This window comes from Pyrus communis, chromosome 15 (assembly GCF_041283825.1).
Source record: "Pyrus communis isolate YQ-2024b chromosome 15, ASM4128382v1, whole genome shotgun sequence".
Classification (NCBI taxonomy): domain Eukaryota; kingdom Viridiplantae; phylum Streptophyta; class Magnoliopsida; order Rosales; family Rosaceae; genus Pyrus; species Pyrus communis.
This window is the reverse complement of record NC_142579.1, coordinates 25,890,495-25,948,315: the sequence shown is the minus strand read 5'-3', so window position 1 is coordinate 25,948,315 and position 57,821 is coordinate 25,890,495. Positions and strand designations below refer to the sequence as shown.

General features: G+C 37.6%; 10 protein-coding genes across 15 annotated transcripts; 6 read left to right on the top strand and 4 right to left on the bottom strand.

Annotated features, from left to right (window-relative positions):
* Positions 1 to 8,042: 8,042 nt before the first annotated feature.
* On the bottom strand, positions 8,043 to 10,097 carry LOC137740572 (gamma carbonic anhydrase 1, mitochondrial). Its single transcript, XM_068480415.2, has 5 exons — positions 9,711 to 10,097; positions 9,405 to 9,548; positions 9,077 to 9,202; positions 8,819 to 8,970; positions 8,043 to 8,589 (listed from the first exon to the last, which is right to left on the bottom strand). The coding sequence occupies exons 1-5, from the start codon at positions 9,823 to 9,825 to the stop codon at positions 8,320 to 8,322; spliced, it is 807 nt and encodes a 268-aa protein (XP_068336516.2). The 5' UTR covers positions 9,826 to 10,097; the 3' UTR covers positions 8,043 to 8,319.
* Positions 9,964 to 12,926, bottom strand: LOC137713575 (soluble inorganic pyrophosphatase 1-like). The gene is made up of 6 exons (XM_088686443.1): positions 12,669 to 12,926; positions 12,240 to 12,268; positions 11,893 to 11,958; positions 11,571 to 11,678; positions 10,968 to 11,344; positions 9,964 to 10,102 (listed from the first exon to the last, which is right to left on the bottom strand). Exons 1-5 carry the CDS (start codon positions 12,796 to 12,798, stop codon positions 11,165 to 11,167), a joined length of 513 nt encoding a protein of 170 aa, XP_088542569.1. The 5' UTR covers positions 12,799 to 12,926; the 3' UTR covers positions 9,964 to 10,102; positions 10,968 to 11,164.
* A 1,870-nt stretch (positions 12,927 to 14,796) lies between these two features.
* Positions 14,797 to 17,044, top strand: LOC137734846 (protein RER1B). The gene is made up of 4 exons (XM_068474150.2): positions 14,797 to 14,955; positions 15,226 to 15,587; positions 16,481 to 16,661; positions 16,782 to 17,044. Exons 2-4 carry the CDS (start codon positions 15,238 to 15,240, stop codon positions 16,800 to 16,802), a joined length of 552 nt encoding a protein of 183 aa, XP_068330251.1. The 5' UTR covers positions 14,797 to 14,955; positions 15,226 to 15,237; the 3' UTR covers positions 16,803 to 17,044.
* Positions 17,045 to 22,165: 5,121 nt separating this feature from the next.
* LOC137734856 (protein RER1B) lies at positions 22,166 to 24,810 on the top strand. Of its 2 annotated transcripts, XR_011068585.2 has the most exons (5): positions 22,166 to 22,313; positions 22,566 to 22,927; positions 24,012 to 24,192; positions 24,317 to 24,444; positions 24,618 to 24,810. XR_011068585.2 is itself a non-coding variant. In XM_068474167.2 (4 exons), exons 2-4 carry the CDS (start codon positions 22,578 to 22,580, stop codon positions 24,335 to 24,337), a joined length of 552 nt encoding a protein of 183 aa, XP_068330268.1. In that variant the 5' UTR covers positions 22,166 to 22,313; positions 22,566 to 22,577; the 3' UTR covers positions 24,338 to 24,587. The 2 variants fall into 2 exon arrangements, 1 of the variants encoding a protein (XP_068330268.1); XM_068474167.2 differs by lacking the exon at positions 24,618 to 24,810 and having other exon boundaries at positions 24,317 to 24,587.
* Positions 24,811 to 24,979: 169 nt separating this feature from the next.
* Positions 24,980 to 28,728, bottom strand: LOC137713671 (uncharacterized). The gene is made up of 10 exons (XM_088685012.1): positions 27,415 to 28,728; positions 27,010 to 27,120; positions 26,872 to 26,904; positions 26,447 to 26,624; positions 26,172 to 26,353; positions 25,891 to 26,027; positions 25,715 to 25,810; positions 25,439 to 25,508; positions 25,155 to 25,350; positions 24,980 to 25,041 (listed from the first exon to the last, which is right to left on the bottom strand). Exons 1-10 carry the CDS (start codon positions 28,711 to 28,713, stop codon positions 24,980 to 24,982), a joined length of 2,364 nt encoding a protein of 787 aa, XP_088541138.1. The 5' UTR covers positions 28,714 to 28,728.
* Positions 28,729 to 29,873: 1,145 nt separating this feature from the next.
* LOC137731816 (alpha/beta-Hydrolases superfamily protein) lies at positions 29,874 to 32,426 on the bottom strand. Its single transcript, XM_068471049.2, has 7 exons — positions 32,288 to 32,426; positions 31,980 to 32,081; positions 31,727 to 31,865; positions 31,160 to 31,330; positions 30,638 to 30,881; positions 30,406 to 30,497; positions 29,874 to 30,269 (listed from the first exon to the last, which is right to left on the bottom strand). The coding sequence occupies exons 1-7, from the start codon at positions 32,382 to 32,384 to the stop codon at positions 29,996 to 29,998; spliced, it is 1,119 nt and encodes a 372-aa protein (XP_068327150.1). The 5' UTR covers positions 32,385 to 32,426; the 3' UTR covers positions 29,874 to 29,995.
* A 56-nt stretch (positions 32,427 to 32,482) lies between these two features.
* On the top strand, positions 32,483 to 34,774 carry LOC137731808 (uncharacterized). 2 transcript variants are annotated; one of them, XM_088685720.1, is made up of 4 exons: positions 32,483 to 33,203; positions 33,348 to 33,450; positions 33,892 to 34,100; positions 34,230 to 34,583. In XM_088685720.1, exons 1-4 carry the CDS (start codon positions 32,629 to 32,631, stop codon positions 34,492 to 34,494), a joined length of 1,152 nt encoding a protein of 383 aa, XP_088541846.1. In that variant the 5' UTR covers positions 32,483 to 32,628; the 3' UTR covers positions 34,495 to 34,583. The 2 variants fall into 2 exon arrangements, with proteins under 2 accessions (XP_088541846.1, XP_068327138.2); XM_068471037.2 differs by having other exon boundaries at positions 32,500 to 33,245; positions 34,230 to 34,774.
* Positions 34,775 to 35,337: 563 nt separating this feature from the next.
* Positions 35,338 to 37,628, top strand: LOC137731824 (phosphopantetheine adenylyltransferase). 3 transcript variants are annotated; one of them, XM_068471060.2, is made up of 6 exons: positions 35,338 to 35,613; positions 35,695 to 35,766; positions 35,940 to 35,999; positions 36,581 to 36,675; positions 36,916 to 36,985; positions 37,105 to 37,628. In XM_068471060.2, the coding sequence occupies exons 1-6, from the start codon at positions 35,494 to 35,496 to the stop codon at positions 37,210 to 37,212; spliced, it is 525 nt and encodes a 174-aa protein (XP_068327161.2). In that variant the 5' UTR covers positions 35,338 to 35,493; the 3' UTR covers positions 37,213 to 37,628. The 3 variants fall into 3 exon arrangements, with proteins under 3 accessions (XP_068327161.2, XP_068327169.2, XP_088541847.1); XM_068471068.2 differs by having other exon boundaries at positions 35,354 to 35,613; positions 36,593 to 36,675; XM_088685721.1 differs by having other exon boundaries at positions 35,354 to 35,613; positions 35,898 to 35,999.
* Positions 37,618 to 40,987, top strand: LOC137731840 (phosphopantetheine adenylyltransferase). Of its 2 annotated transcripts, XM_088685722.1 has the most exons (8): positions 37,618 to 37,749; positions 38,066 to 38,375; positions 39,052 to 39,195; positions 39,290 to 39,361; positions 39,486 to 39,545; positions 40,174 to 40,268; positions 40,494 to 40,563; positions 40,681 to 40,987. In XM_088685722.1, exons 3-8 carry the CDS (start codon positions 39,079 to 39,081, stop codon positions 40,783 to 40,785), a joined length of 519 nt encoding a protein of 172 aa, XP_088541848.1. In that variant the 5' UTR covers positions 37,618 to 37,749; positions 38,066 to 38,375; positions 39,052 to 39,078; the 3' UTR covers positions 40,786 to 40,987. The 2 variants fall into 2 exon arrangements, with proteins under 2 accessions (XP_088541848.1, XP_068327181.2); XM_068471080.2 differs by lacking the exon at positions 37,618 to 37,749 and having other exon boundaries at positions 38,193 to 38,375; positions 39,037 to 39,195.
* A 2,185-nt stretch (positions 40,988 to 43,172) lies between these two features.
* Positions 43,173 to 45,678, top strand: LOC137731799 (laccase-11-like). Its single transcript, XM_088685723.1, has 5 exons — positions 43,173 to 43,314; positions 43,430 to 43,581; positions 43,725 to 44,098; positions 44,436 to 45,359; positions 45,460 to 45,678. The coding sequence occupies exons 1-5, from the start codon at positions 43,198 to 43,200 to the stop codon at positions 45,588 to 45,590; spliced, it is 1,698 nt and encodes a 565-aa protein (XP_088541849.1). The 5' UTR covers positions 43,173 to 43,197; the 3' UTR covers positions 45,591 to 45,678.
* Positions 45,679 to 57,821: the final 12,143 nt, after the last annotated feature.

Here is a 57,821-nt window from a genome sequence, read left to right as displayed (position 1 = left end):
TGTTAAACAAATTTTTTAGATAGGAACTGGGTGCGTAAACAAAAATTCAGCCTATTCACAAAGGCATTTCCCCGAATGTTTAGTGATTTGTTTTCGTCAGCCAAACCATGTTGCACACATATTAATAAGTAATGGCATATGCCGAAAGAATCTGATAAGTGGTATAGAAAAAACTTATCCAATCCTGTCGAGACAACAACATGTTAAGATATGTCTATCATATATTTCATCAAACATTTAGTATACACAAAAAAGATTCGTACCAAACATTTAATCCTCGAAAGACCTCGTTCACATGTATATTTTTTAAACTTCGTAGTCCTGGGACCACCTTAGTCCTTACTTCAATCCGTCCTGGACGATGGTGTCTTTGAGAGGGATAAAGATTGTTTGCCCTTCCACTTCCATGTCTTCCTGTTTTGTGTGGTCACGGTTAAGCCATGTCAACATTTTATATTATTTTTTTATAGAGATAATAAGACAAAAATAAATAATAATATAAAATATTAACATGACTTAATCGTGACCATATAAATAAAAAAACATAAAAAATGAGAGGGCAAACAATCCTTGTCTTTTTAAGAGAAGTCTGGGATTGCCTCTCGACGAATGGCAGAGGTTACTCTGAAGTGGTGAATTTAGTTTTTAGGTATTATATGACATCATTTGATTTGATTTGATGGAAAGTAACTTGTCATATCCTGCTTGTAGGAGAATATCGACGTTTCTCGTCTACGTGCATCCATTAATTTTTTGGATTCTAACCCCATCTAGGATACTATTTTGTAACACTTTCGATTGTGACAACTTCATAGACAAGAAAATAGCGTAAATTTTGCTAACGTCAATATCCCACATGCATTCAATTAAACATGATACGAACTTTCATGTAATTAGACTAGACCCTTTTTTTTTTTTTTTTTTTTTTTTTTTTTTTTTTTTTTTTGTGAAACTAGACTAGACCTTGGTTCATGACAAATGTTATATTGGGCTATAGATTTTAGGTGAATAATAATTGTTAATTCGTCAGCGTTCTTCTTTTTATTTGTATGTGAGAAATCTTATATTCGATAATTACATTATTACTAACTCATTGTGAGGTTAAACCCACCCTCTCTTCTTAACGTAGATAATATCACTTGTTAAAAAAAATATATATATATATCGCCCGCATTCTTGTTTCAAATAAACATCGACTTTTCATTTTGTTTTCTCATAATGTTAAAATCAACATCGATGAGTATTGGTTGCAAGAGAATCCCTAATCGAGTAATCATCAACCATGAGAAATTGGAATGAATTTGCTAAAGAAACGTAAAGATGATGCATGCATTTTTAACATTAATTTACAATTGATTTTTCGAGGCAAAAGGTGAAAGCAGAAATTTGAATGAAGAATATGGAAGCCTTTTGGACTGAAAATTCATCATTAAATATTCGATTTATGATTTTAGAATCCGTTGATGATCTTTCATGTAAATTTTTTATTTTTTTTTAACAAACGATATTATCTACATTGAGGGAGGAAGGGTGGGCTTAGCCTCACAATAGACTAGCAATAATGTAGTTCAAACATGCATTTGGCTATAATCGAATCTAAAACTTCTCACTTATAAGTGAAGAGAAATATCATTAGATCGTAGTACTAAGTGGCTCATGTAAATTTATTTTTTAAAAGGAAAAAAAAATCATCATCAACTTTGGAACATTGCTCATGTATAAGAATAATAATTGGCAACTCAAATAACGAGTAGGAGTTCTTATTTGAAACTGTTTGTTTCATATTCATAAAACTTCGTTTTTATGATTATAACTGTTCATATTATTAATCGATCTATAAAGATTGCCTCTGAAAAAAAAATCAATTAAAACTAATATCGTTTAGTCATTAACTGCATAAAACCAGATGACTAGATTGGTAAAAGCATAACCATCTATGTATTTTCTAGAATAGATTGACTAAATAACCTTAGCTTTAGGAATTGTTATTGGTACTCCAAAATTCTCATTTTACAGTCCAATTTATTTTTATTTAGAAAGAAAAATACACTCGTGAATAATGCAAAATGAGAATTTTAAAGTGCTAGTAACAATTCTTTTTCAATTCATTTTTGTAGAGACGATCTTTACAAAGTGATTCATAGTATGAAAGTTCTGATCATAGGCACAAAACTTTGTGATTCAAACATAAAGAATTTTAAGTAGAAGTTCATACTTATTTTTGAGTAGCCAAACATTATTCTATGCACAATTCCAATGCTAATTGCAACAAGAAAAAGCACTCAAATGCATTTTTCATTTCTTTTTCGTATATTATTAAGGCTACGTAATCCATTAATTTATATTAAATTCAATCATCAAAAGGAATAAAATTTTCTCACAGCCTGCAATCTGCAAGCAGAAATTAGGTGTCAACATTAAAAATGAAAAACTCCTCAAAGGGTGGTAGTTGGAGCATTTAAATTTTTAATGTGGATAAATAATATATATGCATGTGCATATAATGTAATGTATGATTTGATGCTTCCCATTTTTGCAGGGTTTCATAGAGACATTAAGATGGAGCTATCACATACTTTTTATTAATTTTTATCATTTAATTTTTTTTTTAATTTATTCAATTCGACAGTTAAAAAATTAAAAAAATATATGGAAAGTAAAAAAATGTATGCATATGGCACCACCCGAGACATTATAGTATAACCCTAACTGTTACCAGGGTGAAGTTATTAGCCATGGGCGCTCTCTCTCTCTCTCTCTCCATGTCAATGGGGACCAAAAAAACAATCATTCAATTTGGTTGCATCACTCAATTATTATTCTGCCCTGTCACAAACTCATAAGCTAGGATGAGTAGTACTGTCACACTCGTTATATTAATTTCTTGAATGATATGAGAGACATGTTAAAGAGACTCTTTTAAAATATGATTTTCCATGAATTTTTTGTCACCTTACATTTTAATATCAATATTCGTGCAAAAAACATGAGATGTGGGCAGAGAGTCCACGGAGAATCCCATTTTGAGAGAGTCTCCTTAAAAATTCTCATGATATAACCATAATGTTGTGTATTCAAATTCAAATTACTTTAAATATGCGTATAATGGATAAAATGTCGATAATGTGTATATGAAACATATTTGATGTGTCTAGCTTTATTCAACTAAATTATCACTAGCAATTAAGCAAGTGACAGTAAGAGGAACCGATTTAGGAAAGTAAAGCACAAGCAACACATATAAAGGGAAATTCCAACGACAAACACCCATGTAGGAGAAATAATTGCACAACGTTTCTCTCCCAAGTTTATGATTATGTGACCGTCACATAAGATGTAGAATGTGAAAGATGCGTTATAACTTACAAGTTTCATACGTCAACGATCAACAGGCGTTCACTCAAAATAACAACTGTCGAAGCAAACCGTGTCTATAAAGCTTGTTGGACATAATTTGTTTAGTAATTTTGCTTCTTGTTTTGAGGACATTGCATATTCCAAAGAAGGAAAAGAAACAACAGACACTGTGTGTCTCTCTCTTTGTCTGAAAGCAGGACAAAAACTGAGAAAAAAGGATTAAAACAAGGTTCTGGGAATCGGAATGTAATTAAGTAATCCAGCTATTAAATTAAACTAAACACATGGATTATGGATAGTATCTTCTTCTTTATATTACTTTGGCACCTGTTCCCAAATTGCCTGTCAAACAGTCCAATCCAATGCATAAAGCACTTGGCTTCTCCTTTTTCTATAGATAAAGTTAATTTATTTTCTTTTTGCATTCAACGATTCAAACATCTATACATAAACAGAATCGTCTATAATTTATATGCGATTTGTTGCCTATTGAGTGTATTTTAAATTTTAAAATTTAAATATTTATTTGAAAAAGTAGATGTTTTATTATAAAACTAATTAACTATAGTAATACAAAATATGGAAAGTTTCTTATTTTCCACATGAGTCACAAGTAGTGGTGGATCCAGGATTCAAATCTTGGGATTCCAGTGATAAAAGTTTAAATTTTTTATGAGTGCTGATATTCCCACTCCGGTATTTTATTTTCCCACCCACCATTTAATGAAAATGTTAATAACATATTTATCCTTTTAAAAGAAGACTCTTAAACCCCTATTTACTTAAGTACTAAAATTTTGAAAAAATAAAAATAATTTAAAATAATAAATAAATAATGGTGAGTGGGGTGTGATATCTTTGGTGGAAAGAGGTTGGAAAAGATTTGTGTTAGAATCGACGCAAAATTTGGAGGAAGGAATAAGCGTCGGCTAGATGAAGGCGAGAAACTTCAATGGAGGAAAAAGAGACTTGGGTTTGAGATCTACGGTTTTGACAAAAAAGGAGGAAGAAGAGTAGTTTAGGGATTCGGGGTCTCTGCAGGGCAGTGATAGGTGTGAAGGAGATGATGAATGTCCAGGTCTTAGGTCTTGCATTTTCTTTTATTTCTTTCTATTTTTATTTATTTATTTATAATATTATTTAAAGATATAATTGAGTTATTTAAAAAAATATATTAGGGTTATTTTGGAAATAATGGTGGGTGGAAAAATAACATTTTACTATTTTAATTTTTTTTATGGTGGGTGGGATTATCATGTGTGTGGGAAAATAAGACATTGGGGTGAGTCTAGTAGCACTCTTTTTTATATTGAAATAGAACGCAAAGCGTGTAAAAAAAATTCGTTTATTTACTAAGACATTTCGTTGAACGCTTGGTTAACTTTTTGTCAGTCAAATCAAGTTGCGCTCATGTCAACAAATATTAACATATGCCAAAACAATTTGATGAGTACTATTGAGAAAATTTGAGGAGCTTTTTTGACGCAACATGCGAGAAACATTTCGTCAAACATTTTTTAAGCACAAAAATGACTCATATCAAATATTCGGAAGGTTCTCAAAAGACCTTCCCATGTATATTTTTAGGACTTGGATGGTCCTGGGATCACTGAGTCCCAATATGCATCCTCCATTAACCATATGGACATACATATTGGATGACGTGAGAGAACGTAGGCATTGATAACGAGGCATCACCTAGACCTTGGACTCAATACATAGGTAACATGTCTTGATAATATGAAGAAAGTTAAGGTTTCACTTTAAAATGAATTGGTCATAGATAAGTGACCCAATTTGAGATTCATATGCTCAATATTTTTGTTTAATTAGTGCGTACATAAAAATTCAAACTTGAGACTTCATTCAATATCAAGAACCAGTAGATTACGAGCTGGTCCAATATCCTAGTGGAATGGTGTTGGATTTCTATCCGTCCATTCTGGGTTCGAAACTCTCCCCTCTTCTCTACTAATATTATATTTTCGAACTCTCTTCTCTCCCTTCTGCTTAATAATATAAGAACTTAAAAATAAAAAAAAACAATAGATTACGAGCAAGTTGAATTTGTAATGAATTTTGTATGTTTAAAATTCAAAAAAATTTGAAAAGAAAGAAATTTGGGAATGTGTTTGAATAGTTTAAGGCAAGTGCTTCTGACAACGTATTTCTCTTTCCTTGTTGAAATGTTGAAATGTTTGAAATGTGAGGTTGGGTATCCCATAAGCCTCTCATGCACGCCAATGCCAATTGCCGAATGCCAATTGCCAGAAAAGAAGAGAGGGGGTTTTTCTGGGCCCTTGTGTTTGCCACTTTCGTATGAAAAAGGCACCAAAAGTCTTCATTTTTGTGCTTGAAAAATGGAATTCATTTGCTTTGTTTAACGATGCAGAATATTATACCTACTGTCAAATATTGTATAATATTTGTATACAAAGCAGGAATTATGGAATTATTCCATGAGGGGAGAGCGCAAGTACAGGATTGGGATAGGATAAATCTCTCTCTCTCTCTCTCTCTCTACATCTGAATTAGATAAGACGTGTTAGTCATACTGCTTGCCATTCCTAACTTAGTGGGTGGCACATAAATAGTAGAAAGTGCATGCCACCATCTTACACGAACAAACTAGTGAAAGAATGAATTTAGATCCTCTCTCCGGATTCTGCAGTGCGGAGAGGGAGAGAAAGATTCAGACCTTTAGTTTGTATAAGGTGGACTAATGAAATAAGTTAATAAAATCAGTGTAGGATTTAAAATGAGTAGTTCGTATCTCCGAATCCGTTTGCTCTGAACACAAAACACTGAAGAGGATCTCAAATCATGAAGAATGACTTGTGAAAACATTAAAAAGCACAAGTTTGATATACATTGGTTGGTCTCGAAGTCTTTTTTGATAGTGTCCTTAAGTTGGATTCTAGTAGGTCTAAGTTTCGGTCCCCACTTTTTGTCTGCTTGCAAATTGTAAAGTGAGATGATACTGCCGTGATACATCTTAAGATTTTGAGACTAGTGATGGTCCTGCAAAAGCGTGAAACGGATAAAATGCTTTTGAAGTATTAACGTTCCCGAATCCCTAGCATGATGTGCTTAACTTTTATTTAAAATTGTAAATTATGATCTTTACGTTTGTTCTACGTTGTAATTTATTTCGACATGAACTGTGGCTGAAGACACTTTTAACCAAATGAGTAAATTTCAAACTTATGATGAGGGTAATTAAGTTGGATTTACTTGTCAACTAATTATCTTTTTGGATTGGAGAAGTAAAGTTTTGAGTTGATGACGCATAGACAGGTTTAACTTTCAAGTTTTGAGAATAGAAAGAAAAATAATAGCTCTTTATCCAGTCCAATAGACTTGGTATTTTGGACCCGACTTGTTAACCTGACCCGACCCGTTAATATTAATATTTGGGTGGATGCTTAACGGGTTGGGTTGTTAACGGGTGAACCCGTTAAATAACGGGTCATTTTGGGTCAACCCGCTAGACCCGTTAACACCCATTAGTTGATGATGTTTAAGTAATTTCAGTAAAGCCTTAACAACAAAAAATAAACTCTTAGCTGCTGGTTGCACCATGGTCACCAAACCTGTTGAGCAAACACCTCTATCTGCATTATATACTCTGCTCATCTGGCTAAGTTGGTAAGCTCAGTCATTCTCTGCGGAGCTCCAGCATCATGTGGAGGTCACCGAACATTTTGTCGACGATAGTTGACATCGCTTGGCGAGATTATAAATTAGAATTTGAGGAGCGGAGTCGATTGTAATTTGGTAAATTAATAAACAAATTCAAACCCCAGAAACTGTGGATTTTGGATTTTGGGGAGGAGGAGGAGGAGCGCGAGTTTTAACAGCAAGTTTTGCTCTTTGTTTTACTGGACTTTTTCACTATGATCTGAGGTTACAAGATTGAATGGCTTTCTGCATTAAATATGGCTGCTGATCTTGCTCTCTTGGGAATCCTTTTCAGTTAGGTGAAGTTCATAATTTCCGTAGTTAACATGTGTAAGTGTATTGGGGTGCCAAAAAAAAAAACAAAATGTTAACGGAGGTTAACGAGTGAAATAGGTGACTTATTAGATTAAAGGGTTGGGTTCGAATAACCCATTAACTTAACGGATTGGATTAAATCCGATTCAAACCTAATAAACCCAATCCGTTTACAGGTTTATAGTCCAGCCCACAGAAGTTGAGAAATACTGCAAAATCCATACAATCTGATCCAAGGTTGTTAGTTTGTTGGGCTATCCTGCCGACAATCTCGGTCAAACCTTCTCATTCTATTTTCTCTGCTCTTTTCCTCGGTCTAGAATGTTTCGATAATTAAAACCGTCTACTTTCTAGTTTACTTTTGAAAATCTAACTTTGCCAAAAATCCGTGAAATCAAAATCCGTGGCCCCCGTGACTCACATTTTCCATCTCGCCCAAACGAAATGGATTGAATGATCTTTTGATTGATTTAAAGCGTGATGAAACCTTCTCACAAAAAAAAAAAATAATAGAAAACAAAAAAACAGAAAGCGTGATGAAACAAAATGTACGATTGCACACCTTAAAGGCTTAAATATGAGAACTATTTTCTAATTATTATAAATTGATGTTTCAAAACTGTTAATTTTTTTTAAATAATCCCGTTCATAATTCTTAGTAAGTCCACAACTAAATCGATCAAAGGATGTGAAAAAAGTGTCAGGAGGTTTCGATGCCTGATTTCGCTTGCTTTATATCATAAGAGAAGAGAAGAGAAGTTGCACATCAATCAGAGAGAACGAGCAGAGCCATATGCTATACTTCGTGTTTTGAGTCTTGACCTTCACACTCCAGACGGCCCCAAAAATTATTCGAAATGTAAAGCAGCCATTCGCTATAAATCCGCACATAAACAAAAACACTCACTTACACTAAATCTCAAAGAGGTGGTACCATTACCAACAATCGTTAATAGTCGTACTTTCTTAAGCAGCCTTAGGTGGCGATGCGTTATCAGGAAGAGTAGTCTCTGCCGGTGTCTCACGAGTGACACCCAACATCGAGTCATATTCCTCATCACGGCGTGCAAACTTCTTTCGCTGAACCTTCTGAAACTCTATCTCGTCGAGGGGCTTTGCATTTTCAGCTGCATGAACCTGAGCCAAGTTGGAATAATTTAAGGCTGACTGGGAGATGAAGGCCATCTCATCTTCTGTGAGCTTTCTCAGGAACTTTGCTGGATTCCCTCCCCATACCTGTTATATAAAATATTCAGTAAACAACCAGTTCGAAAAATTTAAGTTGGTCGTTAAAAATTAATAAACAAAAAGAGCTACATTCAGCCAAAAGGTGTCAGCTCGCACTGAGTCACTTGGATGAACTTATTGTGAGCTTTTTGTAATAACAGTTTGAACAATCAAGAAACTAGTTTAACTGGGTACGGAATTGTCACATTCCACGCAAATAAAGGGTGTTTTGACATACCTCTCCACAGGGGATCCTTGTGTTCTGCCTGACAAGGGCTCCGGCAGCAACCATGGCGTGTTTCTCAACATAAACCCCATCAAGCAAGGTTGCAGCCACACCAACAAATGCCTCATCCTCTACAGTACATCCATGCAAGACAGCACTGTGGCCTGCACAGTTCAAATCGAAAACCACGACACCAGAATTAGATCCTTACACTAAACCCACATCAAGACCATGCTAAAATCACCGGAAACACAATCACACATTACTCACCTACAGTAACATTGTCTCCGATAATGGTAGGCAAAACCTTGCCAGTCAAGTTAGATTTTGCCACATGAACAAGGGAATTGTCTTGAATGTTGGTCCCAGACCCAATGCTGACGCTGTTAGCATCACCTTCACACCCGAAAACAACAATCAGGTAAATACAACATCTTTGGGATTACGCTTCTACTCCCAACAACAAATTGGCTTACTTTTTCACAGAACTGGATTCTCAAACCAAAATTACCCTACTTTAGGAGCTAATATGATCCAAATCAAACTTTGGTAACAACAAGATTAAAATATAGTGATCAAAATTCACTGAAATGCTTACCTCTCAAAACGCAACCGTACCAAATGGAGGAGCCTCGGCCCACCTGAACTTGGCCTATGATCGACGCACTGGGCGCCACAAACGCCTCCTTATCGACCACAGGAGCTTTGTCAAACACGTTCATCAGCGTCCGATGCCGCGATACTAATCACAACAATCGAAACAAAATCACGCAAAATTCAACCACCGCACATCTCGAAATTCAATTCGACATTCAATAAACAAAGCCAGACTCAGGATTGTGCAATTTGTGTGAGTTAGGGTTTGAAGGAATTGAGAGATGAAGGAGAAGAATTGGGGGCGTACGCTGTTCTTGGAAGTAGTAGTTGCCTTGGAGGCGGGAACCGAGGCGGTCAATGGCTTGGCCGGTCTCGCGGATCCAGAATCCGACGGTGTAGATTGCTCTGCCAAGGGTCCCCATCGTCGTCGGAGATTGGAGGGTTTGTCGACAAGCGTGAGTTTGCAGGGGATGGTGTATGGGACGGCGCGTACTGGGTTCAGTCGCGGTCTCAGCTGTGGGTGGTGGAGCAAAGCATTTGAGAATTTGAGAGGTTTGAGGAGGAGAGCGGCGCTGCTGACAAGTGGGTTGGAAATGTTGGCCAGCGAAGGAGGTTACTGGACTCGCTCACTCGGAACCAATGCGCGCCGTTTAGTCACCTGCCTGGATCTTGTTTTGGTGGTTATTGACTACAGCTTCCCTACATTATTGTAATGTGATCTTTCAGTTATATGTATACCACGTAGAAAGAGGGAAAACGAGCTCTTTAATTGTTTTTATCATGATAAAATCAGTAATGTAATACAAGTTCATGAGAGAAATTGGCAGGATGCTCATGCCGGGGTTGACAATGGTAAGGTCGAGTATTTGAGCTTGGAACCAGATTTGAGGATCAAGGCTTGTGATCTTTTTTTGTGACAAATAATGAAAATAATCTACACTAAACTCATCCAATTATGAAGAGGGAGATTCAAACATGAAACATCGGTTCAAGGGCGAATGCTTTTTGACCAACTGAGCGACAAATAAGTTGCCCCATATGCTTGTCCAATTTAGCAATACATGTTTAGCTCTCTTAGTTTTGTACCCTAATGCCAAAACATTTTACTTCCTTTTCATGCACTAAAAATACTGTAAAAGTAAATACAACTCAAATTTTTAGATTCAATCACTTGAAAAGGTAAATCTTTGCATCCAAAGTTGCATGAAATCATCCGATGACAAAATCTACCATCCACAAAACATTATTCAATACACGGAAGAGATATACAAGCATAAGTACCACATAAGACCAATCATTTAAAATCCAGAGATAAAGCGCGATAATTTCGTATTCAACAAGTAGTTTATGGGTCTCACTACATTAATAAATTGTTCCAGCCATTTTGCTAATTATGAAGCCTACAAGTTAGCCTACTGCCTCAAGCTCCTCCACGATGTAAGATGCATACAAGTTCTTGCACACAAGATTTTATTTTAAGAAAACAATAACAATGAAAATTTTACATTCTATTTGCAATAATCATAGGCGACCGTGAAAAGAAAGGAACTAAAGTTTATCTCACATGGAGTATCTGATGGCCTCGATGGCAGCCTCAGCAGGTAGAAAGTCTTCAACAGCAACTTCCTTGTTCTCATTCTTTTTGTCTATCAGGGCGTAAGAGCTAAGGGCATACAGCAAAAACCAGTTCATATTGCAAAGAGACAAACAAAGTTTTTTAATAGATTAAGTATCTACTTGAGGTAATTCATAACTGTGGAGTCACTCGACTCCCAACCGCTTCAATTTAACGGAATGCACGCAATGTAGTAATAGGATGCAATCCTCAAAGAACCGACGAATTTCTGCAAGGCGATGTGGAGGAATCCCCTTGATGTCAGTGTAATGGCGGTACTCAGGGTCATCAGCACATACTGCAATAATCTTGTCATCCTTTTCACCCTGCAATAGAACTCATGTTATCGATAGCTACACCCACTTCTGGATGTATGAAATCAGATCGCTATGAGGGGAAACGATACAAAGAATAAACGATTCAATCTGTTGTTACATTAAGTTCTTTAAACGCATTGATCTAGATTTAAAACCCTGAATTCCCCTCAAGATTGATGTCAAGATCATATCTATTTCCAAAAGTTAAGTGGATTATGTGTCCACATGACATTACCTGCATCAGTACCAGGACATCCAGAGGATCGCTATCCTCACAGATTGTTCGTGGGATGAAACCATAGTTGTGTGGATAAATAACCGATGAATAAAGCACTCGGTCCACCTGCGTTAAAGAGCCTCATGCATTAGTGTCCTCCATGAAAGGCATCAATTTCACACTAGATGCCAATACCCTAGCAAACACTATGATAACAATGTCTACCAAACAACGGTAAATATACAGGGCCCATGTTTAAATTTCTCTAACTTTAATGAATAAGCATGGTTAACTAAAGAGGCAACATCTTATCATTTGGAAAGAAGAAGAAGAGTCTTACTACTATAAGGCCACTTTTCTTGTCGAGCTCATACTTAACCTTGCTGCCTTTGCCAATTTCAACAACCTGCCACAGAAATTATCACTTGGATGTAACTAGTGTAACAGAATCTTCAGCTAAATATATTTTTTTTTTTGACATTTATTTTTCAAAAAGTGGGGAAGATTATTTAAGTCATCGTCCACTGATAGAAGCATTCCACGATCTTATTCTAAAAGGTTTTAACTCATCCACGGCGACCATATGCAACACATCCATAACTTACATGTTGGATTTGTTAAAGGGTCATTTTGCTAAAAGATCAGAACAATAAAAAGACTAAAAGAAAGTTAGAAACAATGACTCACACAGTTGAAAACTGCTGGTGCACCAGGTCCTGCATAGACGAAAACATCAGGCATTATTAACCAAACATGTAAAGTTTAGGTCAAATTATACATGGAACTCTTGAATACGAGTCTCTCACACACACACACACAACGGAATCTGAGCTTCTCTCATCTCACACACGCACGCGCACACACAACACAATGAAGTGCAATACTCACACACACAACGAACTCTAAGCTTCTCTCAGCTCACACACACACACACACACACAAGTAACACCTATAACACATGGTACCTCACTTTCTCACATGTTGTTACAAGCGAGTCCAAGTATCCTCTGTACATAAAGAATTAGGGTCTCTAACTTTGCTGACATAAGGAAACGCTCAGGAACAAAAAATAAGATAGAAATTAAGATTACAAGTCAAAAAGCCAACAAATTTTACCAATCTCTAAGTCATGCCAGGGATGAGCAGCAACCGATCTCCTTGACAATGAAGAAAGGATTCTTTCATTGAGCTTAGGGTGAGGTAACCCCGAATCCTTTCCACTCCCTTCTCCATCATTGTCAGCCATGTTCACCCTTTACACTAACCTTCAAAACAGAAAGAAGGAAGAAAAAAACAACATAACCAAATAATCTTCTTGAACAAATCATATTTCACCCACTGATCAATTACACAGAAACAGTTAATTTCACAAAGTCAAAAACATGGCAGAGGACTAATAAGGCAGAAATATGATCTGTTAATAACACAATTGGAATTTCTTTCAACATCAAGGGGGCAACTATACATAATTACATATAAAAACAAGAACAAATAAAGAAAAGACTACTTGATTATACTCGAAAACAAGCCGAAATTGGAGATTTCCTCATTTTTGGCATGACCATTAAAATTCATAAGGAGTTGGTTTCCATGGGCGAATTAAGGCACATGTTATAAAGACATTATTGCATGAAATGTCACAATTCCATGAGACAATAGCACTTTTTGATGCCACAAAAGAATAGTGCAAGTGCCTAACTTGATCCACTATATTTCCATTTCCATATTTGTGACTAAGAGTCATTGTTGTACTTAAGGAGGAAGTAAGGCCAGCTACATTGGCCGATCTACGTAAGAGCGTGTGAATGATACTACTTTTATGTCTTTTGCTAACAATGATGAGTTTTACAGATGTTTATGCTTCAATGTAGCTCTTATGTAGAGGCAAAAAATCGAAAGAAGATTAGGGCAGAGTACATAAGACAAGTGGTGGAAATTGGGCAACATCATTATTCCAACATAAACATTACATTTCCCAGATCAACCATTAGTAGGCTCAGAACCATCCTAACAAAAGTTATCCCACACTAAGGCCATCTCCAATTGATCATGTCATAAGACCATAGGCTCTTTTATAGCCTAAAATGAGGAAAAAACCATCTCCAATGGAGGTCCATGCCAAAGAAAAAAGGGACCCACTGGGCCAAACTCCAACCTATGTCCATCGGGCTGGGCAATTGAAGCTAGCTAGCCAGCTCGAAAAGCTGGGCCCAACTATTAGCAACCCACATGCTAGCTGATGTCAGCTAGTTATTAGATTATATTTTTTTTTAGATGAAATTTAAAATCTATGTTTTTCCTATAAATATCTAAGCCATTTCTACACAATTTCTCACATCTTTTTCACCCTTCCATATTATCTTACCTCATTTTATTTCAATTCTTCGCATTCTTTAAACTCCTATCCGAAAAATTAAAATTTTTTTTCGGAAGCAAAACAAACATATCATTCCGAAAAATTATAAAGATTACATAAAGATAAGAAATATGGAGATTTACTCATTTATAAATATGATAGTTTAATTCAATTAATCAATAAAGTTAAAGAACAAACTTCAAAATAACAAATTAATGAGGGGCTAAAAAATAGTCTCATTCGGTTAGAGATGATATATAAATATGGCATGATAGTGTTCCTTAAAAAATAATTGTTTTGCAGGGCTATAATCTGGACAGAGACTAAACATAGCCTCTTTAGTTGGAGATGACCTAATAAAACATAGCCTATCAACATGATGAGACACAAGTCAATCAGTCACCCAAAATATAATGTATAAGATAATAATGCACTTCTCTACGTTAATCTATGAGTCCGCCCTTGATTATACTTAATTTAGTGCATATAAGAGCGATTAGTTTAGGTTCGATTCTTGTCAAATACGAGTTTGAACCACATTATTGCTAGTCCATTGTGAGGCTAAGCCAACCTCATTTCTTTAGTGTAGATAATATTGTTTGTTAAAAAAAAAAGCGATTAGTTTTCGTGATAGAGCAATATTTAGGACCAAAGTTCAATTCCTATCTTTAATTGTCGTGAAATAAAGAGAATGACAGTTAAGTACTATGATGTTAAATGTTGAGTACTTATGAATTCAATAGTTTTGTAAAGATCTTGTAGCTCAAGTTTTTAAGAGCTTAGACTTACTTACTGGAAATCTCTTGTTCAAATTCGATATTTTTAAAGCCCTATACGTGAGCCTGGGCCTCATTGACCCGGCCTGTTAATGTTATAAGCCTACTCACGGTGCTGGACACGGGTCAAATCCAACGCCATCGCAGTTCCCCAGAGCTCTACGAATTACGAATCAACAGACGACGAGAGCCAATCGTGGAGAGGCAACAGTCGTAAATTCATCGTCTTCCAAGTTTCGTTCACTTCTCGAAACCCTAACTCAATCACCAGGTAATTTTATCTCTCGCTGATCCTACATTCATTTTTTCTTGATTTAGCTTAAACCTCAGCACTTAATTTAATTCGTTCACTGATTTATGCACAAGAACAAATCTGTATCCCCTGTTTGTTTCCCGAGAAAATGAGAGAGAAAATTTCGATTTGTACATTTTTTAGATCATTTATGCTAACTTGAGCAAACAAATCAAGTAGATTTATTATTAGGTCAGCTTCCAAAAACGAAAAGACAGTAATTTTTGCTGCTATTTATCTTTCGGGTAGAATCCAAACTTGATGGAGGGACTTGGAAGTGAGGGTGGAGCAGCGGCGGCGCCACTGGCCCAATGGCGGAGCGATTTTGCGAGAGCATTCCAGTACTATTTGGATCGGTCAACGCCTCACACTGTGAATAGGTGGCTAGGAACCCTAGTTGTGGCAATGATTTACATTCTGCGTGTGTACTATGTTCAGGGTTTCTATGTTGTCTCCTATGGTCTGGGGATCTACATCTTGAATCTCTTGATCGGTTTCTTCTCCCCGAAAGTTGACCCGGAGCTTGAGTCCTTGGATGGCCCTTCATTGCCAACAAGTGGTTCTGATGAGTTTAAGCCTTTTGTCCGCCGCCTTCCTGAGTTTAAGTTCTGGTAAATTACTTTCATCCTTTTGCAGCTTTGCTTCATATGTGCAGTGATGGTATTAAAACTAGCATTGCGTGGTTCGGTGTGATTTCTTATGTTCCGGGTTCATTTTGATGGAAAATCCCCTTTCCATATGTTATGAATGTTAAAGGATGTGTGAATGTAGGTTGTAGTGGTAAATGCTTCAAGTGTCTGTTCTAGAGACTATGATTTCTTATTTTCAGGTAGGGGGAAACTTCTTTCCCTATTTTGATGAAAAACCCCTTTCCATATGTTCTGTATGTTAAAGGATGTGTAAATGCTTCAAGTGTCTTCCAATAATGCCAGGGATGGGGGGAACTTCTTGATTAACGAACAATCAGTCTGCTATTTTCCCTGTGTATTTAGTTCAACTTGCTTAGAAATGTATGTAAACATTCCCTCTTTAGAGAAGGGTTTTAATGCTTTTCACTCTAATCGTAGAAATCCATTTTGACTTCAAATAATGATGGAAGTAGTTCTTAACTACTGAAGGATGGTTCTACTGTTGAAGTGGTGTCCTAGTCGATATTGCTTATTGGTTTGCAGCCATCAGGTTGTAGGAGTTATAATCAAGAAATGAATTTTAAATTTCATGTTGCCACCTGATTCATGTGCCCGGTAATTAGGGTCCGATACCTTGACTTATGTGAGAAGTTCTTGCATATGGGTGTCTACCGTCTGGTATGCTAGAATTTCTCGACTTCATGACTAAAATGGTTCGCCTCACAAAATGAAAAGCATTTAGGAATTACGAAGCTGAATTGTCTCTTATTACATACAATTGTTTAAAAAAATCTTGGACAGTTTAATGCACTGATGTTGTATTGATTTTGATCCTTTATTTTCCCTAATAAACAAAATTGTTTGATGTTTTTCAGGTATTCCATCACAAAGGCATTTGTTATTGCATTCATCATGACCTTTATTTCTCTGCTGGATGTACCTGTTTTCTGGCCAATACTGCTATGCTACTGGATTGTTCTGTTTGTCCTCACAATGAAACGACAAATCCTACACATGATCAAATACAAATATGTCCCGTTTGATATCGGAAAGAGGGTGAGTCAACATTTTCTCATGCTTTCTCCTCATCTTTGTGGTTGGCCCTCATTGTAGGTCATTCATTCCTTACCATGAATGTAAACTAATTATTATACCGTCTCCATTTGTTTTTGACAGCGGTACTCTGGAAAGAAGTAGAGTCTGAATGGGAGCGGTTTATCAACAAATCCAAAAACTAAAATGGTGCTGATTTGTAGAACCTTGTGCTAAAGCAAAATGATAAATTTGGGTTCTTAAGTATGTTTTGAAGGTAATGTTGATTCAGTATATTTGTACATGTGCTAGACTCTCATGTTACAAGACACTCATATTACTAAACTGAGAATGAGTACGCTGTTTCTTTTAGCGTAAACAAGAGAACACGTGATTTTATATCTAAAGCTTCAGGGTCATTTGTCTTTGGTTCGTTCTGATTTTCCCAGTAGTAGACTGCAGTAACACAATCTTGATAAACACCCATGCATAGGCGGAAAGTAACGATCAACTCTCAACAGGGGCATATAAACTACACGTACTGGCGGTTGTTGGAACTCTTCTGGTGTATGCTCATGAACTTGGCCACAGATTCTGCATAATATAACCAGTAAACTACTACAAGAGTGGATGAAGGATTTTGATGGCTTGCATATGTTACCTTCTAGTTTCAGTAGCGCACTCGTTCCTTCCGGGAGCTTTTTCTCCTGCACGGACAACATTTGATTCAGTTCGTCTTCTCCAAGAGCAGAAAGAAGGTACGAGGTAGAGAGCTTACTAAACAAGCATGCCAGTAATAGAGTTCCCACTTAGAACTAGCATCTACTCCCTTGAGGAACTGTTCCATGAGCTTCTGCATTTCGGAAAATGCAAACTCTGTCAGACAAATATACTTTGGCGATTAAGTAGATATGAACACAAATTTTCAAACTTTTGAAACTTTCCCCGGATGAAAAATAACCTGACAAAAGACTAATACGGAAAATCTATTCAAATATTGTGGGATGCCGTTAGATGAACGGTGTAACAGAGTTATATGTGGAATCCGTCGTGGATTTCACATTTGTCAATACTATGAGATTCATATCAACCAACGCATGTCAATGAAATTATAACATCTTAGGTGATGGATCAGCTAGGATTTCTGAAGCAAGTTCAAACAGCACCTCTTCCAATCCAAGTGGAATCGGGTGTTCTTCTCCAAAAGCATAGCTGCTTGTATTGGTCAAGCTCCATGTATTTTTGTGTTTGAAGTAAAGGACTAACAGTTAAGAAGTCTGGAGTATCGATACTGAAACACCATAAAAAATCTTCGTTTTTGCAGCATGTTCACTTGTGTGCCTTGCATGCTTCAAGGGTCAAGACCCATGATTGCTTTTCTCAGATCATGCTTCCATTTTTGGCATGACCATACAAAGTTCACATGGAGTTGGTTTCCATGGGCGAATTAAAACACATGTTGTAGAGAGTTATATACGTGAAATGCCTACAATTTCTTGAGAAAATAGCACGTTTTGATGCCACAAAAAGAATAGTGCAAGTGCCGACTGCATATTTGTGACCAATAGTGATTGTCTTAATTTTTTTTTAAATTGTTTCGAACAAAATGATATTATCTATACTAAAGTGCTTAGTCTCACAATAAGGTAGTAATAATATGGTTCAAATTTGCCTTTCACGAAAATCGAACATAAGACCTCTCACTTACAAATGAAGAGGAATACCATTAGACTGTAGTACTAAGTGGAAAGCGATTGTCTTTATTTAAAAAGATTAGACTATATTAAGTATGCTTAATGTCAAATGTTATGGACATTGTTTTAGTCATTAATAAGTTATCATTTTTGTTATACTCAAGGAAGTAGGGCTGCACTTGATTATTAATAGGCTCAGAAGCTAACCCACCACAAGGATTTGGATCCCATCCGAATTTAAATTGTGGGTATCTTAGAGATCCTCACATCTTAATCATTCATCGTGCATTGTGCGGTCAGAAATCATTTGATTTTTTTAATTTAAAATTAAACACAAATAGTACCTGACGAAAACTAATCGCACAATGTACGATGAACGGCTAGGATGTAGGAGTTTTCGTCAAGTACTATTTGTGTTTAATTTTAAATAAAAAATATCAAATGATTTCTGACTGCATGATGAATGACTAAGATGTGAGGATCTCTAGGATCCCCACAATTTGAATCTGGATGAGACCCAAATCCCTAATAAAAAATAGCCATTCAGCCTGATGATTTCCTTGGAATCGGATCCTCTCCAGACCTAAAGGAACTGAGCCCACTCATCAAATGATTCGAACCACTAAAATTTGATCCACGGCTACAAACATGGAGCTCTTCTAAAAGTTATAATAATTATAGCCGTTTGATCAAATTTCAATGATCCAGATCATTTGATTCTTGGGCTCAGTTCCTTTGGATCCGAAGGAGATTCGGTTCCAAGTTCCTTAAGCCACAAGTCTGTCTCCACCGACATAATAATAAATAATGCACATCTCTATGAAAATTTCTGAGTCCGCACTTGATTATTCTTAGTCTGCATAAGAGCTATTAGTTCAAGTGGTAGACCATTTTTTTATGACACTAGCTTGATTCTTGTCCTTAATTATTTTGAAAGAAAAAGAACGACATTTCAGTACTATGACGTTAAATGTTGAGTATTGATAAATTCCATATTTTTGTATAGACCTTGTAGCTCAAAATTTTAAGAGCATTTGCTCTTTTAGGGGAGAAATTTTGGGAAGATCTTTGAGACTTGGTGCAAGGAATTGCTCAGACGGAGAAGGTATTTATAGGAGGAGATTTAAATGGACACTTGGGCAAGGAGACAGGCAACTATGGAGGTTTTCATGGTGGCCATGGTTTTGGGGAGAAAAACAAGAATGGGGAAGCCATCTTGGATTTTGCAATGGCATATGATCTTTTCTTAGCCAACATCTTCTTTAAGAAGAGAGAAGAACATGTGATCACCTACAAGAGCGGGTCGTCAAAAACACAAATAGATTTTCTTCTAATGAGGAATATGGATCGTATAACTTGTAAGGATTGCAAAGTTATACCAGGAGAGAGCTTGGCTAATCAACATTGCTTGTTGGTGATGGATGTACATATCAAAAGAGAGAGAAAAAAGAACAAGACTTGAAGTGCCCAAGGACTAGATGGTGAAATCTAAAAGGAGAAAAACAAGCCATTTTCAAAGAGAAAGTAATCACCCAATGCGTGTGGGATAGAGAGGGGGAAGCTAGCCAAATGTGGGATTCCATGGCTAGTTGTATTCGAAAAATAGCAAAAAAGGTATTAGGAGAGTCCAAGGGCTTTGCTCCACACCAAAAGGAATCTCGGTGGAGGAATAAGGAGGTACAAACAAAGGTAAAGGCTAAGAAGGAATGTTGTAAAGCCTTATACAAGGATATGACCGATGAAAATGATGAAAGGTATAGAATAACGAAGCAGAAGACGAAGAAAGCTGTGAGAGAAGCTAAGCTAGCGGCTTATGACGATATGTATAAGCGACTAGATACTAAATAAGGAGAGTTGAATATCTATAAACTAGCTACAGCAAGGGAAAAGAAGACAAGGGGCCTAAACCAAGTGAGGTGCATCAAGGATGAGGATGGAAATGTTCTTGCTACAGAGAACGCGGTCAAAGATAGATGGAGAGGTTATTTTCATAATCTTTTCAATGAAGGACATGGAATGAGTACTTCTTTGGGGGAGTTGAGTAACTTAGAAGAGTGTAGAAATTACTCATTTTACCGCCGAATCAGGAAGGAAGAAATGGTTGTAGCTTTGAAAAAGATGAAGCATAGAAAAGCAGTGGGCCTAGATGATATACCGATCGAAGTGTGGAAAGTCTTGGGAGAGACGGGTATAGCATGTCTCACATACCTTTTCAATAGGATTTTGAAAACGAAGAAGATGCCAAATGAGTGGCGAAAGAGCACTCTGGTGCCTATCTACAAGAATAAGGGTAACGTACAAAATTGCATGAATTATAGGGGTATTAAGCTAATGAGTCATACAATGAAGCTCTGGGAGAGAGTCATTGAGCATAGATTGAGACAAGAGACATGGGTTTCGGACAACCAATTCGGATTCATGCCAGGGCGCTCAACCATGGAGGCAATTTATCTCTTACGAAGATTGATGGAAAGATATAGAGATAGGAAAAAAGATTTAGACATGGTTTTTATAGATTTGGAAAAAGCATATGATAGGGTCCCAAGAGACATCCTTTGGAGGATTTTAGAGAAGAAAATAGTACGAGTAACATATATCCAAGCTATAAAGGATATGTATGATGGAGCAAAGACTGCTGTAAGAACTCATGAAGGACAAACTGAAAGCTTCCCCATAATTGTAGGGTTACATCAAGGCTCATCCTTAAGTTTTTACCTTTTTGCATTGGTAATGGATGAGTTAACGGGACATATTCAAGATGATATTCCTTGGTGTATGCTTTTCGCAGACGATATAGATGAAACTTATGAAGGGGTAAATATGAAGCTTAACCTTTGGAAAGAAGTGTTGGAATCTAAAGGTCTTCGCCTAAGCCGATCAAAGACAGAATATATGGAGTTCAAGTTCAGTGCAAATGGAGGCCAAAATGAGTTAGGGGTGAAGATCAGAGATCGGGAAGTCCCAAAGAGCGACCGCTTTTGCTACCTAGGATCTATCTTGAAAAAGAACAGAGAATTAGATGGAGACTTCAACCATAGAATATAAGTTGGATAGATGAAGTGCAAAAGTGCATCCGGCGTGTTGTGTGACCGCCGTATGCCACTGAAGCTCAAGGGAAATTTTATAGGACGACAATAAGGCCGGCAATGTTGTATGGCACGGAATGCTGGGTGGTGAAGCATCAACACGTACATAAAATGGGTGTAGCGGAGATGAGGATGCTTCGTTGGATGTGTGGGCACATGAGAAAGGATAAGATTAGGAATGAGGATATCCGAGGTAAAGTAGGAGTAGCCGAAATTGAAGGAAAGATGAGAGAAAATCGGTTACAGTGGTTTGGACATGTACAAAGAAGGCCTACTGACGCTCCAGTTAGAAGATGCAACTACAGAACAGAGGTCCAGGGCTGAAGGGGTAGAGGAAGACCTAGGAAAATTTTGGAAGAGACTTTAAGAAAAGACTTAGAGTACTTGGATCTAACGAAGGACATGACATAGAACCAAGCGCAATGGCGTTCTAGGATTCATATAGCCGACCCCACTTAGTGGGAAAAAGACTTTGTTGTTGTTTGCTCTTTTAGAGAAATTTTTCAGTGTGATCGGTATATAGAGTGGTACAGTATATGTCACTATACAAATAGTGGGATATATGTGTTAAAAATTTAATAACTTAAAAAAAAGAAATTTCTTACTACTTTTATAAAAACACGTGCTGTACCACCTGCTCAATACAGTTGGAAAGAAAGGGAAAAAAATGAATTCGATATTTTGAAAGCCAATTACGTGAGCCTGGGTCTCATTGGGATAAATTGCCTGTTTGACCCGGCCCGTTATTAGGCCTGCTCTCGAAGCTAGAGCGTGTAAGAACTTTCACCATCCCCGTCTCCCAGAGCTTTATGAACAAAAGAGATCACGAGAGCCAATCGTGGAGAGGCAAGAGTCGTAAATCCATCCGCTTCACGAAACCCTAACTCCCTCGCCAGGTAATTTTCTCTCTCGCTGATCCTACATTCTTTTTTGCTTGATTTAGCTTAGTCCGCAGTTAATTTATTCAATTCGTTCACTCATTTATGCACAAGAACAATCTGTAGCTTCCTGTTTGTTTACCGAGAAAATGGCGATAGCAAATTTCGATTCATACATTTTTTTCTCAATTCTGATGTTCTATGTTGAGCAAACAAAAGTCAGTTTCTAAAAATGAAAAAGCAATCATTTTTGTTGCAATTTTTTGGTAGAATCCGGATTTGATGGAGGGAATTGGAAGTGAGGGTGGAGCAGCGGCGGCGCCACTGGCCCAATGGCGGAGCGATTTTGCGAGAGCATTCCAGTACTATTTGGATCGGTCAACGCCTCACACTGTGAATAGATGGCTTGGAACCCTAGTTTTGGCTATGATTTACATTCTGCGTGTGTACTATGTTCAGGGGTTCTATGTTGTCTCCTATGGCCTGGGGATCTACGTCTTGAATCTCTTGATTGGTTTCTTCTCGCCGAAGGTTGACCCGGAGCTTGAGTCCGTGGATGGGCCTTCATTGCCAACAAGTGGTTCTGATGAGTTTAAGCCTTTTGTTCGCCGCCTTCCCGAGTTTAAGTTCTGGTAAATTTCTTTCATACTTTTGCTTCATATGTGCAGTGATGGTGTTAAAACAATAGTATTGCGTGGTTCGGTGTGATTTCTTATGTTCGGGGTTATTCTCGTTTTGATGGAAAACCCCCTTTCCATATGCTGTGTATGTTAAAGGATGTGTGAATGTATCTTGTAGTTGTAATAAATGCTTCAAGTGTCATCTAGTTATGTCCGCATGCTATTTTTCCTTTTTGTAGTTGGTTCAACTTATGTATAAATGTATGAAAGCCATATATTTCCCGCTTTGCAGAAGGGTTTTCATGGGTTTTAGACCTGGTTTGGTACTAAGGTGATTCTGAAAAAAGCTAGTATAAAAAAAAGCTGGGAGCAGTTTTTGTGTTTGGTAAACATTCAGCTTCAGCTTTTTTTCACAGTTTTGGGTGAAAAAAAGCCAAAAACAAGAAGCTGCAAAACCTAGCTTTGAAAAATCGGTTTTTTTTCACATCTGTTTTACATAAAAGTTTACCAAACACTATAATACTGTTTTTTTTTTTTTTTTTCAAAAGCACTTTTACAAAAAAGTTTACCAAATACTTTGCTGCTTTATTTCACAGCTGCTTATTCTCACAACACAGCATAATCAGCTTTTTTTCAAAGCACAGCAAGACCAAACCAACCCTTACTCTAGTGGTAGAAAACTGTTTTTGAATAATGACGGGAGTAGTTCTTAACTACTAAAGGATGGTTTTGCTGTTGAAGTATCGGCACGGTTTATAGGAATTTGGGTGTAGAAGTTATTGAATGCTTGAGTAACCGAGTCAACTGGGTGTTTATCCCATGGCGTATCAGTTAACATAAATCAGTAAGTGAATTTCAGATTTCGTGCTCCCATCTTATTCATGTGTATTGGAATTATACCAGTGGACTGGTTCAATACCTAGTTGCATGACTAAACTGGCTCACCTCACAAAATGAAGAGCAGCAAGGAAGTTGAATTGTCTCTAATCTTAATATCACACTTCTTTAAAATCTCGGGGAGTTTTAATGTACTGATGTTGTATTGATAATGAAGTTTTTATTATCATGGAAAATGAATGTGTTCATTGTTTTTCAGGTATTCCATCACTAAGGCATTTGTTGTTGCATTCATCATGACCTTTATATCTCTGCTGGATGTACCTGTTTTCTGGCCAATCCTGCTATGCTACTGGATTGTTCTGTTTGTCCTCACAATGAAACGGCAGATCCTACACATGATCAAATACAAATATGTTCCATTTGATATCGGGAAGAGGGTGGGTAAACATATTCTCATTCTTTCGCCCCATCTTTGTTGTAGGGCCTCATATGTAGGTTGGTGAGTCATTCCTTATCGCAAATGGAAACTAATTATTATACTATCTCCGTCTGTTTATGCAGCGATACACTGGAAAAAAGTAGTCTGAATGGGAGCGGCTTTTCTACAAATCTGAAATCAAATGCTGCTGATTTGAAGAACCTTGAGTGAAAGCAAAATGATAAATTTGGGCTCTTAAGTATGTTTGAAGGTAATGTTCGCTCACTATATTTGAACATGTGTTAGACTCTAGTTTAGAAGTGGATGCCCTAATAGTTAATCAGAGTTCAAGTTGCACTCATTTTTCTTGAAAACATTGCCTAGCAAATTAAAATATACATTGTTGAAGACGCAGCTAACAGCAGTCTATGTTATATTGTTCAGTGTATTTGTTGCAAGTAAAGCATGAGAAGATGTTCCATGTTCAGATGGGTGTGTTTACGCTCTTTTCATACTAAAATATTGTTCACATGCTTTTCGTTGTTCATTTTAAAAGAGACGTAAAGACCGAACTGAGAATGTGTAAACTTGTTTTATTCCTTTTTGTCTAAACAAAGATAATCATGCCTTTGTACTATATCTAAACCTTAATGATCATCTTTTCCCTTAGGAAAAAAACTTCAGGGCTGTTTGTCTCTGTCTCGTTCTCTTTTTTTATCCGAGTATTAGACTGCAGTAACACAATTTTGAAAAAAACATATACATAGGTGGAAAGTAACGATCAACTCTCAACGAGGGCATATAAACTACACGTACTCCTGGTGGTTGGAACTCTTCCGGTGTATGCTCATGAACTTGGCCACAAATTCTGCATAAAAAGTGCATGATTAACCTGTAAGCTTACTACAGAAGTGGATTTGTGCCAAATTATTGAATCCTTATATAATTGGATGAAGAATTTTAGTGGTTTGCATATGTTACCTTCTAGTTTCAGTAACGCACTCGCCCCTGTGGGGAGTCTTTTCTCCTGCGAGGACAAGATTTGAGTCAGTTCATCATCCATCTCTGAGAGCCGAAAGAAGAAATGAGGTAGAGAACTTACGTAGTAAGCATGCCAGTAATAGAGTTCCCTCTTAGAACTAGATGCTACTCCCTTTAGGAACTGTTCCACAAGCTTCTGCATTTCGGAAAATGCGAACTCCATCACAAAATTATACTTTGGTGACTAACTAGATATGAACAAATTCGAGGTATCGATGCAGTACCAGTAGAATCAGTTTTGGATGGACAAAATCTATAAGAAGCTTTTGAAACTTTCCCCGGATGAAAAATAATCTGGCAAAAGATTAATGCGGAAAATCAATTCAAGCATAGGGGGATGCTGTTAGATGAACGGTGTAACTGAGTTAGGTGTGACAACTCTCGTGTGTTTCACATCGGTGAATGACTTTGAGATTCACATCATTCAACGGATGCCAATAAAATGATTACCTCTCTCACAGTCATTCACCGGATGCCAATAAAATGATTACAATGATTACCTCTTGGGTGACGGATCGGCTAGGATTTCTGAAGCGAGTTCAAGCAGCACCTCTTCCCATCCAAGTGGAATTGGTTGTTCATCTTCAAAAGGATAGCTGCATGGGCAAAGCTCTTTGTAAGTTGACTTTACAATAAACTCAAAATTCCCAACATTTGTATTGCCATATGTTCTCACTTGTGTGCTTTGCATGCTTCAAGACCCATGATTGCTTCTCTCAGATTCTGCTTTGATTCATTTGCAATCTTACTAGCAAAGCTCATAGGTAGGTCAAAGTCCTCCTTGCTGGCTATCTGAATAAGAACTTCCATAATCTGGCAAAGATAAAACCACGTTGGCTGAAAACGTTGTGTTTTCTCCATGCACCCGAGCTTGAATCTCCCTCTCCGCAGTTTATATTAGTTTAAGGTAAAATTAAAATAACATCTCAGGAACTCTACGGTCCATGTAATACTTACTTCATGAGTCGCAGGAGCATCAACCTTGATGACCATGCACCGGTTTTTCACCGATTCAATGACGCGGGTGTCATTTTGGCAGCAGAGTATGAGCTTCCACGATTCCGAGTAACAGTCCATGATCCATTTGATCAAATGCTGAATGTGCGCTGTTGCTTTGTCAACACCGTACAGAACCATCACTGGAACAAAAAGGAAAAACATGTTGGGGTTTTGAGAGAAATAGTTCAAAAGTGTTTGGAAGGGATTTGTGGGTGTGTTGAGAGAATTTTGACCTCTATGATTTGCCTTGGAATTTATAGAGCTGACTTCATGAGCAATTTCGTTGTTATTGTTTATTTCCTTGACTAAACCCATTAGGGCATATCTGGCATTTGGTTCCAGTTGTACATTGAGTTCTACATGGTGAGGACTGGATGTCAATGGAACCACTACTTGCATTGGCCTTTGTTCCTGTCACCATTGGGTTATGTAAGAGAGATTGGAAAACGCTCGTTCACCCATACAGATGAATCACAGTCTGACACATGCACATAAGTTTTTTCTTTTGTGCTTTTGGTAAGTTATTTACGCATATGTGTCAGCATGTGATTTCTAAGTAAGAAGAAACGACTCGTTTAACTGTAAGAACATTATGAGCATTTCACAAAATGTAAAGCATTATTTCAATATCTCAAATGTCTAATTCACAACAGAATACCTGAACCCGGAAGTATCTTAAATCATGAGAAATCTGCAGAGAGGAAAACAAAAGTAAAAAAACCAAAAACAGATCATTTTAATCCATCTTCAAGGAAAAAGATTCGAACTTTATTGTATTTGATGTAAAGAAACATACTTCCCAGCTCGCATCGCCGTATGTTTCCCGTAGATATGCCATTGTTAGAGCTTTCTTCCCAGAACCAGTTGGTCCAGTAAGCAAAATATGGGGACGGACGTTATCAATCACCTACATATTCAACAGAGCATGAGTAAGAAAGCATGAAGGAAACCGAAAACAAACATGCACAAGGCCTGCAGATGTTACGTATTTGCGTATGCAGCTAGAAAAAATACGCAGAACAAACGATCAAAATGGGTGAAATACGCACAAATGGAAATTGTTATAAAACAAAAAACAAAACCGGAGGGACGCCAATACAATAAACGGCTGTATTGTCTGTTTAGTGTCTTGCAGTTTTATTTTCAACTGGAACTTTGTTATCAGTTCTGTCTGCGCATATTTAATCAGAAAATTACTCACAAGTTGCTTGAGAACTTGAGCTTCTTGTTTGTGGCAAGTGAATCCGTTCAACGAACTAGGGCGATGCTTATCAGCCCATAACTGCCTGAGACTTTCCACCACGAACGCTTTCTCGATGAATGCAGCTTCATTGAACGCGCTATGCTCAGGTGATAATTTTTTGTTCTTGCAAGAACTCTTTCTCATACACGAAAACCACGCCTGACTTTCGCTCTTCCTCCTGTTGTCCGTGAACTTCCTCATGCTCGCTGTTGTCGTCCTGCTTGCATCACTCGTCTTGCTGCTAGCCATGCTCAGCTTCCCACTGCTCTGCCTGCTCACCGCAGAGCTGGAAGTGGTGGTGGTTGTCTGTGACAGACCATACGGGGACAAAAGTCCGTGGACGTTCACATCCTGATCAAAGTTACTGTTTGATCGAGTGGTACTTCTCTGTTGAGAGGCAGCAGAGGAAACCACTTTCGGATTTTGTAAGTGATTTCGAGGCAATGCCATGACATCGCACTCTCTAGAGAAGAAGATATCACCTGCTGCAATAGAATCCGAGCTTTCGTATACCGGAGCAGCTTTGTTATTCAACATCGAGTTTGGAGAAGTTCTAGCCAGCTTTGCATGGGCAAGCATTTCGTTAATTTCGCCAACAGACGGCGTGCTCACTTGCCTTTGCTTCTGATGAGCCATGCTTTTGGATAACGGGGATGGAGTCCTCTCCCCTTTCGTAGGCGTGATCGAACGATTCCTCTGCTGGTTAGTTTCTCTCGGTGATCTATGCTGCGGAGCAGCTGTTGATCTTCTGCTGTTCCTTCGCTGATGTTGTTGGTTTCTGTTTGAGCCTACAATCTCATCACCATCGTCGTTCATATTGCGCTCTTCTCGGTCTGTTTGAAAAGGTGAAACGTGTCTCCTGCGCTCGGACTTTCCCAAGGGGCTGATGTTCCTATGAATATCAGAACCCGCCATTGGCAAAGTTCGAGCATTGCTGTCATCTCTTCTGGGCTTGTAGGGCGACTTGCTGCTGGTTCTTCTTCGAACGGGACTTACCACGGAGGTAGTTCTTGGAGTAGGGCCGTCGTATTCAAGCCTCGAAGATCTCCTGCTCTGCTTCAAAGGGCTGATCGTTCTTCCCAAATACAACTCAGGTTTTGCCCCTTCAGACTGCCATTCTCCACTTGGCCATTTGTTTCCGCCGTGCCAAGGGCTATCTGGGATGTCTGTCTCGGCATAAGATGGCTCATATCCACTCTTCCTTTGCTTCACCGGCGTCAGAGAATTCCTACTAGGCCTTGACCAATTATTCTCCATTTTTAACTAACCAAGTTGATGCAATGGTTAGAAAGTGACTCAACTCCTTACAAGTTCTTGCAAGGTTTCTTAACTTTCAGATGAAGTGGCCAGGCTTGGCCAGTAAGGCATCGGCGAGAGGGAAAACAGCGCGGATCACCAGCTAAGCCCCCTAAACGACTGCTAAATTGAGCACCACGAGCTTACAAAAAACCCAATTGAACACCAAGGCAGGCATCAAAGGGTTGATTTAGAAGGAGAAGAAATTCGAGAAGCGAATTACATAAATTTAATGTAACGAAGGAGACAATGAGAAGAACAAGGAAAATGGTATCTGAAGGAAGTGAGGAGGAAAATCCGATGCTTACAAAGAACAGAAGACATTGATGATGTTAACTATGTCGATGTTATGCTCCGAGTGTTAAGTTTACAGCTGTAATAAGAACAGAGAGACAAATAAACCTTGTTTTCTGTAATTTCTAAGCTCATGTTTTTGTCTATATCTTGTCTCTGTTTTATCGGACCGGAGGGTTACAGCGTACCGACAAGGATAGGGAAATTTGAATGGAATAACTTCGCGGCATCGGCATGGCGGCTACATCGGCATATGTCCAGAGGCTGTCATCTGCAATGGAAGTTCGTTTGGATTCTTTGGAAATAGGATTCATATTAGCAGATAATATGTCACTGGTATCTTATTACACGTCGCAAACAAATTACAGTTTGACAAACAAGGTGGTGATTTGTCAATATTATTATGTTCACGTCTCGTCGTCTGAAGCCTTAGGAGTCTCGTCTGCATAACAAGTTGTCACCTTGTCTACTACTAAATGAACAATAACACTGTTATGTATGTGTTATAGCATGAATGGACGACGAGTTTATACTTTTAAGATATAATGTTGATAAATGTACGGCGTGTTATAGTCAATGTATTTTCTTGAGCTACAAGTCAATGTATTCTCTGGTTTCTCTTACTCTGTTGAGGAATTAAGTAGGGTTTTATGGATACATGGAAGTCGTTGGAACTCTTTAAGCAGTTTAAAAAGCTTCTTGCTTGTAGCTCAAGCAATGCACAGAACTTATCACTCTCTCATTGTTTTCCTCTTCCACCAAAAGAAGCTTCAAAACTCTTTTATGCAACGGAGAAATTCTTCTGTGAACTCAAAAGCTCAGAAACGAACACGAAGGAAAGCTGACATTAAGTAGTAATTTGATAAATGAATTTACAATTGTACATTCGTATTGAAAGTATACTCCTCATATCAAACATGAGGGGTGGGCGCTACAGATTTCTATTCGTTCAGACTGTTTGGAGAGAGGCTTTGAGTGGCGAAGTTGATAACCAATCTAATAAAGCCGTATTGACAAGCTCTGGAACTTCATCGTGTGGACAGTGCCCGGCCTGCAGATTTACCAAAGTTGTGTTCGGATAAAACGCTTTGATGCTGTTAGCCTTGGCAGGACCTACCCACGGATCCAAGTCACCCCAGACCAACAACAGGGGACAAGACATCTTGCTTAAGACGCTGTCCAGAGTGTACTTGGTCTGGTTTGTCATGAACCGGGTCATCAATCTGCACAAAACAATCAAGAAACGTCATACTTACTAACGAATCAGACATCAGTTTTCATAACCAAATCTTCAAGATATCACTAATCTACGTCACTCGTTTTCAGGGGATCTTTATTATAGAACAGATCTACACATACCTGTAATACACTTCTCCAGCGTTTGGGTCAGCGGCTGGCATTATTATGGACTCCACCAGATAGTCATCCACATTGGCAGTGTTTTTATACACCTGCGCCAGCAAAATTAAGTATTTAAAACATATCGTAGTCAAATTTTATTACGAATTTGGGAGACTATTGTATAATGATTGGAATATCAAGGTTGACCTTACACTCAGAATTCACGGAGAAGCTTTAGAAAGTAACTTACACTCTTTAAGACGGATTCAACACGTGCTGGTTGCTTTGCTTGCCAGAACAGAAATCCAAGTACCACTCGCTGGAACACTTCCTTCAGAGGCTTTAGGATGAACTTCTGCAGGGCTGTTTCCTCCTCAGACTCCTTGGCTACACTATTAGGATTTCCAAACTGTCCCGCAGAATTCAGAAGTGCAACTCCAACTACTTGCTCAGGCAACCCAGCTGCTGCAACCAAAGCAGTAAAACCTCCGAGGCTGAAAATTTACAGTGAGTCAAATAGTCATTATCTCAAAAGCCATCTGAAGAGAAAACATGAGATACACACAATTTCCGTTTGCAATGATCAACTCAAAGAAAATTACCCCTCTTAATTGAAAAAGTTAAAAAGACCTCAACTCAAGGTATATGCCTGTAGAAACACTGTTTGATGTTTCGAAACCACAATTTTCCACATTTTACAAACCTTAAGTTATGTAATGTTATACATGAAATATTACAGATTCCATAAGTAACTAATTAAAGTTTAGATTACCTGTTTCCAACTAAAACTGTCGGTTCTTTCACTATCTCTTTTAAGAAATCCTCCACTTGATCTCTCCAAACCATGGCATCATAATCAATAAGTGCTTTCTCACTCCACCCGAACCCCAGCAAGTCTATAGCGTAAACCTTATATTTTTTAGCCAACTCTGGAATATTGTACCTGTAACACGGAGAGCAAAAAAAACACTTACCAACTTTAAAAGTATGCTAAACTTACAGCCACCAGAAGCATGAATGTTTACTTCATATAAAAGTTCACATAGGAAACTTGAAATCGAAGGGTTAAAAGAAACCCAAAACCACCAAGGCATGTCGACAACAACTGGGTTTTAATCACAAAAGCAAAAGAAACAAAAAGGAAATCAGCCTCAGTTTCTTGAAATTTCGTACTTGATCAGATTTCAAAACCTCTCACTCTCAGTTTAGATTTTCTCCGCCACGGAGCTTATAGGAATTTGCGAACAACCATGCCATTGCCAATGCATACGCAAGTAAATGTAAACTCTCATAAAAACTGAAGGGAAAAATAGAAGGTGATGGGCACAAAGTAGCAAACCTCCAGTGAAACGCAGAAGCACCAAAACCATGAATAAGAACAACAGGAGGCCCTTCTCCTTGTACCACATAATGAATTTTGTGACCCCTCCATGTCCAAAAATTGTACCCCTCCGGCTTAAATTCCAGTCTTTCAACACCTACAGAGTAAAATAAAATAAAATAAAATCCCACACAATCCAAAACCCCTTTGCCTAAAAGCAGGAAAATTTGCAAAGAGATTATGAACTAAGATGGTAAGTAAAGAGATTAACCTTGAACTGGCTGAGCAGTCAACGAAGAACCCATGACTGAGAGTCCTGCAGCTGCAACTCCTCTGAAAGCAAAACTCCTCCTGTTCATCACACATTTGCTTCCTTCCAAGTAAATGCAACACACACTAGTCAGTACCCAGAAAAAGAAATTTGAAACTTTTCATTTTCCGAAATTCTAAACAACTCTAATCTACGCTAAGTTAAAACTTGGCCGCACAAGGCGGGCTCACTAGCCAACTAGCGTAACCCGCGTCAGTAAAATCGAAACTTTAGTAAATTAAATGCAAAGATAGAGTGGATGAGCTTACTGTTGCAATTAAATGGTCTTGTGAGGCCAATGAGCCTGGTTTCATGAATTGGGTTGAAGAGCTCTGTTCTCGCTGAAGGCAGTACGGACGACGACATCGCAATGGCTGTGAATACCTCTCAAATCTTTGGGTGTAAAATGGGAAAGTTCTCGACTTTTCTGTGGTTGGTGTATGTTAAGCGTCGTGGAGGGAGGAGATCCCGCATGATTATACGGTCTGTCGTTTCTCGTCCTTGGATATACGATGTCGTTTTGTTTGATAATCTCTAGGTGATCACGGTCGTGCGCTCTTCCTCTTCGTCTACAACCCAACTGCTCCAACCGAAAATTTTCATTTGCTCCATGGAAGCTCCGGCGAGAATTCTCAGTCTCAATCGCCAGCTCTTTGCCAGAACGACGCCGTCCGCCTTCGCTTTCTCCCCAAAATTCCGTCGGCCCGCAAATTCGTCGCTTATATTTCACACTCTCGCTCCAAACGGCGTCGGCAAAAGAACCCCCTTTTCTCTTTCGCTCGCGCAGTCGCACTCCTCGTTCTGCTTCAATCCGAACCCCTTCAAATCCCTCCCCCTTTCTCTCTCCTCCCAGTCGCCGTTCAGCAGCTTCAACCACTCTCTCTCACCCTCAAACGACGACGTTTCCAACTCGGATCGGGCGTTCCACGGTGACATTGACGGAAATGTGGGTTCTTTCGGGACCCACAGCCGTGAAGTGAGAGTGGTGTTGCTCGGCTGGCTCGGCGCCAAGACGAAGCATCTGAAGAGGTACGTGGAATGGTACAACTCCAGAGGCATTCACGCGGTGACCTTCGTCGTTGCTCCGAGAGAGGTGCTCTGGTTTGATTTGGGCCGCCGGGTCGAAAATCGGGTTTCAGACTTGGCCCGGGAGCTGGCTTCGTGGGTGGAGGATGGCGGAGAAAGGTCTTTGCTTTTTCACACTTTCAGCAATACGGGTTGGTTTGTGTAGGTACTCTTTGTTTGAATGTGATTGCTTTGTGTTCCTGCTTTCATGGGTTGCCAATTTCAGGTTTTCAGAGGTTGCTTATGGCAGTTAGTTTGTTGCAGGTATGGTGCCATTCTTGAAATTCTGCAGAGGAGGCAAGACCTGATGGAGAAGATTAAAGGGTGTGTGGTTGATTCAGGAGCAGCTGAACCTTTTAATCCTAAGGTTTTTTTGACATGGTTTAATCGGATTTTTAAGTATCGATTGATTGCTGTCGAATAACATAAGAACTGTTTTTTGACATGGTTTAATTGGATGGATTTGTTTGCTTAGATTGAATTTAGGATCTGCTTTTGATTGGATTACCTATTTTTTGGAATCTGAAATGACTTGCTGCTTATTAGAATGCAACAAAGCACCCTGCAATGCAAATTCGCTCTGGTTTCTCTGCATTTTGATTGAATCTGCAATGTAATCTGAGGAATGTTTTTGAATCTAATTCGCCAAATATTTCAAATATGTTGGTTTTATATATTTGTTTTTGTTTTATGGTTATACATCAATGTGAGTTCAACTTGAGCTATATGTTATGGATTCAGAAGGGCATCGTTGTGCTTTGCATTTATGGTGCTGTGTGCAAATGATAACCTTCTCTAACCTTAACAGGTGTGGGCATCGGGATTTTCTGCTGCGATTTTGAAAAAACGCAGCTCTTTAACAAGCGCTGCAATTGAGGCTGGAGAATTAAATGAGTCGGAAGATGCAGCAAGCTTGTCAAAGCTGCAAGAAGAGAAGCCTCCACTAGTCGAAGCCGTGGTTTTACTGATATTAGAGAAGCTGTTTTCAGTTGTTCTAAAGTTTCCTGATGTGGATAAGTAAGCAATGTTTGTTTTTGATTTAAATGCTTGTAAATCATAGATGATATATAACTTGATGTTCAAGATAATGTGCAGAACTTTTCAATTAAAAGGTATATGATTGACTTTTGTATTGTTTTCGTGCAGGAGGTTAACGAAGGTAGTTTCTATTCTTTCAGAAAACAGTCCTGATTGCCCACAGCTTTACCTATACAGTACTGCTGATAAAGTCGTTCCACACCAGTCAATTGAGTCGTTCATGGCTGAGCAAAAGAGGAAGGGTAGAATTGTACGGTCCTTCAATTTCGACACAACACCTCATGTGGATCACTTCAGGAATTTCCCTGACATATACTCTTCAGAGCTCGACGGTTTCTTGAAAGATTGTTTAACTACAGTCAAGACGATGTAAACTCTGCAAATGCAGATTATTGTGTAGAAGTCATTCTATTTAAACATCGGCTGGTGTATTGTCAATAGGAACACGTCCGAGGTTATAAAGTGTCGATGCGTTCAGTTCTAATGCAGCAAATGCCAATAATTTTGCAGTCTATTAGTTCACAGCAAAGATCTGCTGGGCTGGAAGGACAGTCTAACATACTGTGTTTAGCTACCGATGGGAGATAGAGAGCTTGTTTAAAGAACTCAAATGTCCTTGTTGGAAAGAAAAGTTATCTAACGCTTCTTTTGAACTTTGCAGATCTTACCGGTTCTTCATGCTTGCATTGTTAGAGTAGTAGATATATTTTTTACAACCCGATATTATTATCTACTCAATTTACGAGTAAAATGATCCGATTGGGTCAAGGAGGCATGCGCACTAGCACAAACAACTAATTTAACTCACGTCTACGTAGTAGACTAGAAGTAAATTTGGAATGATGATTCAACCGTTTGCTACCAATTTATTGATGTAAGGTTGGGGCATGTAACACTATAGATGCCAATAAATGAGCGCTCTGAGGTCATGTTTTCAAATAACTCTGTTTTGGTAATTTTTGTATTCAAATTGCCACTTAATACTTCGGTTTAGTGATATGTTTTCTTTACTTGTAAGTGAGAGGTTTTAGATTCGAGTCAAAGACGAATTTGAACCACATTATTGTTAGCTCATTATAAGACTAAACTCACTTCCTCCCTAGATAGGGTAGACAATATCGTTTGTTAAAAAATAAAAATAAAAACTCTCTTCAGCAGCTCAAGGAGCAAGAACACATGGCCCTACTAACCAAGATTTGAAAACCCGACCCGGCACATACATAAGCAAGATGTCCAGGTTCTTTATGTTCCTTAGCCGACAACCAAAAACACCAACGCTTTCAGGCTTTTTCTGAAAAAAAGGATCCTAAAAAATAAGAGATACGGAAAGAGATAGACTTTTGCTTCTGCTGTTCGGAGTTGCGCGTCAAAAATGGCGGTTTTGGAGGATTCGCTGGTGAGCTTCAAGCTCTCTCCGCCCAATACATACGGAGCCGTCGTTCTCGGCGGCACCTTCGACCGATTACACAACGGTCATCGCCTGTTTCTCAAGGTATGTTTCTTCATCTTTTGCTTTATATATACTTCTAGCATGTGAATTTTAAGATTAATGGTTTGATGGAAATGGAAGCAGGCGGCGGCGGAGCTGGCAAGGGATCGGATTGTGGTCGGAATTTGCGACGGACCCATGTTGACTAACAAGCAGGTTCTTAGCTTTCATCCATCATTCATTCATATTTTACGAATTTTGTGGATTAATTCGAACTGGTTTAGTTGGTGTTAGAATTGATTTTCCCGAAAGGCTTTAAAATTTTAACTATTGTCTTGATAAGGTAGATTTCGATGTTAATGTTGCGGTTTATGTTCCGAATATGGCAGTTTGCTGATTTGATACAACCCATTGAGGAAAGGAGCAATAGTGTTGAGAATTACATCAAGGTATTATGCTCCATGAATTTGTTTGTATTGCGATTTAATTGGTGTGTATTGCAAGAAGAGATAGAAATGGTTTGATGACCTTTCGGAAGCATAAAATTTGGAAAGTATGGAGGATTTCAAATACTCAAAGGAAAATACGGTGTTATAGTTCACGTGGAAAAACTTTCTTCTCAATCCGTAATAAAAAAAAGTATCGGAATGTTCTATTTTTATGTTTTTTAACATTTGATCCAACACAATTAAGAATAAGTTGCAATGCAGCTCATTCTGTTGTAGCTGTTGTTGTGGGTTTGAACAGGTTCATGTGTTCGGCCACCGTATGTATGTCCATACCGCTTTCATCTCTTTATATCTCAATTTTCAGGGTGACATTTGCTAGTATTTCAATTTTGGTAAAGGTTACAGAAAGTAGACTGCGTGGCGGTATTTATGGACCATCAACCCTGCTATCTCAGGAGGATAATGCATTCAATAATTTCTGTGTTGTTTTCCTGCGCCGTTGTTGTGTCGTAGAAAATGCATACTTCTCTTATGTTCTATAATGATAATTTCAGTTCTCAGTTTCTTACGAATATTTGCAGTCTATCAAGCAGGGGCTGGTAGTGCAAGTTGAACCTATTACGGACCCCTATGGTCCCTCAATAGTCGATGAGAATTTAGAGGCAATTGTTGTCAGGTTTGTTTCAGATTTACATCTTTTTCTTTTGGTCTTTACTTCAGTCTTGAGGTCCGGTAGGTTTTAAGGACAAATTCCATGTGACCATGAATTGTAGATCATCACCCGCTTTAAAATTCAAAACTTGTCTGCCTGCTTTGAATCGGAAAGACTCAGTTTACGTTTACAATATCGAGTCTCCCTCTTAAAATGTTGGTAGAGGTATTTCTTCACTAATTATGTAGATTTAATTTCTGGCAGCAAGGAGACTTTACCGGGGGGACTGTCTGTTAATAAGAAGAGAGTTGACCGAGGTCTCTCACAGCTTAAGGTAGTTGGTTGCTGCAAATTCGATATCTTCCCGACATTAACATATTAAAAGTAGACTATTTTCTATTACTTTGAAAACCTTTGTGGCGGTTAGGCCTCAATTTGGTCTGTTTCGTGCAGATTGAAGTTGTAGATCTAGTGTCCGAAGGATCTAGTGGTGATAAGCTTAGTTCAACATCATTAAGGAAGCTTGAGGCGGAGAAGGCCAAGATCCAACCGCTATCATAAGTTGTTATTTACCGAAAGGTGTACGTGAAACTATGCAAGTGCAATCTGTCCCGTTTGAAGACTTGAGGCGGAAAAATTGTACGAAAATAAGATTTAGAAGAGTGTATCTGTGCCGAAAACAATCAAACTGGATCGTGCAGTGATCCATAAGTCAATTGAGCTGTTCGTTGCAGAGCGAAGAAGATGAGTGAAATGGTAACGTCCTTCAATTTTGGCTTATCAACGCATGTGGATCACTTCGGGACATTCCCCCAACATACACTCTTCAAAGTTAGACCGTTTCTTATGTAAAAATTCTGCAAATGCAGATTGTGTTGTTTGATTTACTGCTGGTGTTTTATCAATAGGAACATGTCTGAGGTTTTAACTGAGTCCTCAGTGCAGTAAATGTCAATAAAATGTCTGCTTTGTTTTTTTTTGGGTCTCCGTAAAAGTTTCAGAACTCAATGTCCATATCCATATGTTCTCCCATGACAAGGGAAGAGCATAAACAAAGGATCCAAGGCCAGGGGTTCTGTAATGTGCTTACCAAACAAGGTAATGCATTTAATATCGTTTGCTATGTAAGACCCTGATTTTATTATTATTTATAATTAGATATTTATAGAGTGATTTTGTTTACATTTAGAACTCGTGTTTATAAATAGAATCTCTTGTATTTATATAAAGTCGTCTCATTACTAAGTGGTCCAGCTTGAGAACGAGCCGAATCTTTGATGGGCTGATTTTAAACGGGTCAGTGAGGTTGAGTCGACCTGTTTAATATTTTCAATCTGTATACTCTCTCTTTTTATTAGTAGAAAATTTCCAAAATTCGAATCTCCTTTTAGATAATATATTTTTTATTTTGCAGGATTGAACAGAACCTAGGTCTAATTGGTACTTGAGATGTCACAATTTTTTCTGTTGGTCTCCTTTTCTCAAGGTTTCAAGCCCCATTTTTCACCCTACACAATTCTAGATGCTGTGCCTTGAAAGGATATGCATGGCCGAACACCGATACAAATCCAATTGAGACTTTGCCACTTAGTATGTGTCATCTCATCATGTCAGCATTTCTAGCCATGTGACACATCATCTGCCCACTCACCACTTGTTGCCGACTCTGCTCCCATATAAGGGTTTAGGGTAACCTAGAGTCTTGCTATAGCTTCGGGATCCAGGTATTTTTTTCGTGTTCTATTGTATATTTTTACCGTGATTTTTTTGTTTATGATTCAATGTTTACACTCATTCCAACTGTGAATTGATAATGTTTACTGTTGAAAATGTATTAGCACTCTAAGTCCACACTTCACCTTTATAAATACACAAGGGAAAAAACTGTATTAGTAAAATGGTATTTTTGAAGTGTCAATTTTCCGTTGAAAATTGTTCTTGGGTTTCCTTGGTTTGCACATTTGATAACCTTTTGTTGTTGACAGATGCTCTCTCCTAATCCTCAATAAGGAGCGAGGAAAGTCCTTATTCCTCCCTTTCATCGTGCAAACATCATAATCATAATCGTTTAATCACTCCCTAAGCTGTTGATAACTGTTCTGAAGATTGTAGATCTTGTGAATTTGTTTGTTTGACAGTGTTTTTATATATATATATATATATGAGTATGGGCTCAACTGCTCGTTATATTGGTTGGTTATCATGCATGCATCCTTCTGGAATTTTTTTTTTCAGTTTTCCACTTCTATTTGCTTGTGATTTCGCTTAAACATGCGCAGTTTTGAAACTGGCTTTATATTATCGTAGGCATTTTATTTAACTTAGAACCTAGTCGAAGTGAGACGTGAGGAAAGTAGTGGTGTAAGTGTTGCTGACCCCTTCAAGGTTTTTGCATGCAAGTTATCTTGAGGAGCTGCTGCAGTGAAGATGGCGACTTCTGATGTTATGGCGAATTACAAGCTCTCTCCGCCGAATACTTATGGAGCCGTGGTTCTTGGCGGCACCTTCGACCGCTTACACAACGGCCATCGATATTTTCTCAAGGTCTCTTCTCCGTTTTAGTTTTTGTGTTTTCACTTTTTGGGTTTGTGAATTTTGAGATGATGAAAAATAATGGTGGTGGTGGAAATGGAACCAGGCCGCGACGGACTTGGCTAGGGATCGAGTTGTGGTTGGAATTTGCGACGGACCTATGTTGGCCAACAAACAGGTTTATATTAATCATCCTTCAGCTTTTCTATGATTTCATGTATTTACAGTTTAATTCCAATCTTAATCATAATTTGTTTTCAGTGTGTTTAATGTATCCATTATTTATTTTTTAATTTTGGCAGTTTGCTGAGTTGATACAACCCGTTGAGGAAAGGATGAATAATGTTGAAAATTACCTCAAGGTATGTACTTGGAATTTTTTAATACTTATATTGGATTTAATGTACATGTACTTACAAAAGAGATTTTGGGTTTGAATTTTAAGTAGAAATTAAGTGTTGAATGAGAAGATATAAACATTTGATGTTGTTAGAGAATATAGTCAAAGAAAAATGCTTATTTACAACAATAAATCTGAAATTCAACTCAAGTATTACTTAACCTCTTGAAAACATCAAATCTTTTTACTTAACCTCTTAAAACTCAATTTGTGGCTCAGTTGTGCTATGCCGTTAAAGTTTGTCACAACTGTTTACGTGGCACAGATCTGACCCCCATTGTTAAGAAAAATTTATGTATAGATTTTGAGATTAAGGACAAAGTGAGACATGAGTTGATGAGTTGAATCTTAGCGGAGTTAAGTAACAACTAGCAATATTTGAGTTTGAAGGAGTTAAACAAGCTCGAGTTGAATTTCAAGGAATGTAATTGTAATTAACCTTTCAACTTCAGTTCACAAAGCTATAAAAGTAAACTCACTACTTTCATGTCTTTAATCTGTTCTCATTTTTTTCAGAAATTTTGTTTTTTGTTTTGTTTAATGTCGTGGAATGACACTCTTAGTCCTCAAATTATTGCCAAAAATTGCAGTCTATCACGCAGTCGCTTGAAGTGCAAGTTCAGCCTATTACGGATCCCTATGGCCCTGCAATAGTTGATGAGAATGTGGAGGCAATTGTTGTCAGGTTCGTTGCAGATTGATTACATCCCTGTGTTAACATTTCAATTCAGTTACAATGTCCCCGAGTAGCGGTTTATCGAAAAAATGTACATGTAACCCTCATCATGCTCGCCTTTGCTACACTCTTGAAGTCTATAAGGCGGCATAATGTGCATTTTCGGGTCTCCGTCTTACTGTTGGCAGGCGTTATTTCTTCCCTAGCTAATTTTGTAGATTTGATTTCTGGCAGCAAGGAGGCGCTAGACGGCGGACTGTCTGTTAATAAGAAGAGAGCAGAGGAAGGCCTTCCGCAGCTTAAGGTTTGAGTTGATTGCCGTGAACTTATCATTTTATGATATACTAATTGTAAAAATGTAGACTTCAATTTCTCTGAAAAATATTCTTTTTTAGGCCTTGATTTTTTGGGTATTCTGCAGATTGAAGTTGTAGATCTGTATTCTGGATCCGGCGGAGATAGGCCGAGTTCATCATCGTTGAGGAAGCGTGAGGCGGAGAAGGCCAAGAACTACCAGGCAGCATAATTAAACCAAGTTCTTATTTCTAGAAAAAATAAAACTACTCAAGTCTCACATTAGAAGGCTTGAGGGTGGACAATGTATTAAATAAAATGTATAAAAATGTATCTGTGCAGAAAATAGGTCGCACTTCGTCAAGAAGTTGTCTTTCTAGCAATCTTGAGTTATGATCTCCACTTGAGAAATTAATAAAATGCTTTCAGACGAATACTTTGCACTTCTTTCTAGCATATTAAGTAGAGAAATGATTTCTACCCATTTTTACACGCTCCAGTTTATTTTTTATATTTCAGATTCTAATAGACCAAAATTCGTAGCTATAACTATAAGCAACTTCTTTTGGAGGATGACATCTGACCCAACTGAAGAAGCATAGCAGGTGTTGAAGCATTTGAATTTGCCCATATGATACTCTGCAAAGACCTTTAACTCCCCATCATAGCAGCTAGTGAAGCATTTGAGGCCATCACAGGAGGGCTAAAGGGTGCTCTATAGTCTTGCAAGAAATTATTTTCTAATGAACAATGTCATACTATATTTTATATCATATCCAACTGAGGAGGTCAAAGAGTTATAGACCAAAACATAGTCTTTAGACAAAAAAATCCATCTTCAACTGAAGGGGCTATTTTTCAGTTTCCTCAATAATTTATTATTTTAATTGAATTAATATGGTTAATTGAACTAAACTACCATATTAAAATAAGGGTTCACACATATTTTGAGTGCCACTTGTCACTAAATTAATAAGCATCCGGATTTCTTATCTTTATATAATGAAAAGGATGTGAAAAATTGGTAAAGAATTGAAATAAAATGAAGTAAGATAGTATGAAATGGTGAAAATGATATGAGAAATGTGGTAGAAATGACTTAGGTATTTATAGGAAAAAAATTTCGTCTAAAAAAATCCAGCAATAACATGATGTCAGGTCGCATCTATTTGGGGTGGGTTATAAGACTGGTTGCTCTTGGCCAACCCTTTGGCCGGTTCTCCAATTTTTAGCATGGTGGGGCTCATGAGCCTTTTGGCCTAGCCATCGGTTGGAGATGGCCTGAATTGCCCATTTGACACTCTGCAAAGACCTTTAACTCCTCATGATGATAAGTGTGACTATATAATATGAGTGGTAACAGTTCGGTACAGAGACGGAAATGTGTGCTCAGAAATGAAATGTTCCAAATGTTTCTGTAAATTCTTGGTCCAATGGCCATTCTCATAACCACGAAAATTAATCATATTTATAACCGCAAATTTATTAATCATTGGAGATACAAATTATGTTACTATTATATTTTATACATACATATATATATATATATTACTATCATAACCACGAAATGAAGTAATATATATATATATATATATATATATATATATATATATATATATATTATTTTATACAAATTATGTTACATACAATATAATATTCGGGTCGTATTTGATGACAAATATATGGATCGGAAACTCTTATACCATATCCAAAACCATAACAGAATGATATTCACAGTATTTCATCATATCCAAAATATACCCGATTTTTATCTCCAAATCCATTTCATTCGGACGGATATCTACGGTTATCGGATTTAATGGTTTGAATTGCCACCCCATCATTTGGTATCACTAATTCATGTGTTACAATGATGTAGACGACATGATTGATCATGGACCTAGGTTACAATATCAATAAAATATACGTGTCAAACATGAGTTCATTGTAATAACATATAGCAATGTTATTACACTGAAAAATTGCTTATGGCAAATAATTAAGAGAGTAATTAACTAGTCTATCGCATCAGTGCCTCAAGTTAATCACATTGTATGCAGTGCCACGTGAGCTATTTACGACTGCATGAGAGAATTCAAATGTTTAATTTATAAAAATAACACATAATGGTAAATGATTTGACTTAAACAGACGTGACATGTCATGTGCATGCCCGTGAGTCTCCCTCGTCAAGAACCCTTTAGCAGTACCATTACCATATTCATTAAGCTATGCCCTTCCCTTAACAGTAAAGGTTGGCACTGCATTTAGGGTTTTGGTTGGCGTACACTGTACATGTATTAAAAAAAAAAACTGTTCCTGTCAAAATACATCCTTTATCCATTTTACAAATCTGAAGTTTCTGAAATCTGAAATCTTGTCCCTCGTTTTAGCAATCCCAACCTTAAAGTCAGTCAAGGACAATCCGAGTCCCTTTCAGAATTTTGCTTACAAGGTTTCATGTCCAGCACAATTCCTACCTAATTATTAGTTAATTGAGCCAGAAGCCCCTTAACAAACTTAAATAAACAAATGCAAATTTTGCCTCAACACATTCATATAAATATTTGGCATCTTAGTCTCCATGCCTCAGTGCCTCTTCACATAAACATTTAAGAAGCTGTGATCAAACGAGAGAATCGAAATGGCTAGCAGCTGCCTCCGGAAAAGATTTTTATGCGCGTTCTTTTTTGTTTTTTGCGGTTTTCTTGGCTTAATCACTTCTCCAGCTGAAGCTGCTATAAAGAAATACCAGTTTGATGTGAGTTGTTTCCATGCATTACAAGAAACAAAGAAAAAAACAAAGAAGAAAAAGTATTACTCCGTGCATTGTTTTTGATTCAATAAATTAAATCCTCATCTGTGTGCTTTTACAGGTTCAAGTAAAGAAAGTGAGCAGATTGTGCCATGCAAAGCCGATTGTTACTGTAAATGGCGGATTTCCGGGGCCTACGATCTATGTCCAGGAAGGTGACAGACTTCAAATCAATGTCACAAACCATGCTCAATACAATATGTCAATTCACTGGTAAGAATTAACCTATACTAACCAGCCATTTTTTTTTATCACAACCTTTTTTCGTATCAAAGTACTAATTACCGGTTCTCCAAGAAAAATATGTTGGTTTAGCAGAAACATTTAGAGGGTTTAATTTGATCTTTTCTTTGCAGGCATGGATTGAAGCAGTACCGAAATGGTTGGGCAGATGGACCAGCTTATGTGACCCAATGTCCGATCCAGACCGGAAGTAGCTACACATACGTCTTCAATGTGACAGGGCAAAGAGGAACTTTGTGGTGGCATGCACATATTCTTTGGCTAAGGGCTACTGTCTATGGAGCAATTGTGATCATGCCTAAACAAGGAACTTCATTCCCATTCCCACAGCCGTATAGGGAAACTGAGATTTTACTTGGAGAATGGTGGAATGTGGATGTGGAAACCTTTGTCAACAAGGCAACCAGATTGGGATTGCCACCAAACTCCTCAGATGCTCACACCATCAATGGAAAGCCAGGGCCACTGTTTCCTTGCTCTGAGAAACGTAAGCAAGCCTACTTTTAAAAACTGCACCAAGACTAAACCTAATCTCTAAGCTTGAAATGACGATTTTACAACTAAAATGTTCAACCGTTTAAATAAATGGAATCATAATTGAAGAGTATAAGTGAGGTTTTCTCAGCATATCCTGTCTTTAAAAAGGACAGAACGTTCTGTACATAGTCGAAATGCTAAAATTAAACCCTATAAAGCCAAAATGTTTAACTCCAAACCCCAAAAAAAAAAAAACAAATTTATAAACACAATCACACTTTCAGCTTCAACATAAGCACAATTGCAAAAAATTGTAATTTACTTTTGTTCCATTTTCTTTGGTTTAGATACTTTTGCAATGGAGGTTGAGCAAGGGAAGACCTATCTCCTCAGAATCATCAACGCTGCTCTCAATGACGAACTTTTCTTCGGCATTGCTGGACACAACTTGACAGTGGTGGAGGTCGATGCAGTTTACACCAAACCCTTCACTACTCAAGCCATACTAATTGCACCAGGCCAGACCACAAACGTTTTGGTCAAAGCCAATCAAGCTCCAGGCAGATACTTCATGGCTGCTAGGCCTTTCATGGATGCTCCAGTTCCCGTAGACAACAAGACAGCCACTGCCATTCTCCAATACCGAGGAGTTCTGAACACCATCCTGCCAAGCCTTCCTCAATTGCCTAACCCTAACGACACGTCCTTCGCTTTAAACTACAACAAGAAGCTCAGAAGCCTAAACACTCCAAACTTTCCGGCCAATGTGCCTCTCAAAGTCGACCGGAAACTCTTCTACACCATTGGTTTCGGGAAAGAATCGTGCCCTAGTTGCATCAACGGAACAAGATTTGTTGCTTCCTTGAACAACATCTCTTTCGAAATGCCTCAGGTCGGTCTTCTTCAAGCACATTACTTCAATCTCAAAGGGGTGTTCAAAACCGACTTCCCCGATAGGCCTTCAACTCCTTTCAACTACACTGGTGCACCACTCACAGCCAATCTTGGGACATCAACTGGAACTAGACTGAGCAAGATTGCCTTCAATTTGACCGTTGAGCTTGTTTTGCAAGACACAAATCTCCTAACAGTGGAGTCGCATCCGTTCCATCTCCACGGATACAACTTCTTTGTTGTTGGAACTGGGATTGGGAACTTTGATCCTGCCAAGGACCCTGCTAAGTACAACTTAGTTGATCCTGTTGAGAGAAATACAGTCGGTGTTCCCACAGGTGGTTGGACTGCCATTCGGTTTAGAGCTGATAATCCAGGTACAATAATAGCAAACCTTAATTTACATGTACCACAGGACATATAGACTTATTGGTTTTTTACTACTATAAGCTTTGGTTCATTTGTATGAATTTTTAGGTGTTTGGTTCATGCACTGTCATTTGGAGCTTCATACCGGGTGGGGATTGAAGATGGCGTTTGTTGTAGAAGATGGACCGGGATCAGATCTATCGGTCCTGCCTCCGCCTAAGGATCTTCCACAGTGCTGATGACGCTTGGACCGGGTTCAGATCAAACTGGTGACATTGGTGTACCACCTACTTACACTTTTTGCCAAAGTTGCAGAAGTTTCTTCAGAGTTGCAAACAATTATCAATTTACGAAAATCAATTTGTGCGATACTGATGAAAATGCAACAAATTACACCGTACTATGTAACAATTGTTTTCTTTCATTATATATTGTCATTGTCAAAATGATACTATTGTTTTCTTTCATTAATATTTTTAAAATGATACTAGAATCATTTATACTAGTCTCTTACCACACGCTTACGCCGATTGCAATTAAAATCTTGGTTATTGTTTTACTTTTTTTAATTGTACTTTTTTTTGGTCAACTTTTTTAATTGTACGTATTTTAGATATTATTGTTTTTTTTATTAAAATATATTTTAAAATAATGAATTGTTTTTTTTTTGTTTTTGTTTTGTGATTTTATTATTTTTTGAAATCCTGAAGGTAAAAGGATAATTTGGGTATTAGAAAGCCTCGCCCTCTTTATCTTCTCTTTTTATATACTAATAACTAGCAGAGATACACCCACATAGTGTGCGAACAATTTCTTTTTATTTATTTATTTTATTATGAAGTGTGATTAATTTTTAAAATTAAAACAAAAAAAAGTTTACGAATTGGGATAATAAGCCTTTTTTCTATTATTTAATTTTATTCTAAATTTTTAAATAGAGCATGCTATACTAACTTGGCAGTGAGGTTGCTGTAAAAAAGAAAAAAAGAAAAATTTACATTCATATAATTACTAAATTGCCCATATGAGTTAAAATAGTAATTTCATAGAATCTTGGTTGACAACCACGATTCTATTAATAAATAGTTAAGATATAGATAAACAATAAAATGTGCCCACTACATGGGATTCTTTTAGTTTTCATAATTCTTAAGTAATTTATTTTAACTCAATATTGACACACCCCAACCCGAAAAGTCCACCTGGACTCCAAATCAAGTTGTGCTAGCCGACAACAGAAGGGTAACGAAGCCATAAAGTGAAGTGATGTGGAAAATGTGAATAAATTTAAACCTAAAAGTGCCTAAATATAAGAGTGCACTTGTGAGCGGAAATGAACCCATTTCACACGTATAGTATGAAAGTAATTACTGTAGCTTGCAATATCTCAAGAATTCAATACGTCACAATATATTTTGTAAAGAACCATCTAACGTTTGATAGTCACATAATCTCACATAAACAAATGTATCATATTGAGTGCTCATCAACATATGCTGACACACGAGTTCATGCAGAGGTATTCTGACATGAACATGATTGGGTGTAATAATGATTTACGCTCTAGTACTACAATCACGTGAAGATTGGTGCTATGCGCAGCACATATGAGTCCTAATTGCCTATAACAATCTAGGACATGACTTCACTTACAATGGATCCAAAGCGAGCGTACGGTGTGATGTGCACATACACGTGAAAGACTGGCCCTGGCCCTGGCCGAGTACTAACACTGGTGCAACAACGATGAACAGATAATGTAAATATGATCATGCCACAGTAATTCAACAATTCTAGTCAATATAATACCATTCATGGTCATAAATATAATTAAGGCATCCCCTTATAGTAAGCTTACATGTGCATCCCGTAGAATTATTTCATAATTTCTCAACAATAAGACATTTCTTATAAATGTTAATTTAATTATGGCAATCATGTAGAAAATTCATTAATACACACACACACACACACACGCACACACACACATACAGGCCTTTTAAGGGAAGAGATCCCCATTTAAAAAAAATAAAAATAAAATAGGGACATCCTCTTGACTATTAGATTTGACTTTAATGAAATTCTGTGGCTAAGATTAAATCACAGGCCACAGAATCTCAACCACAAGATTTCATTAAAGCCAAATCTAACAGTTAAAAGGATGTCCCCATTTTTTTTGAAAAATGGGGATCCCTTTCCTTAAAGGCTTCCTATATATATACGGAAACTAACCAATATATATATACTACATAAAAGAAAAGACCCACTCATAAGTCATGTTGTCGAGTTGAACTCGCTTCACAGGCATCGAAGATCTTTGCGATGCTTTTCACCTAGAAGCGAGACCATTTACGTAAATATAACGTATTAACGTAATTACGCATTTTCGTACAAAGTACGGCTAATAAAGGAACTATTTTAAAATGATCGAATTTTGAAAAATGGATGACAGATTTAGATTCGACACGTCGAGAAACCTAAGGAGGGTCATCGGGTTCCTCCATGCGCCACCACACATGCCCCCACAAGACTGCGGCCCGGAAGGCCACGCGCCACCACACGCGCCTAGTTGGGTCGCTGAAAAGTTCACCAAAAAAGTTGTCGATGCCGCCATGAACGGCGGTGGAGCATAGTACCTTGGATGGAGGCGCGTGTGCTCCACGTGCCGACCATGATTCGCACACACGCGCGGGCCATGCGCGGGCCCAGGAAACTGGAACTGGGTCCAGGTCAGATCTGGGCTTGGGTTGCTGAGTTGGGTCTAGCCTACATGGGTTGGATTGGGTTGATGGGCCAAGGGTCATTGGATTGGGCCCAATAACTGGGTTAGGCCGGTTTTGGGTTGCGGATCGGGTCAACCAGGTTTCAAGCTGTGGGTTAGTTGGATTCCATGAAGAAGAAAGTCGGAGCTTTCCAAGCTTCGATCATCACCAAATCTTAACAAAAACTAATCATTCTATATACCAAAATGAAGCCCAAGGAACAAGGATTCGAAATGTACCATTAGTTTCCTTGACAGTGGCCGGAGTTGGCTGAAAAACGGCTCGAAGCTGCCGAAAATCTGGGATGTTTTCCCCTCAGAGGTTCTGTACCAAAACCCATATGAAGACCCTTAAGAAAGCTAGGAACATATACTAAAACATGATCCAAGACGTTTTGGGTGGTTTTTGGAACTTACCTCGTTAGAACTCGAGATATCATTGGAGAAAATATAAACAGTGATGGTGTCATGGAGTAAAAGGTTTCTGCCAGTAGGAGATCGCGGCTGAGGGAGTCTGGGGGTTGCGGTGCTTGCCGGAACTGTGATGGTATGGTGATGGTGGTGCTCCGGTCTTGGTGCTAGTGGTTATATAGAGAGAGGAAAATGCTAGAGTGAGAGAGACGAGAGAGAATAGAGAGGAGAGAGAAAGTCCTGGTTTGTGGTGGAGGAGAGCAAACATGGCAAGGAGAGAGTACGGAGTTTTTGGGATGTGTGGGTCCCACGACCCCAATATAAATTAATAAAATATTCAAAATATCTAATAAAAAATATTAATATAATAATATAATAATATAATAGTTTTGAAAAATATATAAAATATAAAATAGTAATTTTTCACGAAAGTATTTCTCGGATTCGTAGTTCTGTAAAATCTTCATCGTAGCTCCAATTTCGATTACCCTTACGCCTATGCGTTCATACCATCAAGTACTTCGAAAATACGTAAAGTAATAGCTCAAACGCGTCATGAGCTAACGGTCAATGAAAGTCAATAATCTTGCCTCTAGGGTATTTTCATCAATTCACTCTTCTAAAATTAATAAAATCTTAAAAGTAGGGACGGGTTGTCATGATCTACCCACCTTAAAAAAATTTTGTCCCTAAAATTTGAAATAAGTTGATATACATAAAATACTCAAAGATAGAAAGAAATATATGTAAAGAAGAATTCAAGCCAGAGTGGTTGCATAAAAGAGAATGCCATTCCGTCGCGATCGGATTGCAATAATTCCTCTTTCATGCCTCCAAACTCAAACTTTCATTCTCCTTTAGTACATTACTAAATTATACTACTTTTGATAAAAACATAAAGTTGAAAATATTTATATATGTATAATAACATCATGTCAAAATACATACATACATACATACATATATATATAAAATAACATAAAGTTAGAATAATTTTATTGAAAATAGAAAATTTTCCACCTACACATTCGTAACGTCATGTACTCCGAGAATAAGAGCGTAGTATCTAAAAATGCTAACGTACTCCGACAATAAATAAATAAATAACTAAAATGCCAACGTAAAAGGACCTACTTGTCCACTTGCTTAACAAACCCAACGAATAAGTTATTAATATTACGGTCTGTAGCCTGCTATATCGACAGCTCACTGTTGTCTCGATAAGCAAGCAACAAATTTCTGAGGGTGCAATATTACCATTTTGCCCCTCATTGGGAAATACATATAAATCGTCTTATTAGCGACTCGACCGCTACATGAGCGACAATGCTAATAGCACACAATTTCCTAAATTGTAATCTTGATTATTCAAATACTTGTTTGTAATACTCCTATGTCAATCATGTGCTATGCATAAAATCTCCATACTACGTCTCAACGATGTCATACCTAAAACCAAAAATTGTAACCGTAGTTACATGCAACTAAAATAAAGATAACCATAAATTACAACCATGCTAATTGTAGAACGGACAAAATGCGACACGTCCACTAAGGTCTGGATAGTTCGTTCAAACTGGTCGTTTGTCTGAGGGTGAAAATGTGGTACTGGACAAAAACTTAGTACTCATAACCTTTAAAAAGGCTTCCCAAGACTTGGAAATGAAACGTGTATCACAGGGAGATGCAATAGTGACATGCACACCAAGTAGCCAAGCAATGTAGTTCACAATGCCTTAGCGAGCGGCTTCATATTGAATTTCCCTCGGATTTAGCGAAAACTATGTCGAAAAGGATAAAAGAACAATTAAGAATTTAAGGGTCAAAACAAGTCCATCAAATCTAGAATACAAGGTAACTGGAATTAATGCATGATATCTCGCTACAACTGTAGCTTATGGAATATTCAATCACCAATTGTAAAGATTCGTTCAGTAGAGTATTTGTTGGGTGATTGAGAAATTAGTGGTCACAATTATAATTTCAATCTCAACGGTCCTTCTAGACAGTCTACTTGCCTTAGAAATAATACGAAGTGCAATAGGGTAGACACGTACCCAAGGTCGACTAGAATACCTTTCGTCACATAAGGGTGAATATAGAATCATGTTAGAGTAGATACTGATCGAAACGTCAGAAAATTTGATAAATTCAAGAATGAGTGATTTTACCAAGTGGTAAAAAACGTAGTCTCTCTAGACCAACAGAAACTAGGTTTGTGAGACCCTGCAATTTTAGAAGTGTTTTTATGAACTTTGGAGTGTCTTTGAGTTTTACAATTTACAATTCCTTTTGAATGGGTGACAATTTTACATGAGATCAAGGATTATTTTGAGGTGATAGGTTGAAAGTAGGCGAGATCACGAGTTTTTGGCATTTTTCAAATTATTTTTTGGAGCTCGAATGAATTTTTTATGAGATTTCAAGTTGGATAAATGTTGAAACGCCATTTTGCAGCCAAGGTATGGCTGACTTACCATGTGGACAGCAGCTGGAACGACCAGCAATGAGGGACTAATGGTGGTGTCAATACACCATGACAACACATATGTATGTAAGGACTGAAAGAAAAGAACAAAGCAAAAGAAAAAGAGACTAGATATCCATCTTGCTTGACACATGGCAAGCACTTATTGGACCTCTGAAATTGAAGAGGTGAGGCGGCAAGCTTGGAAGATTGTAAATATACTTCCTCATTTAGTGTTGCAAGCTAAAACGAAAACAAAAAAAGGAAAAAATTTCCTTTCAATCTTTCTAAATTCATAACTTTCAATCCGGGAGTCTGATTGAGGAACGGTTTTCGCCTACATGCTTAGTGAATCGAACCCAACGTTCAAAGGTAAATTTTGAGGATTATTACTTAAGTTTTAATAATTCATTCAAATTGGGATTCGTGACTAATTAGACCCAAATCTTATATTTCAAGCTTGTTCTTCCACGGTTTGAGGGCTTTAAAGCCTAGTGGATGATTGGAGGAGAATTTCTAAGACATTAAGGTAAAGATTTACACATGATCAGATTTCTGGGATTTTATACAAGTTTCATATGAATGAGATATAGAGAAATATGATGATTGATTCGAAATATTTCAAATTTGGACTTTAAAGGACGTTTGTATGGAACAAATGAGTTGTACTATTGATGGATTGTGTTTTGGCTTGAAGGATATGTTGAATTTCTGGGAAAACATACCTCAAAGCCGTTGGTTTCATACTAGGGGCTAAACTACAAAAATTGTTTCACTTTTGGGATATTTTTGTAAATTACCAAAAGTTCAAGGGCCAAAGTGTAATTATCAAAAGTTTGGGGACATATTTGAAATAATAAAAAGTTCAAATACATAATTTTTGTTCTGGTTAAGTAAAGGTCCCTATTGGATATAATTGTTGTTATGGGAATAAAGTTGAGTCATTATATATGGACATATAGTGACACATTGTAATTGTTGAACTAGTGACTCCAAGTACTCGCGGTGCTTGCGTTTAATTGAGGTATTGGTGAGGAATATTGTTTGCTTGGCTTGGAGACCAGGTAGAGGGATCCTCACTTACCCTAGTTATGGAATTTTGCGAATGTACGTATATGTAAATATACAAATGCCTGTGAAAGCTGCATATATTTTGCTGTGATAGAACCATGAGGAAAAATGGTTTTGTTTTATATCATGATATGCATGTTGTTTTATGCTACAAATTAAAGTGATGACTTGAGAGTGAAGGGGGCATAGCAACCACCTTGTGTTTCGATCCCCTAAACCTCCGGAGGGGCTACTACGAAAGGATTAGTATCGTTACTTTTCTAGGAGAGGTACTAGGATATCTAAGGGTAGAGCATTAAAGGACACTCTCACTACATCTTACCATAAATATATTCTTTCGGAGTTGGTCCAGGTAAGGGGGTAGTTGGTCATTAGATCGGTCATCAGGCATGTGGCGATTTATTAGGATCCCTGTTTTCTTTTTAAAAGGAAATCGTGTGAGCATACAATCTATTTTCAAAACTAAACAAAGCTTTTGTTGTGCATCAATCATTTTCCTATAGTATATATAGTGTCGTATACTATTTTCAAACCTAGCTGGGGTGGATTCTCTGAGGGGGAGCGATGAGCGTTTATGATGCTCACCCCTACTTTATTACAAGACCGAAGCACTTACAAATAGACGATCATAACTAAAGTCGGGACAAGCGTTGTTTGTTACTTGTCAACTTCTTAGTCGCTCATTGACTTTCCACAGGTTTTTGGTTCGTACATATGCTTGATTTCCTTACCTTCTTGAAGGAATCTTTTGTAGCCAAACTTAGCGCTTTGTACTTTCCAAATCGTACTAAAGAGTTGGTTTAGTATGATAATTACCTTAAACTCTTTAGTTCTGTTGTAGATTGTGAAGTTCTTCTCCCATGTAAAAATTTTATCCAAATTCAGTTGCCCTTTTATTCTTCATTTTATCAAAATGATTTCCTTTTCCATATTGCTTAAAAATAAATTATTTTATTCCCCTCAAATAGCCTTACGTTCTATTAGGAATGTAGTGCTATATTATTGGATTTTAACACTATAGTATTGCGGTACTAATAGAGCGTGACATTGTTACATGTCCCTTTTTGGGGCGTGACAGGGTTGATTGATCAAGTCAGTTGATAATCACCGAAACATCATCATAATCTCCACATGCACAATATACCTCTCACAGGGAGCTCATGGTGATATTTCCCAACTACATTTGAATATAGGAAGTGATTATACTTGAACGATTTCTTGATGATTTGTAGGTAACGTCATATCAATACTCATGAATTCCAATTGAAATGAGGTAGGGCAGGCTGAAAGGGTTCAAGGGTAAATATGACTTTTGCTGCGGTAAACCGTAACTACGTTTGTACAATCGAGGTGATACATGATATTGTAATCATAGGCGTTGATTTGGTTCTTTTTTTGCCATTGTCAGAAATCTAATTCTTTTCAAATGAAGATGTAATTGAGAGGTTTAAGGTTGATAAAGATTTTGGACACGTTTCTCCACAGAGTAGTGTTATTCGGTTTTCAAGTAAAGATGGTAACTATTGACTCTAAGTCATGCGTAAGGTGGTTCATTTCATATGGTTCCAACCGTTGGGAAATATAAGCTATACCCCGTCATGCTGCATCTACCCAGCCAAATCATCTAGATAAAATGTCATTGTGGATTTCTAAATTATCGACGTTGTCGAAAAATGTAAGCATAATGCTTGGGAAGAGACAACACTTATGTTGTCAGAAATTTTATTCATATCCAACATCCTAAACCAAACTAACTTTCCTCGGTTGATAAGTGAGGAAAAATAGTATAGTCGAAAAATCGCTAACAAATTGTCGATACGTTTTGAGAATTTCAATTTTCTTCCGCTGCAACCTTTTGGGAAAGAGAAAAGAATATCGTCTAATGAGGTCACATCTCCTAAGAAAAGTACCAATTTAATCAAAGTTAATAGTTGATGAATTTGGTATAAAGCTGACTGACGGTTGTGGATGCAAATTTCCGCCGTCTTCTCCTTTGACGAAAATGCACCTGCAAAATAATAACACCTAAGATTAAGGCCAAAAGCCTCACGCATCCACGATGAATGGGGGGAGGTTTTGGCCGAAGAATCTCCGATGCCAAAGTTAGAATTTGAGAGAGAAAGTGTTTAGGAATTTTCGGGGAGAGAAATGGCCTATCATTTTAGTGGGAAAACATGGCTATTTATAGGGGAGTGACCGGCCCTTTTTGCAGAATAGGGGCCGACCACATATGGTCAAATTGTGAGTGTAATTGCAAGATATTATGTGAAATAATATCTTGCAATTAACTTGGCAATTAATCCCAAATTGAATAGGAAAATTAGGAGTTACTTTTTGAGTGAGGATTTGATAAGGAGTGATGAGAGGATTTTGAATAAATACCATTTTTATCACCTTTGACTTTTCCCAAAAGTACACGTGTTGCCTTCATAATTTTCTTGATTATTTTTGGCTCCACAATGGTGTTTAGAAAATTTGCTCTCGTTGCTAGGGTAGGTGAGAAAGTCATCGGTAAGACCACTACGAGTTCGACAAGCTACAGAAGAAAACTCGAGCTCAGAGGTTAGTTGGGTAGACCATCAACTTGAAGTAGAGCTAACGGTTTTTCGTCGTCACCTGATAGAGTTGCTAAAATCTAGGTACGATCCTAAGATTTGGCCTTTCTCCTTCACGGATATGTTTGAGATTCCCTAGATAAGGTGTTTGGTTGGATAAATTCCTAATCGGTAAACTTTAGTAACTTAGTTCTCTCGATGATGTAGGACTTGTTCGAAAAGATGCAATGAAAACTGGTGTAGTACAAAAAAGTGGATCGAGGGTGTACTTCACTTCACCATTTGGTGATATCCTAGGTAAAATTTTGAGAAATGACGCCAAAGGTATACGCCATCGGAATGTACAATACTACTTCCTTTCTCTATGACACGTATTACAATTATAATGTTTGCCTGTGGAAGTGATCTGAAAGGTGATTGGTCAAGAATGTTCTGGTTACCTAGATAGGTAAAATAGTTAACACAACTGCAAGTTTATGGTCCTCCTACAAGGCTTGCTCCTAATTTCCACGATTTTGTTTCTTCGGCTCAGATAGTCATTATTAATCAATCTATCAATCGCAGCGCTAATTAACGCATATATGATAACTTGGTATTGTTCGTTACCTTGAAACTGTGATCCGGTGTTCTGGCACAAAGGTATCATTCCCAGATAGTAGCATGTGTTTGGTATCAGAAATCATACCGCCTGAATACCGGTTGACAGTTCCTGGATATCGGACAATATCGTCAATTAGTAGCACCACCGTATGTTGATTACAAAATAGAGCTCGCTCATATGGATAGTTTCAGATGACTGGTAAAGAATTGGTCCTATGAGTTGGTTTTGTTGATTCTAGGGAAAATTGATTACTGCTTTTAGGATTTCTGCTACTCGAATGTATAACAACTCGTACTCTTCTGCCTATACTCATCGAAATGATGAGTACAACATCTAAAGGAAATATGGGAACTAGTGTTGGTTGGAATGTCCTAAGGCTGGAAAAAAAAAAAAAATTTGCTAATAACTCACCTTAGAAAGAACTTAAAGAGATTCAATCTTCCTCCTGAAGATTCGGAACTGTACTAGTACATTTGAAGGGTGAATGTCATCAGGGACCAAGAATGATTGTCCCCCAAAAGTTCTTCCATCGAGTGCTACCACTTTAGCACTAGGTTGTTGCTCAAGACATTTCTGGAATCTTGACGAAAGTAAACTTCCTAGGAATTCTAATAGATGGTATACTAACGAATACTGCCAAGGAATCAAAACTATTATTGGTTTCCTAACTTGAAAGGGTTGGTAAAGATGACAAGATAATAGTAGTGGAATTGATGAGTAAAGTATTCGGTGGTACACAATTTTCGACAGAATAGCCCTGCTTCAGGGCCACAAACTCGTCTCCGAATCGGGATTTTCCTTGGCATGAAGGTTTCTGTAAAAAAAAAAAATTTACGTTCATATAATTACTAAATTGCCCATATTTTTTTATTTTGTTCAGTTTTATTGAGGGAGTTAAAATAGTAATTTCATAGAATCTTAGTTGACAACGACGGTTCTATTAATAAGTAGTTTAGATATAGATAAACAATAAAATGTGCCCACTACATGTGATTCTTTTAGTTTTTAGATTTTTTTTAATTAATTTCTTTTAACTCAATATTGACACACCCCGACCTGAAAAGTCCACCTAGACTCTGGATCAAGCTATGCTGGCCGACACCAGGAAAGTGATGAAGCCATAAAGTGAAGTGATGTGGAAAATGTGAATAAATTTAAACCAAGTGCCTAAATATAAGAGTGTGTTTGTGAGCGGGAATCAACCCATTTCACACGTGATGTCAGAGCATAAGTAAAGTACAGTAAAGTAGGATGAGAATTATACCGTTGGAAGTATACCCACAACAACGTTTTGCTAAAAATCCTCGTCGACACGAAAGCTCTACCACTAATACCTGGAGGGGTGAAAAACAAGGGTGAGTGGGCCTCAAAATAAAGTTTTATAAAAACCTTTTTGAAAACATAATAACCCCTCACCTTAAAATAAGTATAGTTTCCAAAATATACATACTACGTATAGTATGAAAGTACTTACCATAGCTTGCAATATCTCAAGAATTCAATACATCACAATATATTTCGTAAATAACCATCTAACGTTTAACAATCACATAATCTCACATAAACAAACTTATCATATCGAGTGTCATCGACATACGCTAACACACAAGTTCATGCAGAGGTCTTTAGGCACAATTTGAATTATGTATGTCATTCATGCCCTCTGGACAAAAGCAAGAAATTGCCATTTCCTAAATCAAATTCAATTTCGCAATTTCCTTTACAACTTATTCATTCAGACGTATGGACATCCCCAACTTTGTCAATTTCCGGATTTCATTATTAGGTGATTTTCATTGTTGATTATTTGCGATATACTTGGCTATATCCATTAAAATTAAAATCCGATGTGTTTTGTACTTTTATTAAATTTCAAATTGAAATGGATAATAAATTTCAAAGGAAAATTCAAACCTTTCAAACGGATGGCGAGGTGAATACATCAACAAAATTTTCAAAACTTGTAAAAACATGGAATTCACCATCAATATACATGTCCTCACCATCCTGAACAAAACGGTATGGCAGAACGAAAAACATCATTGTTTGGTGGAAATCAGACTCACTCTTCTTGCTCATGCATCCATGTCTCAAAATTATTGGGATGAGGTTCTTCATACAGCTAATTTTCTAATAAACCGACTGCCAACCAAAGTTTTAAACTTAATTTCTCCATACACAAAATTATTTCAACGTGAACCATCATATGAATTTTTCAAAGTCTTTAGGTGTGCCTGCTTTCCTTATTTACGTTCGTACACGTCTAATAAGTTACAATTTCATTCCAAGAAATGCATATGGTTATTCTCAAAATCAACTTGGGTATAGGTGTCTTGATCCGTCAACGGGTCATGTTTTCATGTCTAAGCATGTCATTTTTTATGAAACTTGTTTTCCATTTAATGAACAGTCCAGTGCTACTTCTCACGCCTCCTCCTTGCATGATAGTACTCCCACTACAATTGGGACTCCTGAATTACTCTTCCCCTCACCATCCAACCCCACAATCAACCCTCTTCATCCACCACTTCCCATTTGCACCTTAAACACTATCTCTGACTCAAATTCCTTTTTTTCAACACCTTTATCTCCTCCCTCACCTCT

Coding starts and splice junctions, on each gene's coding strand:
- LOC137731840 (XM_088685722.1), top strand. CDS start 39,079: ATGGCGACTTCTGATGTTATGGCGAATTACAAGCTCTCTCCGCCGAAT. Junction 39,196..39,289: donor GCCATCGATATTTTCTCAAG/GTCTCTTCTCCG, acceptor AAATGGAACCAG/GCCGCGACGGACTTGGCTAG. Junction 40,269..40,493: donor GTGGAGGCAATTGTTGTCAG/GTTCGTTGCAGA, acceptor GATTTCTGGCAG/CAAGGAGGCGCTAGACGGCG.
- LOC137731808 (XM_068471037.2), top strand. CDS start 32,629: ATGGAAGCTCCGGCGAGAATTCTCAGTCTCAATCGCCAGCTCTTTGCC. Junction 33,246..33,347: donor AGCAATACGGGTTGGTTTGT/GTAGGTACTCTT, acceptor AGTTTGTTGCAG/GTATGGTGCCATTCTTGAAA. Junction 34,101..34,229: donor AAGTTTCCTGATGTGGATAA/GTAAGCAATGTT, acceptor GTTTTCGTGCAG/GAGGTTAACGAAGGTAGTTT.
- LOC137740572 (XM_068480415.2), bottom strand. CDS start 9,825: ATGGGGACCCTTGGCAGAGCAATCTACACCGTCGGATTCTGGATCCGC. Junction 9,549..9,710: donor CTACTACTTCCAAGAACAGC/GTACGCCCCCAA, acceptor TGTTGTGATTAG/TATCGCGGCATCGGACGCTG. Junction 9,203..9,404: donor GTACGGTTGCGTTTTGAGAG/GTAAGCATTTCA, acceptor TCGGGTGTGAAG/GTGATGCTAACAGCGTCAGC.
- LOC137731816 (XM_068471049.2), bottom strand. CDS start 32,384: ATGTCGTCGTCCGTACTGCCTTCAGCGAGAACAGAGCTCTTCAACCCA. Junction 30,882..31,159: donor ACAGTTTTAGTTGGAAACAG/GTAATCTAAACT, acceptor GTAAATTTTCAG/CCTCGGAGGTTTTACTGCTT. Junction 30,498..30,637: donor TTGAATCCGTCTTAAAGAGT/GTAAGTTACTTT, acceptor TTGCTGGCGCAG/GTGTATAAAAACACTGCCAA.
- LOC137731824 (XM_088685721.1), top strand. CDS start 35,494: ATGGCGGTTTTGGAGGATTCGCTGGTGAGCTTCAAGCTCTCTCCGCCC. Junction 35,767..35,897: donor CCATGTTGACTAACAAGCAG/GTTCTTAGCTTT, acceptor TTGATAAGGTAG/ATTTCGATGTTAATGTTGCG. Junction 36,000..36,580: donor GTGTTGAGAATTACATCAAG/GTATTATGCTCC, acceptor GAATATTTGCAG/TCTATCAAGCAGGGGCTGGT.
- LOC137713671 (XM_088685012.1), bottom strand. CDS start 28,713: ATGGAGAATAATTGGTCAAGGCCTAGTAGGAATTCTCTGACGCCGGTG. Junction 26,354..26,446: donor TTCCAAGGCAAATCATAGAG/GTCAAAATTCTC, acceptor TTTTTGTTCCAG/TGATGGTTCTGTACGGTGTT. Junction 25,509..25,714: donor GCCGATCCGTCACCCAAGAG/GTAATCATTGTA, acceptor ATCTTTTGCCAG/ATTATTTTTCATCCGGGGAA.
- LOC137734846 (XM_068474150.2), top strand. CDS start 15,238: ATGGAGGGACTTGGAAGTGAGGGTGGAGCAGCGGCGGCGCCACTGGCC. Junction 15,588..16,480: donor CTTCCTGAGTTTAAGTTCTG/GTAAATTACTTT, acceptor GATGTTTTTCAG/GTATTCCATCACAAAGGCAT. Junction 16,662..16,781: donor CGTTTGATATCGGAAAGAGG/GTGAGTCAACAT, acceptor TGTTTTTGACAG/CGGTACTCTGGAAAGAAGTA.
- LOC137713575 (XM_088686443.1), bottom strand. CDS start 12,798: ATGGCTGACAATGATGGAGAAGGGAGTGGAAAGGATTCGGGGTTACCT. Junction 12,269..12,668: donor CTGGCATGACTTAGAGATTG/GTAAAATTTGTT, acceptor TCGTCTATGCAG/GACCTGGTGCACCAGCAGTT. Junction 11,959..12,239: donor CACCAGCAGTTTTCAACTGT/GTGAGTCATTGT, acceptor TTTCTGTGGCAG/GTTGTTGAAATTGGCAAAGG.
- LOC137731799 (XM_088685723.1), top strand. CDS start 43,198: ATGGCTAGCAGCTGCCTCCGGAAAAGATTTTTATGCGCGTTCTTTTTT. Junction 43,315..43,429: donor TAAAGAAATACCAGTTTGAT/GTGAGTTGTTTC, acceptor GTGCTTTTACAG/GTTCAAGTAAAGAAAGTGAG. Junction 45,360..45,459: donor GTTTAGAGCTGATAATCCAG/GTACAATAATAG, acceptor ATGAATTTTTAG/GTGTTTGGTTCATGCACTGT.
- LOC137734856 (XM_068474167.2), top strand. CDS start 22,578: ATGGAGGGAATTGGAAGTGAGGGTGGAGCAGCGGCGGCGCCACTGGCC. Junction 22,928..24,011: donor CTTCCCGAGTTTAAGTTCTG/GTAAATTTCTTT, acceptor ATTGTTTTTCAG/GTATTCCATCACTAAGGCAT. Junction 24,193..24,316: donor CATTTGATATCGGGAAGAGG/GTGGGTAAACAT, acceptor CTGTTTATGCAG/CGATACACTGGAAAAAAGTA.